The following is a 71922-nucleotide window of genomic DNA, read 5'->3' on the forward strand; positions in this document are numbered from 1 at the left end:
ACCCACAGATTCATCTCCTAAGAAGCATGGATCTCGTAAAAATAACTGAATATTGATGCAAAAATTGTCCTTTCATAAAATTAATTGTTGCCTTACAGTCGGAGCGTCTAGATTGGATCTTTTGGTAATGAAGCTCATGGCACGTCCAGGATATGCACCCATCAATGTCTCTCCCAATCCCTTAACTATCTGTGTTTCCATGAAGAAACAATGATGATGATATTGTACTGATTTAAAACCTAGTATATCCAGCTGAGAGAGAGAAAGAGAGAGGGAGGGAGAGAGAGAGAGAGAGAGAGAGACAGAGCGGCACTCACGAGGAAGAAGAAGATGCGTTTGGGTGACGACGTCGTTTCCTAATATTTTTTTTTTCATAGATCTGTTTAGGGTTTGGTTCTTAAGCAATATTAAAATGGGCTTTGGGTAATGATATGTTTGGGTGAAAAAAGCTATAAATGCCTAAAAATATTAAGAATAACAAAAAAAAGCCCAAAATGCTACAATATATTTATAATTTTCAATTTTTTTATTTAATTTTTTTTAAAGTTATATTTATTTTTATGTTAAAATTTCTAATTAAAATTAAAATTAAAAATTAAAAAAATTATTTTTTAGTCCGACAAAGCCTTATTTGAGGGATCCCTCAATACAAGAGGACTATATATATATATATATATATATATATTAGTATTATTATTATAATGTCTACGAAAAATTAATTTGCTTAAGTACTTGAATAGCCAATATGCTCTTTTGTTGCAATGTTACTGAACAATCAATATACCTTAATGTTGCTAACGAAACTAATTTCTAAACAGTTTCTTACCCTACTTTCTAAGGGAATTTTTTCGAATTTTGTTATTCGCAATTTGTCCAGAATTTGTTAGTAAACTCAATTAATTGAATGAGAGCAAACAACACTTTAAGAAAATGATTCAAATCGTACCTCAAAAGTCTTTATCCATATTTCAATCTCTACTCAACATTTATTAGCTGCCAACAAATTTTAAAGGCAAAAGGAGGAGTGGTTGTCTCTAGTCCTGCGAGAGAGACTTACCTGCACCGGGGATAGGGCTACAGTCCTATCCCCCTCCAATCGCAGCCCGCCACTTGTCCATTTTCTGACAAAATTGGACACGTGGCGGGCTGCGATTGGAGGGGGATAGGACTGTAGCCCTATCCCCGGTGCAGGCAAGTTTTTTTCCTAGTCCTGGTGTGAAGCAGCGTTTTGCAAAGAAAAGTTTGTGTTGTAATTATTGGTTTTTTTTTCTTTCAGATAACTGGTCCACCATACAATTGAATGCTGACATAATAACCCCAACTAACTTATTTGAATGGATCCAATCTCTGTCGTTGAAAAAAAACAAAACAAAAACCAATTATTTTATAGAGAGTATGGGTTGGACCATTCAAATGAGTTAGTTGGGGTTATTATGTCAGCATTCAATTTGGACCAGTTATCAAAATAAAAACCCTTTCTTCTTTGTAAATGCTCTGAGATATCCCACACCTGAAAAGGTTGGATTAATCTCCGCTTAGAATTCGGTTTGTCATTGACCACAAAGTGCTTCAAACGGGTTTCGAACCCTTGCCATTAAGGCATCAGGTAGCTCGCTAACTAAAGATGACAGTTTAACAACCACACCACACCTTGTGGTTGAAGAAAAATACCTTTTTAGATAAGATGAAATAATATGATAACAAAGGAAAGTATCAATATTCAGCATGGGCAGAATATCGCCATGAAAATCATAAGCTGGATCTGCCAGTGGAATTAATTAACCAGATGATATGGTCTGCATGCATGATCCATGCATTTACAGTTATAGCGTCTCTAACCAAGCTAATATAAGTAAAGAGTTTGAATGGATCCAATCTCTACCATTGGAAAAATAAAAATAAAACCAATTATTTTACAGATAAGGGATTGGATTAACTAAAATATTATAAAGAAAATCTAGTTTTCAAAATCACTCTTATTTTTTATAGTAAATTTAACTTACCCCCTCCAAAGTCATTTTTTGTCAACTACAACCCATCTCTTTATTCTTGTTTGAATAAAATCCTGTTATTTCTAAATAAAACCCGATGACTAAGATCCAAGTTCCAATTCGGCAAGTTACCTAATCAAGCGCATAATCGAAATTATTGTACTTTTTCGATTCCTAAAATACCCCCAACTAAGCTATTATTGCATTTTGTATATAAATGCAGGGGAGCATTGTTGCTCACCACTTTAACCAAATGTGTTTCCTCACCACCCTTCTTATAACTTGACACATGTCCATATTTATAACCATAGTTAACTCCAAAAAAAAAAAAAAAAATTACATTTCCAAGTTCCACATAAAACTGAAATGGTTATCAAACAGACTCAACTTTTCAAAACTCATGTTCTCTCGGTGCAACTCGATCACGTACCCTTCCCCCCTAAATCAAAGCTCTCCCCCTCATCTAATGGACTTCTGAACTCTTTTTTCTTTTCTTTTCTTTGGTTGTGTAAATGTTGAATTTTGGGATGTGTTTCATTTTTTCTTTAATTGAACTAAATGTTGATAACTTTCTTCTTTGCATTAGTTTATTTTGGTGTAGTTATAATATTAGATGAACACTCTACCATATAAACCGCATTCATAGTTTATGTTTATGCTTGTAATATTTACTAAAAAAATAAACTTATTTCTTTATGATTAACTTCACTTTCCCTCTTCTTGGAAAAAAACTTGCCTGCACAGGGGATAGAACTGTAGTCCTATCCCCCTCCAATCGCAGCCCGCCACGTGTCCAACTTCGTCAGAAAATGGACAAGTGGCGGACTGCGGTAGTCCTATCCCGATGCAAGCAAGTGTTTCTCCTCTTCTTGTGCCTTATCAGAAAAGTTATCACATGTGATGATAGCACAACAGTAATAATTTCTGTTGCGGACAAATACATGGGGAACTGTTTTTATCTTCGCCTCGGGCTACGTGTAATCCAAGGGGCATTTTGTCAGAGCAATTAATTACCAGACATGCAGGAGCAGTCTAATTACAAAAGGGTTTTCCTCACTGTACTGTGTGTGCGGTGGGTGAGTTTTCCCCGAAACGGTTGGGACGCATGTTTCCACCGGATACAATAATAATAATGCAACTTCTCATTGTAGATATTTGTAATAAATGATCATTAAAAGTCGGTTCACATACCAATAAACTGAACCAACACAAGCCTATTTAAATTAATTTCCGCATGAGAAAATAAGGCATTTAAAATATAAATTTTCAACCTTTTCCAGCTGGACAAAACAGGTACCACCCCACGTGAAAAAAAGGTAGGTTGTCTTAGACTTTTAGTCATCCTCGATGTATAAAGAGACGTCTAGATTTAATATGTAGGATTAATTTCATTTTAAGTTCATTAAAAATTATTTTTCTTGTTTTCATATTCACTTTTTTCCAAGGGAAAATTGATTTTCTTTTTCTTTTTCTTTTTTAAAATATGTTATGTTAAAATTCTAAAGGTTTTTAGTTATATAGTGAGTTGACAAAATTTCCCAAAAAATATCACATGTGGCTTCAAATTCAATTAATAGAAATTTGAATGGAATTACCTGTAAGTGGTAAATTTTCACGTTTTATAAAATTAAGGTGGTTAATAGTAAAAATTAAATATCTATGTAGTAATCGCGCGCATCCCTAAAATTTCAAATGGTATTTATGTACATTTTACTTTCTCTAGCAAGCATTCAGAAGATGCCATGGCTAATCCTATAATCTTATTGTGGCATAATTAATAGCAAAATATAGTTCAAAGGCATTAATAATAGGTTTCGTATTTGCACTTGCAAAAGCCTGTATTGGGTAAGACTTCGGCTAACCCGGCCCAACTCATTTTGCATGCTTTATTCTGATCCAATCTACGACGTCAAAATTTGCGTCTTGCTCTTACGAACGATTTTGGAGAAGTTATAAAAATTTCTTTTTGAACACTATGGGAGCAAAAGAAAGTGCACCTATAGTTAAATGCAGCTTAATATGCAGACCTAAGAGCAAGGGTGGGATGACGAGAGCAAGATTTGTTAGAAATATGCTCTATACTTTACCTCCTCTTGGTCATCTTTTTCATCTTCTTCAATACATTTACATGTATGAACTAGAGGGTATCTACTTTGGTATCTTTATGAAAAATTTATGAAACAAGCACAAGGAAGAAGGTCTTTCCAAAGTTGAAAACTTGGAGACCATCCAAGAGAGCTTCAAAGGTAAGAAAGTCTCATCATTTCCTCCTTTTTTTTTTATAGAAAATTTGGCATAAGTCCAATTATGAGGAGAGATTTTGGGTGCAATCCAAGTAGAATTTGTTGTTGATCCAAGTCCTTTGACTTTTGCGTCACATAAGATTACATGCCTATTTCAATTTATTGATATTTACTTTTTTTTATTTTTTATTTTTTGTTCCAGTTATGCACCTAAAACATAAATAAGGTAAATTATGAATTCCTAAAACTGGTAAGTTATTGATTTGTAGGATATTAATTATCATATTTGATTTGAATTTAATTGCAAATCTATTTATTGAATTTTGAAATTTTCCCAAGGTATACCGACATCAAAATTTGTAATAAGAGTTCATAAAAACTTCATACCTTAACAATAGATAAGGTACCTATGCATACACCTCGTATGCAGTATGCAGGTAATTAAACCCATAAATTACCTCTAGTCCAGGTAATTAAATCCACAAATTACCTCTAGTCTAGGTAGTTATACCCTCTAGCCCAGCTAATTGAACTCATATAATATCTTGGTATGGATCTTTAAACTAAACTGAGATAAAAATCCATACAAAATTTCTTTGGAAAAAAAAAAAAAAAAACTATTACTTGGAAGACATGTACATATGTATATAAATATGAACCTCCAGAAAAAACTGCTTAAGAAACTCAAGAAAAAAACACTTACCTGTAAGGCAGGTACATATATACCTGTATGTATTAACATTATTTACCTGTATGTCAGGTACATAATTTAATGTGGGTGCTTGTCCGATCGATTGGTATAATATGTGAGTCTTTACTTTTTATTGATTAAATTGTATTTTATCTATATATTATGAATATTATCAAGGAAAAAAAATTCAAAATTCAAAATTTGGAATTCAATTTCAAGGAAATTATGTATTAAATTTAGATTTTCAATGTGTTTTCCTTATTTACCTTAAAGGGTAAAATCGACACAACAAAAAAGTAATAAATGTTAAAGGACCTACATCTAAAACCAAAAACACGAGGACTAGACCCAATAACAGCTAATCATTTTGGACCTAGATCTAAGAACCCCCCCCCCCCCCCCCCCCCCCCCCCCCCCTTTTTTTGTGTGCATAAATGAGATTAGACCTAGAAAGATATTTGGGAAATTGGATAGCATTAGGCTTAATAAGAATTAAAATTCGCTTCTACCTCTTTAAATGTGTGATTCATGTATATTGTAGCATAAAATCCAATAAATTTAAATTTAAGTGCATGTTTCCTTCAAGCTTTGCTTCTTAAAACTGAGAATTCCAAAACAAAGAAAGTTAAAAGAATTTCAGAAAAGGAAAAAGTTAATGAAATTGACAAGTGTTTAAATCCCAGTTATTTTGAGAAGTTCCTCATATTTAAGCAACCAAGCTTTTTCCTTAAAATAACTGACAACTATGTGATGAAATTAATGTTTTAATAAAGGGAGAAGTTGTTATTTGATTTTTTTTTTATATATATAAAAAGTACAGATTCTAATAATTACAAAATTTTCCTTCCATTTTCCCACTTTTTTCAACAACAAAAGATCAAAAATCATATCAAAAGAAAAATTGCATCCAAAAATGAAAAAAATAAAAGGAAAAAGAATTAGATCTACTATGAATAAGACCTAAGAGCACTTCCACCCATTTGACATGGCAAAGGGCAAGGGGAGGCAAGGGCTATTACTATTCACATGAATTGTGGCAGCCCTTGCAAAAGGCTTGTGGTGTTTCCACCCATTGCTATGGCAACCACTATTCACATGAGATATGAGGAGAGGAATTTGTATAGAGTTTTGGTGTGGGAAGTGAAAAAATGACTAAGTATTTATTTTTTTAAAAATATGAAATTTTTAGTATTATTTATAAGATTTTTTTTTGGCTGCTGACATCAGCAAACCCAGGCTAGAGAAAGGGCTAGTTTTGCCTGAGGGCTAGCCCAGGCTTGTGGAGCCCACCAACAGCCCTTGCAGCATTTGTCCCTTGGAAGCCCTTTTTGGGCCTAGGCCCCCCCTTGCTTGGCCCAAGGGTAGAGTGGTGGAACTGCTCTAATAAATCTACATCGATACCAAATCAAATAGACATGAAGAGAGAGAGAGAGAGAGAACTCATTTGTGAATCGACTCAAGTTCCTAGTGTAGAACTCATTTGAAATCATTATGTGTTGGCCTCTCAAATTTTAAGTGGATTTGGGCCAAATCCACTTACTAAAAGTAGGCATAAACAATATCATTTGAATTTGAGATTCTCAAATTCGAAAGCCCTTCCTTTGAAGGGAAAATTATGTGTTGGGTATTTCTCTAAACCTATTATGTATAGGAAAATGAATTATCTAGTATAAACATAACTCATATTAAATTAGCGGAAACAAAATCAAAAACTAGAAACTCATGCAAGTCCTTAGTCCCAATCTTTTTAGGTTTATCAAAAGTTGTACCTTTGACTCTTTAATCTAAATTTAAGGGAAGGGATGAAGAATGGTTATCTTTGGAGAAAATCTTGAAACCTATTAAGGTGTTCAAGTAATGGATTTGATCTCTTGCTTGTTGATGCTCCACTATGCTCTTCAAATAAGTAGAAAGGATATGCACCTCCCCAAAGCTCTTCACCAAGGATGATTGAGATGAGAGAAGAAATTTTTTGGAGAGAAGAGAGTGATGGCCCTCACTCTACCAAGTGGCTGGCCAAGGAGTCTTGGGAGAGAGGTGTGATATTTCATATATAGCTTCCAAATTACCAACTTGACAACCCTAAAACAAGATGGTGTTATGGCTTACAATACATAAACTCATACATTTGACACATGTGGGTGCCACACCTCCCCTTTAGTGGCCTATTTTTGGGCTATCTAGGTCCTTCACTTTTATCCTATAATGTATTTAAAGTCATATGGTCCATTTGTTTAATTCTTTAAGTCATGTGGGACTCAGTCAAAGTTCTCTAACTTTAATTGAATAATTAAAATGTTCTAATTAGTTTAATTAGTTTAATGACTTAATAATTAAGTCACTAAATTGTCTAACAAGTATTGATCCCAGTCAACCTGTGTTGACTGTGTAAAGTGTCGTCAACAGTTGACCTTTGACCTTTGACCTTGACTTTGACTTTGACTTTGACTTTGACTTTGACTTTGACCAAACAACAAAATCTTTTCTTCTCTGCTAATTCTCAATCCACTCCTTTTCGGTGTGCGATCTTATATCTTCTAATTAACGAGGTCGTGGGTAAGTATGACTTCTTCTAAATCTAATATGAATTGTATCCCTCCATACAATTCTCCCTATTGGCGAAGGCTAATTATAATTAGTCCTTACAGTGCTTCCAAAAACCATGGTTAACATCTAGTAGTATGTCATGGTTACCCAAGCTAAATATAATTCATTTAAAGAACCTAGTCAATTTTATATTGCAATACAATTCGGTCATTCTCTAAAACAATACTCTAGGTCGTGAATCAATCATTGTCACAACGTTCAAGATTATCTAGAACATCTTTCTAGAGTTTGTTCCTATATTACAAGAATTAGGATTGGATTAGAGTCAACACAAGTGTACGCTTCCACTCTTTTGCTCTAATAATTTCTCTCTTTGCTTACTTCGCCTTTTGTCTATTTGTGTTCTTATAACTCAAAAGACATACTTATCAGTTGTCCAGAGTTCTGATCTTGGAGTGTTACAATATTGTCCCTAATATATGCATATATTAAGTGCTACTTGTGTTGCAATATCTTGGTCATATTGATCGGTTCATAATTGTATATCATTTTGTACCCTTCTAGCTTATGATTTGGTTATGTTTTTGAGTTAAACTTGTGCTTTTAATCCTTTTTGTGTTTATCTTTCAGTTCATTGAGCTTTAGGTAATAATGAGGGCTTTGGATAGTAAATGATGCAATCCATGCATGTTAGGGCCTAATTTGGATGAATGGATGAAGAGCTTAAAGACAAACTCAATTTTGGCTACAGTCCCCTGCCAGCCCAGTTTCGTAGGTCATATTGCAAGCTTTGTTTCAGCAACCTACATAGCTCGGATGAGGCCACATTCTTCATGCAAGTTGTTCCAATTGGTGTGTACTATAACATATCCAACATTCAGCCCCATTGGATAAATCTGGAGTCTTTTACCTAGCAAACACAGAGCCATGCTCAGGATGGATTTTATCAGCGCGCAAAATGAGTTAGCAATTTGTTTTGGCCTTAACTTCCTCCTCCGACCTTGGATTGGCCCAAATGATATATGGCTGGAAAGAAGACATTCTGAACTTCAAGTTTGAGTGCTTAAAGTCTTAATTTGCTTAAGGGAAGCCCAATTCGTAAGCCCTTGAAGTTGCTGGTCATGCTGACCTCAGGATGAGCTATTATTTCTGGTTGGAAGCTTGGTCATGGTGACATGAAGATGAGCTAGGGCTGCTGGTGGGATTTATTAGTGAAGTGCATCAACCATTTCAGATTTTATAATGGAAGTGTTGTATGCATTAGTGAAGTGCATCAACCATTTCAGATTTTATAAAACAAGTGTTGTATGCATTAGCCATACTTAATTAAGATTTTCAGCTTCCTTAGGCCTATATATAGTGAGGTTTCCCAAGCTTGTAAACACACCCCAAGGGGGGGAGCTCTCAAACACTTCTCTAGAGCTCCCTTCCCTTCTCTCCCTCAAATTCTCTTAGTTTCTCTTTCTAGTTTTCAATTGTTATAATGAGATCTTTGTGCTGAAATTCTCCTTAAGTTTTTCCAAGTTCTACTTAATTTTCATTGTTATGTAAATTCTTTTCTTTAGTTTCAAGTTTGATTAGTTTCCAAGTTTCAATTATGATTTTTGTTCTTATTCATTATGCTTATAAGTTAATATGCTAGTTTGAATGATTGATCACCATTTAGGCTTGCATGTTAGCTATCTTGGTTTGAATTAAGAGTAGACACCATGCTTTAATTCGAATTGAACTATGAATAGGAAGAGTATGTATGGACATTCGACAACAGGGATTAGATACATGCTTGGTTGTTTAAATTGTTCTTCTATGCTTAATGGGTTCCTAATGCTTAATTTTAGGTTAGACAACAAATGATCAAATTAGGGAATTAGGAACACAAGGTTATGACCAAACACCATGGCTTAATCATACTTTAGCTAGAATCAATCCGTTAATCTAATTGAACTTGGGAACTTATCTGCTTGAGTTAGTTATTTCTTTCTTCCTTGTTTTATTTATTTCCTTTCTTTTTCATTTCTGTTTTGTGTAGGGAAACTAAATTGGATCATTCAATCACCAATCCCTGTGGAATCGACCTCGCACTTACATACGCTAAACTACCAACGGCTCGTGCACTTGCGAGTATCACAAGTTGAGGATGCAGTTGAACCCATTTTGGTGCAGCTGAAATCCACACAACACATATCATATATGATCATATACTTATTGATAAGCTTATGAATATTTCATTTATACTATTTTAGATTTCTTTTAGGAAGATCTCACTTGGTGAGGGCGTTTCTTCTTTAGACCTTGAACGGGCTCCCACTTTTTCTTTTGGAATATAGCCATTTCTAAAATGCTTATTTCAAAATACTATTTGTCTTGGATGTTATTCATCTTATATATATAATCCGGCTCCTTGATTGAAGGTTATACTTCATGTCATCATATAATTTTATTATGATCAAGAAGAAAGTTACTTGCTAACCTTCACCATTATTACATGGTTGGTGTAACACACCATATCTGATCAACTTCTTGGAGCTTTAAATGTGGTGAGTGGATAAAAGGAGTCGAACTGTCAATTCACTTGTGGTTTACAATAATTCCTTTTACTTGTTTTGCAACAAGCATCTATTAACTTCTTTAATAGATATGACATCCTTCAGGTGATCTAGGATGTCCCACAAGATTGTTTATCAAACTATAAAGTTTATAACTTTATGTTTGAGATAACAATTTCAACCCTATTACCGTTCAATTGGACCTTTTAATTATGTTGTTATCTTTGGACATAGGACATGAGGAGGAATTTTAATGACTTATCATGAAAGATCATACTTTATTATCTTTTGTGATGAAGCTCATTCATTGAGATGTTTAAGCTCTTTAACTTTTAAGAGATATCTTATTCAAGCATTAACCCTTTTAACATTTAAAAGAGTATTTATGCTCTCCACAGTTTCCCCTTTTCTTGCTTTCTTAAAATCCTAAATCTTTTGGATTTCAAACCAGGTTAATCCAACCAAGAGTGATCATCGGTGAATGCTACAGAAAAGATAATGGATTTAATTCCATTATTACTTAGATATATCTTATATAGGTTCTATGATTTCTATTCTAGTTCTAAACTTAGAATGTTTGGATTTCTCAATCCTTAGATGCAACTCATTGGTAAGAATTGGAACCGTTTAAATAACCACATATTGCTTATCCTATGAATATTATCTTGATTATGATGTTTAAACTTTTAGAAATCATTCTTATTATAAGATTTATCTAATACTTTGATCCTCAATGGAATCACATCTCAATATTCTAAACAATCAATGTAAGAACACATTCATATATTCATCTCATAAAACATAAAGAGGTCAAACATCATATTAGCATAATACGAATAATCACATATAAAGCAAACTAGTGGTTTTTGTCATACAAATGATAAGACTATCTTCTAAAACATGAAGATAGTGAATAAGTACTTTATATATACATATCCAAATAAACTAAATAAGTTCATAGGTACTATAAAAGACCTCCATGAGGTAAACAAAAGAAAACATGTTTGATGATCCAAATCTCAACACGATTCATCCTCCATGAGCATCCTATTTGTTCCCTGTCTCTGCAGCAACATGACCTACAATAGATCATTGTTTTTGTTAGACTCAAGTAAGGTATAATAATTTGTTTAGAGTTTAGTGGCAAAGTGATATGTATCTTCAGCTCTATTGCCCCTCAAGCTCGCCAAATAAGCCAGGCAATTCCTCTTCTAGTGTCCAGGTTTGCCACAATGGAAACATGGTCCCCTCACCTCCTTATCTTCTTCCTGCTTCTTCTTGACACCTCTTTTGGGTTTGAGAGTAGGGTTCCCCTTCTTCTTCTTGGTTTTGAATTTTCCTTTGCCTTTCTGATTAGGCTTAGTAGAAAGAAGTTGATCCCTTCTCAAATACAGCTACTGTCCCATTCCCTCCTTTCTTCTTGAAGGTCTTTTCAGCAGTCACACACATATTCAAAAGCTCTGAAAGAGTGCGCTCCATCTTCCCCACATTATAGTTCATAACAAACTGGGAGAATGAATCAAAAAGGGACGCAAGGAAGATGTGAGTGGCCAAATTATAGTCCAATGAACTGTCAAGACTTTCCAGCTGCTCAATGAGTCCAATCATCTTCAGTTCATGTTGGTGAATTGGTACTCTCTTGACCATCTTGGTTCTCAAATGCTCACTCACAGCGCTATAATGCATGTTGTGTGTGCCTTCTCTATAAAGCTCACAAAGATGAAATATCATGTCAGCAACATGGATCATATGCTCATGCTGTTTCTCGAGTTCCTCATTCATAGGGGCCAGAATGTAGCATTTGGCCTAACAATCATTATCAACATGCTTGTCATACTTAGCACTAGGGGTGGGTGAGGTCCGGTCTAGTTTTCACCTCACACTAGAATCAGTATTATTCAACTAGTGTGGTTCGGTCCGATTTTGATGAAAAAATTTATAAAACCATTCGGTTCGGTTTAAACCATTTCCGGTGCAATTTTCGGTTTTGGATTGGATTTTTTATTATATATTTTTCAAATCATTATTATTTTTTTACAAATTCCAACTAAAATTTTATTTGTTGGGCTTAAAAATTCACAAATGACCCAATTCATGCAAAGAGAGATAATTGGGCCTAGAAAAGAGAGGTGCTTTGAAGTTGGGTTTGGGGAAATATTATTTATGGGATTAGAAATTTAGCATTGGACTTAAATTATTTAAAAATAATAATAATAATACACGACCGGTCCGGTGTGGTTTTATAAGGTGTGAAACTGGCACTGGAACTAGTTTGAACTGGTTCGATCTGGTTTGGTGTCAGTTTGTTGACGTTTTAGTCAACACGATTTTTTTCTTCTGGTATGGCTTGGTGTCCGGATTTCTGGTCTCGATGCCCACCCGTACTTAGCACGCACTTCATCAAAAGCATCTTCAGCAGTTGGTGAACTAGGAACATGCACATAGAGAATTCATGCTTCAGAGAACCCGAGCAAATTTCCTTAAGGCCCTGTTTGGATTGAGGGATGTCAAAGAGAGAAATTTTTGCATGTTCCGGGTACACCAGCCAATATACATAGGACATGTGGTTTGGACTCTCCAACTTAATTACAACACAATTTTTTTAAAATAAAAATAAAATATATCTATATGTCCTATGAATATTGGATGGAACACCAACCAACTGGTGTACTCGGAATATGCAAAAATTTCTCCCTCCTCCGACATCGCTTAATCTAAACAAGCCGTTATGGAAATTGGCCGGGATTCTCCTTAAGCGTGAATTCTCTGTGTGCATGCTTATTTGTCCCTCCTTTTCTATTTTATTGACCTTTCTATGATAAAAATAATAAATCAAATGGATCGACAATCTATTACTCGTATATGAGCTAAGGCAATGAAGTATGGGCATCACTATCAACGGTCCGTGGCTCTAGATAAATCAGCCTGAGGTTTCCTTCTTCCATTTGACCAATGAGATCTACAAGTGACACTGTTGATAACAAATCGGAAATGACCTTCAATTCCGAGACACCAAAAAACACCACTTAAAGGTCCCGCGTAATATGTCGCCCAATAATGGTTGTTTTAGTGCCTAAGCTGGTTTCTTGAGCTTTATTTATATCTAAAATCAAATTACAAATACTAAAAAAAAAAATCTTGGATCAAATAATTTAACAACAATTTATTCAAATATTTTTTCATTTCGGACTCCTTTATATACATATATATAAACAAAGAATTGTCCTTGCCTGTGAATAGTTGTATGCACGCCTCATTCTTTTTTTTTTTTTGGGACCCTAAAATCTCAGGCCGGCGCTGATTGCCATTACAACAAACCAAACATTCGGTACCAAAAAATTAAAAAATACCACCGTCAAACCCTAATTCTCAAATTTCGATGGCATATTTGGTGCAATACCTATTATTGCAAGACAAAAACTTCCCAAACCTAGTGGTGAATATCAAATAACCAGCTGATAAATAAATAATTATATTAAAAAAATAAAGTTAGAAAAGGGTATTAACTAACAATCACCAGCACCCCTCCTTCCCACCGCCCCTCCAAAAAGAAAGAAAAGAAAGAAAAAACCTAAAACATAGTAATAGATTAGGGTGATCAGAAAAGGAAGAAAATAAGAGAAATAATAATGAAGATTTAAAAATAAGAAAATTAAATTAAAAAAATGTGCCTCATCCCTCTCGAGCACAATTTGTAATGACAGTGCAGCCACGTTGATAAGGATTGATCTGCCCAGATGTACCACAATTATAATAAGAACTGCCACGTCGATTGCATGGAACATTATCCTTCTTTAGGGCTTCATAGCTTATATACCTTGTGTTACCTTCCTCTTGAGGTCTTACAGTTTGCAGGCCCTCCTGCTCGTCCTCCTCTTCTTCCTCCTTGTCCTCCTCCTCATTCAGACACTCCTCGCCCGATGAGTCACTACATGCACGTGGTGGTGGAGTAGCCACTTCTCCATCACCGGCATCACGCCTCATGCGTGCGAATTCGGTGGTGGCACGCCCACGCGAATACACGTTGGTGGTGTGTTGGGTTGACTCAGCCACCATTGCCAAGGCCATCACAAGGAGAATAATTACTACAAATGTAATATTGTTGGTCATGACCTTAGATGAGAGATGAAGAGGGTAAAGAGAGGATGAATAGAATGAGTGTATATTTTGGAAGCTGAAGATGGATGAAGCTAATCTTGGTGAGTATAGTAGTTAATTAGGGTAGTGATTTGCACTACTTAACTAGAGTTTTAATTAATCATTTCACTTGATTAAGCTTGTTTTGTGCTTTTGTGTGACATATGTTGTGAGACGTGTCCGATTCTCACTCCTCATTTTATAAACATGTTTGTACTTGGTCTTTAAGATTGGTTCAAACCAAGCTTCCATTGCATGTACTGCTCCCAATTTATAGGCTCCACTTCAGGAATATCTATCAAGATTGCTGACTGAAATGAATTAACAAACGTTTGTTAATGCATTTATAGGTTAACCTATAGGAAAGAGCCCACAAATTAACTTCACTTAACCTATAATGCATTTGTATTAAAAGTTAATTCTCGAAAAAGTTAATGCATTTATATTTTTTCAACGAGTAATGCTACACTTACTTACCACATTTTTATCTTACATTTCTATACCACATGATGTGGCATGTCCATATCATATGCCACATCAATTAAATCAACGAAGTGTATTTTAATAAAGAAAGCTTAATTAACAGTTTTTTTTTTAAATTTTAAAAATGTTAATAAATCATAAAAGAAAAAAGAAAATGTTAAATAATTGTAATTGATGTGGCTGTCATCTCATTTGCCATATAAGGTGATATGAGAATGTGGTATATAAATGTGATAAGAGTAGCTTTATTCTTTTTCAACTAGCACCCTAACAAGAGTTTTTTACAAGACATACTAAAGGTGATAGGACCCACCCTGAATTCCTCGGAATCCGTGACGAACCCTGTGGTTTTTCCGACATCCATCCAATGCCGGGCCCACTTACTAACAACGTCCTCTTCTCCAAAAACAAAGGAAAAGAGGGTCGAGACTTTCTGCCGATATTTCGGCAGAGTCTCCCCTGAAAAACAGACTTTTCCCAAAGTTTCAACCTGTCAAAACACAGTAATAAAGTTCCCAACTGGCAGCATGCACAATACAGAGGCACACAGTTTACAGAATAGGCCTCCGGCCATTCATTCAACCCTACATGGGCGATAACAGAACAATTCTAAGGAAATTTCAGTTTACAACCGAAAACAAATGTTCAACGGAAACAAAAACAATTAAACGTTGCCCTACAAAAGTTTAGGGCTCAGAAGTGCAAATCTTGGCTCGGCTGCTCGGCTCGGATCAAGCTACTGCCTGGGGGACGCAAAACAAAAATTGTGAGTGGACAAAAACTAAGTTTTATCATAATTGAAAACAACATACTAATCCCACTGTTTGGAAAACGATGCTAAAAACATGCAATTGGAACCATTCATACGTAATCAATTTGAAACTGAGGTACTCTCATACTCCCGATATAGTATAGTACTAACCAAGTTCAATTCTTTTGACTCTAACCAAACCCCTTCCCGAGATATAGGTTTACAAAATGTAATATGAGAGGAAAGCTTTTAAAATAATTAAGCGTACACGTATATATAATTATATACATATAGACCACGAAAACTCTCATGACTGTGTAAATATACACCCCAAATTCATAAATATACATATAATATCTATATACAACAACCTCACACCATCACGAGTATCGAGGGGAAACAATCCAACATGGGGATTGTTTGACTAGCCTGCAGGGTTTCAATTTTCTATCCTATGTCTAGGGATGAGCTGTCCAACGAGGGGATTACCACTCTACAGCACACACGTCGGAAAATCCAAAACCATGTGTGGCCAAACCAAACCAAACAATGTCCTACGAGCGCAAACTGCTTTACCACATGCCGGAAAATCCAATGCCACGTGTCCTAAAGTACTAACAAAACCAAGTGAGCCCACACGCTGAAAAATCCAATGTCACATGTGGGTAAAGTAACCAGGAGAGGGTACTTATCATGGTGCAAATACGAAACTCACATAACAATCAACAAAGTACCCAACCCTCATAAACCGCTTGCCTAGTTATTTAAACATTATGTAAACAACAATTTCTCAAAGCATATCAACCATACCCAAAATAATCATAAACTTCAATATAAAAAATAACCGCTAATTCCATAATTCAAAGCTCGAAAAAGGCGTCCAAAATTTCATAATTTCATAATTCCATCTCCATACAGAGGTATAACAATCCATTCCTCCAGCTTTACAAGTTATAACTCGTAAGTGTACGGGGCGCGAGCGGAGCACGGTCGAAATGCATATTTCTGTGCCCGCTTTTGTGTAGTTTTTCGGTACTACTAGCTTGCTTGATTTAAATTGAAATATACTTGAAACCTTTTTATATGTATGCAGGTGGAGGAAGAGAAGGCATTGAATCATCTCTACAAAGGACTCTAGTACCACATGCAAGGCCAGTGCCTAATTTTGAGCATTCATTCTGCCTCCAGAAGAAAGGAAATAACAAAGATGCAAGCTTATGAATAAATATTGCTTAGTACTTCTATAAAGATTGCTGCATTTTTGTTGTCTTGATTGATTGATAGATCGATGGATATTGATTTGTTTCATGATCTAGGTGTCCAAAGGAACCAACAAAAGCAAAGTCGCCACATTGCTTGAAAGGAAAGAAAGGCGAAGGAAAGTAAAAGTGATTTCTTTTACTCTTGAACTTCATGATTTTCACAACAACATCAGGCTGAAATTTAATTAGAGTTAACTTACATGCATACCTTTATAATTAAACTTCTAGCATATCAAGATATTTGTCTTGAGCAATCCATAGTCGAGCTGTCAGTGTAGAGGAAGTGATTTTTCTCTCTCTGGCCTTTTGCGCGTTACAACAGATATCCTAGAACGTATTTCATCATTGTGCACATAAGATGAGTATATGCACTATTATATAGAAAGAGAGATGATGCGTTTCCTAGTGAAGCCTATAATCAATTACCACCCATCGCAGTAAAAAAAGAAAAGAAAATGTTATAAATCCATACGTTATGGGTTTATAGGTTATGGATGCCCACAATATGTAAAGATACTTATTTCCATATATGATTTATTTAAGTTCTTTTTCATGTATCTTTTGGTTTTATTTTGTCAACATATTTAGTATTGAGGTAAATGCTGTTTCTATTTTTCAGATAAAGCCCAAGCTCACCATAACAAGGCCTAAAGAGCCTGAATTTGAAACATCCTAGAGTGTTCAATCAATGAGAGTAAAGAGTACTGCTGAGCTTGAAGAAGAGATGATGGCCAAAATTATGAAGTTTAAGGCTTGACCACTAAACAAAAAGGTAACTTTGTAATTTATTTTAATCTTGTTTTTTTTATTCTTTATTTGATTTCCGGCCTATATTTGTTGGATTCATTGGATCTTGTTGCAGATAACAAATTATAGAAGCCTCAACATTACCTGCAATACCGAGAAGTACACCTAAGCCACCGGAATTTCAGGTAAAACACAACACCAAACGCATTCCATCTCCATACAGAGGTATAACAATCCATTCCTCCAACTTTACAAGTGATAACTCGTAAGTGTACGAGGCGCGAGCGGAGCATGGTCGGAATGCATATTTCTGTGCCCGCTTTTGTGTACAACTAGCTTGCTTGATTTAAACTGAAATATACTTGAAACCTTTTTATATGTTTGCAGGTGGAGGAAGAGAAGGCATTGAATCATCTACGAAGGACTCTAGTACCATATGCAAGGCCAGTGCCTAATTTTGAGTATTCATTCTGCCTCCAGAAAGAAGGAAATAACAAAGATGCAAGCTTATGAATAAATATTGCTTAGTACTTCTATAAAAATTGCTGCATTTTTGTTGTCTTGATTGATTGATTGATTGATCGATGGATATTGGTTTGTTTCGTGATCTAGGTGTTCAAAGGAACCAACAAAAGCAAAGTCGCCACATTGCTTGAAAGGAAAGAAAGGCGAAGGAAAGTAAAAGTGATTTCTTTTACTCTTGAACTTCATGATTTTCACAACAACATTAGGTTGAAATTCAATTAGAGTTAACTTACATGCATACCTTTATAATTAGACTTCTAGCATATCAAGATATTTGTCTTGAGTAATCCATAGTTGAGCCATCAGTGTAGAGGAAGTGATTTTTCTCTCCCTGGCCTTTTGCACGTTAGAACAGATATCCTAGTACGTATTTTCATCATTGTGCACATAAGATGAGTATATGCACTATTATATAGAAAGAGAGATGACGCGTTTCCTAGTGAAGCCTATAATCAATTACCACTCATTGCGGTAAAAAAAAATAGGAAATGTTATAAATCCATAGGTTATGTGTTTATAGGTTATGGATGCCCACAATATGTAAAGATACTTATTTCCATATATGATTTATTTGAGTTCTTTTTCATGTCTATTTTAGTTTTATTTTGTCAACATATTTAGTATTGAGGTAAATGCAGTTTCTATTATTCAGATAAAGCCTAAGCTCACCTTAACAAGGCCTAAAGAGCCTGAATTTGAAACATCCTAGCGAGTTCAATCAATGAGAGTAAAGAGTACTGCTGGGCTTGAAGAAGAGATGATGGCCAAAATTCTGAAGTTTAAGGCTTGACCACTAAACAAAAAGGTAACTTTGTAATTTATTTTACTCTTGATTTTTATTCTTTATTTGATTTCCGGCCTATATTTGTTGGATTCATTGGATCTTGTTGCTCATAACAAATTATAGAAGCCCCATCATTACCTGCAATACTGAGAAGTACACCTAAGCCACCGGAATTTCAGGTAAAACACAACACCAAACGCATTCCGTCTTCATACAGAGGTTTAACAATTCATTCCTCCAGCTTTACAAGTGATAACTCGTAAGTGTATGGGGCGAGAGTGGAGCATGGTCGGAATGCATATTTCTGTGCCCGCTTTTGTGTACTACTAGCTTGCTTGATTTAAATTGAAATATACTTGAAACCTTTTTATATGTTTGCAGGTGGAGGAAGAGAAGGCATTGAATCATCTGCGAAGGACTCTAGTACCATATGCAAGGCCAATGCCTAATTTTGAGCATTCATTCTGCCTCCAGAAGGAAGGAAATAACAAAGATGCAAGCTTATGAATAAATATTGCTTAGTACTTCTATAAAGATTGCTGCATTTTTGTTGTCTTGATTGATTGATAGATCGATGGATATTGGTTTATTTCGTGATCTAGGTGTCCAAAGGAACCAACAAAAGCAAAGTCGCCACATTGCTTGAAAGGAAAGAAAGGCGAAGGAAAGTAAAAGTGGTTTCTTTTACTCTTGAACTTCATTATTTTCTCAACAACATCAGGCTGAAATTCAATTAGAGTTAACTTACATGCATACCTTTATAATTAGACTTCTAGCATATCAAGATATTTGTCTTGAGCAATCCATAGTCGAGTCGTCAGTGTAGAGGAAGTGATTTTTCTCTCCTTGGCCTTTTGCACGTTAGAACAGATATCCTAGTACGTATTTTCATCATTGTGCACATAAGATGAGTATATGCACTATTATATAGAAAGAGAGATGATGCGTTTCCTAGTGAAGCCTATAATCAATTACCACTCATCGCGGTAAAAAAATAGGAAATGTTTTAAATCCATACATTATGGGTTTATAGGTTATGGATGCCCACAATATGTAAAGATACTTATTTCCATATATGATTTATTTGAGTTCTTTTTCATGTCTATTTTGGTTTTATTTTGTCAACATATTTAGTATTGAGGTAAATGCTGTTTCTATTATTCAGTTGAAGCCCAAGCTCACCTTAACAAGGCCTAAAGAGCCTGAATTTGAAACATCCTAGCGTGTTCAATCAATGAGAGTAAAGAGTACTGCTGGGCTTGAAGAAGAGATGATGGCCAAAATTCTGAAGTTTAAGGCTCGACCACTAAACAAAAAGGTAACTTTGTAATTTATTTACTCTTGTTTTTTATTCTTTATTTGATTTCCGACCTATATTTGTTGGAGTCATTGGATCTTGTTGCTGATAACAAATTATAGAAGCCCCATCATTACCTGCAATACCGAGAAGTACACCTAAGCCACCGGAATTTCAGGTAAAACACAACACCAAACGCATTCCATCTCCATACAGAGGTATAACAATCCATTCCTCCAACTTTACAAGTGATAACTCGTAAGTGTATGGGGCGCGAGCGGAGCATGGTCGGAATGCATATTTCTGTGCCCGCTTTTGTGTACTACTAGCTTGCTTGATTTAAACTGAAATATACTTGAAACCTTTTTATATGTTTGCAGGTGGAGGAAGAGAAGGCATTGAATCATCTACGAAGGACTCTAGTACCATATGCAAGGCCAGTGCCTAATTTTGAGCATCCATTCTACCGCCAGAAGGTAGGAAATAACAAAGATGCAAGCTTATGAATAAATATTGCTTAGTACTTCTATAAATATTGCTGCATTTTTGTTGTCTTGATTGATAGATCGATGCATATTGGTTTCTTTCATGATCTAGGTGTCCAAAGGATAAACTTCAACAATATAATGCAAGATATCTAAAGCAGATTTTGGAGGAAATAATAAACCCTGACCGCTCTTTCCCTCTGTAAGTCCTAAAGGAAAAATCCATAAAAAGGGAGGAGGAAGAAGCATCACTGCCCCTCCTCCCCTTCCTCTCTTCTCATCTTTTTCTTTTAGGTTAGTGAATAAGTCAACTGGGGCTTTGTGAATATAAAAAAACCCTTTGTGGTGATTTCTTCTGAACCATGCTTAAATTGATGTTCCCCATTACCCTTTTAGTCTATGTTCTTAATCAAATCTTTCTCCCAAAACCCACTTTATAACACCACTCATGTTCTCTAAACTTGATTCTACATCGTTTTTGACGAAGGTTGCTACAAATCACCCAATTGTTCTCTTTCAAGGTTGTTGTTTTCGTTAATTTGTTTGCTCTTATGCGCATGTAGATTGTTGAAAATCATATTTTCCCTCGATCTATTACGGATGCGGTGGTGGGTGTGGCTACGACGATGCTTCTTCAGGTGGTGGTGGTGGCGTTCGTTTAGGCTCATGGGTTGTTTTAGGGTTTTGGTTATGTTAGGTTTGTGGGCTTTATTTGGGCCTATGGTTAATTGTGATGATTTGGGCTAATAGTTTTAGGGCGGCTTTGGTCCGGGTTAGTTTTGCTTTTAGCATGCTAGTTTGTTCTAAAGCACCAATTCCAAGAGGGCACAAATTAACATGCTAAAAGCAAAAATGAAGCAAACAAAGGCCACACTAGAACTACTAGCCTACATCACCACAATTAAGCATAAGCCCAAAGAAAGTCCACAAACCTAACATAATTAAAACCCTAAGGCAATCCAAAATCCTAAATGAACCTTACCACCACCACCTAAAGAAGCGTCATCAGGGCCACACTCACCACAACCTAAACTCTTGAAACCATATGAAATCTGACAAAAACATGGTTTCCAACAATCTACATGCGTTTAAGAGCGAATACATAAATCAAAATAACAACTCTCACAAAGACCAATTGAGTGATTTGCAGCAAACTTCGTCAAATATGATGTAGAACCCAAATTAGAGAACATGAGCAGTGTAAGAGAGTAGGGTTTAAGACAAGGATTTGATTGAGAACATAGCCCAAAAGATGTGATGGGGAACTTCAAACCTAGCAATGCTCAGAAGAAATTACCACAAGGGGCTTGAAATTGGTACTTAGGTGTAAGGGGTAAAAATTATACTCTAACCGAGTTAAACAACAATCCTACGAACAAAGTAATCCTAGTCATAGACCTAAGAACACACAACATAATACACAACCAGTTATCAATCAATTCTCAAGCCCTTGCAAACCTAGAAGATGACTAAGTGACAACCTAAGCACTCAAAAGGACTCGTCAATCTAAGCATCCCCTGTGATAGCAACAACTCGAGTGAGAGGTGTGTGAACATTCATAATCATTCCAAAGATAAGATACAGTATGACTAGCCATAAAATCAAGATCAACACACTGGAAATAATCATAAAAAAGTAAACTAATTTGAAGAGTTGTCAATTGGTACTGTGTGGAATAAATAAAATCAAGAAACACATTTGAGATTGATCGTAAACTGGAAATCATACCAGCACAAGTTTCACAGTAGGGGTCAATTGGAAATCTTAAGAACAAAGGCTGAATGTTGTTTGCAATCAAAGAAATCTGCTTCAAATTAGTTGTGTGTCTGGTCCTCAACTAATGCTTTCACTAGTTTATATACTTGTCAAAACCCTAAATTGCATAGAAATCCAACTCCGTGACGGCTAAGATACCTTGGCATGCAAGAATTCTGACTTTACAAGAATTCCTTACCAAAAACCTTTGTTCTTTTTCATTTTTTTATGAAGCCAGTGTAATTTTTTAGAAGACAACTTGCATTTAAAACCAAATTCTTCTAAACAAGGTCATTCCTGTGTGAAACATAAATTGGGGCGTTCATATGATCTAACATGAAATAAAGAAAAAAAAAATCATGAATTGATGTCATCAAACAAATTTTTTAATAACTAAAGTTCATTATCAATCATGCAAAGACAATTAGAAATCAAATTTATAAAAGTGTAACGATGCAATTTGCAACTATAAAAGTGATGAGCACAACTATCCTTCGTGAAGACATGTGTTCTAGTGGTAAGGTGTCGTAATATTGTTTGATTGGTGATGGGTTTGATGCTTCTTAGGGAAATCTGATGGAGAAATTTTTGTTAATTCGAATAAAATAAGTAAAGAAAAGACCAACAAACACACAAGTAGGAATCGAACAGATTACCTCCAATCATGGAAAAAGTAAGCCCGGCCCAATGACCAAGGAAAATAAATAAGAAATAAACCGTTCATTTTAATGCATTTCTCAATAAGTTTGACCTCGAAATATATAGAATGTTTACAAATTAAATCACAAACTACAAGCAATTAAGCACCATTATCTTGGTTAATAAAACGTTAAAAGTTGAGCCCAATTGTGAACAAACCAGAAAACAAAGCACAGAAAGAGCAACCCTTTTAATGTAACAATTAATAAATTTAAATTTTATTTTTTAATGACCGTTGGGTCTCTCGCATGTTGCCACGTGTAAATGTCAGAGGAGGACGTTATGAAGAACATGTTGAAACGCCTGGGTGCAGAATTAATAACACGTATACAATTTCCAGCAGTGATTTTTAAGTAAGGGTAAATCCCTTCACCATTTTTGCATGTCCTACAACGGTCACCTTCTCCTCAGCCTCGCTATATATATCCTGACAAATTAGCCACAGCTAACACTCACCAAATCCCATCTCTCTCTAGATCTCACTAAATCTCTCTCTCTCTCTCTCTCTCTCTCTCTCTCTCTCTCAATATAGCTAGCTATACCTGTGTTTTTAGTTTAATTTTCTGGGTTTGATTAGATTTGTTCAGAAATGGCGTCTAAGAGACTAATTGTGAGCACGTTGCTTGTTATTTTGATGTTGGGGTTGGCTAGTAGCTCTCCTCAAGCCTACAAGTTCATTGTGGGTGGCAAAGATGGTTGGGTTTTGAGCCCTTCCGAGAACTTCAATCACTGGGCTGAAAGACATAGGTTTCAGGTCAATGATACGCTTCGTAAGCATCTCTCTCTCTAGTTCTTTTTTTTATTATTATTTTTTTTAATACAAGCGATTGTCTAAACTAAAGGGAGTTTCTCTCACACACACCACTGGTCTACAATTCAATGTCGTTTTCCACTGGGTTAGACCATATTGGCTTTCTCGCTAGAGTTAGTGTAATATAATTGAGCTACTTTTCTTTTTGGTTTATTTTTTCGTGCTATGTATTATGTGTATGCAGTTTTCAAGTACAAAAAAGGATCAGATTCTGTGTTGGAGGTAACAAAAGAGGATTATTTGTCATGCAACACAAAAACCCCAAAACAGTCCCTAACAGATGGTGACTCAATTTTCAAGTTTGAGCGGTCAGGTCCATTTTTCTTCATCAGTGGCAATGCTGAAAATTGCCAAAAAGAGCAGAAGCTGATAGTGGTGGTTTTGGCCGTCAGAAGCAAAACCCAACATACGCCACCCTCTCAGGCCCCTCCTTCTCCATCTTCATCAGCTCCATCTCCACTTGTGGCTGATCCTCCTGCAGTCTCACCGTCTCCGCTGTTGGATTTGGACACAAATGCACCGGCACTGCCCCCACTACCGCGGGAGAATTCAGCAGCTAGAGGATCAGACGTTGGGTTAATGGCTTTTATTTGTACTGTTATGAGTATTGGTGCAAGTACTGCGGTTTTGGGTAACTTTGTGGTTTGAGAAAGACAAAAAAAATTAAATGAGAGGAGGGGTTTAATATTGTGTTTGTGGTGTTTGTTTAGAGACTTTTAACTTTACTACATTACTGTATTTCTTTTGAATTTTACCTGATAAGATTTCTAGCATTAATCTCACTCATATCTTTAAATTTGTAACGGAAACTCCTACTCCCTTCTTAAACTTATACCATTCATAATTGACTCCCTAAACCATTTCCTTAGATAAAATTTAGGGAGAAAGTGAGAAAACTCACCTCCAACCATGCTCCCTATCCAACTCCTAAAATATGGAGACCTCTAGGAGCTCCTAAATTGAGGAGAGAGAAAGGACTTCTAGTGGCTCTCTATAATTAAATGCTACTTTACTTTAATGTTATTTCAAGTATTTACTTAATACTAACTATTTATTATTATTATTTTATATAAAGAGGGAGCATTTATGCTAAACTAAAAAAAAAAATAAATCATTTATGATTCCCTAAACTAGGGAGCATAGTTAGGGTTGAATTTTATAAGGAGATCCTAAAATAGCTTTCTAGTATTTTTAGCTAAATTATAACTGAATAATTATTCTTTTTCGATAATAAATTTTAACTAAAAAGTTGAAAAATTATTCTTTTTCAATACTTTCTAGTGCTTTCTATAATAATATTATAGCTGAACAATTAATGATAAATATACCTAATAAAAATTATTCTTTTTAGGCAAAAAAATTATTGATTAGGTAATTATCCGTTGGAAAGTTATGGCGGCGATACACGCCAAAAATTACTAGTTAATTTACCTATAGTTTTACTTATTTCATCCCTATTCATTAATGAAATGATATCGCCTTTGTCTCCACAAAAAAAAAAAAATTCTCCTTTGGAAGTGTTTTTTTTTTAATATTTACAAAAAAAGAAAATCATTTTCTGGTTAATAATATTGATTTTTAAGAATAATATTTTCTTGTTAAAAAAACTTTATATATGGTAATTATTTAGAAGGGAATTGTTATTATACAAATTTAGTTATATACCAAATCTTAGATATAGTCTTATAAAGAAACCCTATACCATTTAAAAACTAGGCTTAATATCACAAAACGTTCCTAAGGTTTAGGAAACTATCAGATTGCATCATTAATGTTTTTTTGTGTCAATCGTGGTCCTCAAAGGTCCCTGCCATTAGGTTCCCTCAAAAACTCCGTTAGTTTGCTGATGTGATATATATATATATATATATATATATATATATATATATATATATATATATATATATCACAAAACATCCTTGATGTTCACACACCTATCACAAATGGTCCTTATGAAATTGTTCACACACCTATCACAAATGGTCCTTATGAAAATTTTTCATTTTTTCATTTAAAATTCATAAAATTTTGGTTTTCTTTTTAAAATTATTTATAAATGAAAAAATCATTTATAGAAGGATTTTAATCTTGAGGACCATTTATGAACCCTAAACCCTTAGTTTTTTCATTTTTAAATTTTAAATTATTTATAAAAAAAAACTCCATTAGTTTGTTGATGTGGCATATATATGGAGCCCACATCTACAATAATATAGTGTCACATGTATTTAAAATAATATATATATATATATATATATATATATATAAATTAAAAAATTAAAAAATTTCACAATGACCATTTGTGATAGGTGCGTGAACCTCAGGGTGGTTTGTGATATATATGCCACGTCAGCAAACTAACGGAGTTTTTGAACGAACCTAACGGCAGGGACCATTTGTGATCGCACATACTAATCTTGAGGATCACGAATAACACAAAAAAACATTAAGGATGCAATCTGATAGTTTCATAAACCTTAAGGACGTTTTGTGATAATAAGCCTAAAAACTATAAACACACCCAAAAAAAATCCACAAATCGACAACCATCAATTTTTTTAATTTAATAGCTATTTTTGGGGCACGATTCACAGTCAAAGTTCAAAATCGGGTTTTGATAATAGGAGATGTGCTTCATTGAGATGTCGTGCTCAAGAAAAGCCCAAAGCTGTTGTTTCTGGTTGTGTGAGCAGTTTGGTAGATGAGCATCAAGCTTGGATGAGAAGACTAATGTGGAAGTTATCATTTTTATCGAAAAAGGAGGGAGAGTGAGAAGAGAGAGACAAAGGGTGCGAGCGCTGCTGGGGGTTGGGAGGGTGGCTAGGTTGACGAAACAGTGGAGGTGTAGGGAAGGTGGGGAAGTGGTCAAGCTGGGAGGGAGGGGGCAGATCGGGGAGAAGGGCTTGTTTTATTTTTACTTTAAAAAAAAATTATATATACAATTTAAGATTTCTAATTAGTATTTTATTAATATTTTTTCCAACTAAGTAAAAAATGTGGGCCCTACAAATGACACATCATCACTTAATAGATTTTCTTACAATCAATTTAACGAAAGGCTTAAATTAGTAAGATTTGAAATCCACAATGTGTAAATTGATGAAATTGAAACCTAGGGGCCCATATGAAAAATGACCCCAAACCTTTAGTGGTTTTTTTTTTTATGTTAGCCCTTTTCTTTATGTAATTGTACAATGCACAATCCCAATGCAGGTTTGCCTTCACTTTCTAGGAACTCACGGGACAAGCCATTAGGTTTAGTATTCATGGCTCTATTATCCTTTTTCAAATCAATGAAATCATCAAGATTGGTGGGCAAAGAAGCAGGGTCAAACTCAAAGGATTCTTTCGGAACACCATCTCTTTCATCACTAGTCATCTTGAACGACATAATTCGATGAGAAAATCTATATAGATTTTTATTTTTTAGTTACAAAGATTGTTGTGGTTTGATTAAATGATTAATATGGTGAATTGGTTAATATTTCAATGTGCTGTTTATTTGTATATAGTTAACATGGTGTATTGGTTAATGTGATTAATATAGTGTTTTTAGTCTTTTTAAATATTGTTTAAATTATCAGGGTATTTGGTTGTTTTTTTCATTAAGCTTTTAGGCTTTGAAATATTGCCCATTCCTTAAAAAAATTCTAGGTCCACCGCTGCTCATTAGGTGGTACTTGAAACAAAATAACCCCATATTGCCCACTTCGCTGAAACAGACTGACAAATGGATGCAGTAGTCCAAATTTTGAGGTATATTTGAAGTCTGCACCAGGAAAAAGGTCTGATGTTTTAGAGCATAGGCATGTAAAAGTTGTGGGGTATAAGGATTTAGACTGGGCAGGAAATGGGCAAAGAGGAGATCGACATCTGGTTATTTCACGTTTGTAAGAGGTAACTTGGTTACTTAGAGGAGTAAAAAGCATAAGGTTGTCTCTTTGTCCAATGCAGAGGCTGAGTATCGGGCTATGGTGAAAGGTGTTTGTGAATTGCTATGGTTAAAAAGGCTTATGGGGGAGTTGAGTTTTCCTACTAAGGATACTCTGAAGTTGTATTGTGATAATCAGTTAGCAATTTAGATTGCTGATAATCCAGTTTAGCATTATAGAACGAAACATGTAGAAATTGATTGGAACTTTATATATGAGAAATTCGAAGAGAAGATTATTGAAGCTTTGTATATTAGGACTATTGAACAATTGGCAGATATGTTGTTGACCAAGGGCCGTATCAAATCAAGCCTTTACAGATTCACTTGTCAAATTGGGCATATGCGACATCTATGCACCATCTTGAAAGGGAGTGTTGGTGTGAATCACAAATTATAATTATTAACTTTATTATAATTGATTTGTAATTATAGGAATATCGGCTTGACTAGGATTATATTTATTTCATTTTTCCTTATTGTATTTATTTCCTAGATAGGCTTGTATTTGTATCACTATAAATGTCTCCTTGTAAGAAGAATAGAAACATACTAACTTATTCAGAACCCTAATTCTATTTGAGTCAACAATAAAGACGCACTCCTTTGGTGGCAATCTGAGATTAAGTGAGTATAATACTTGTCATATATGAAGATATCGACTTAAATTACTTTTTTGTATTGTAATTTATGTGTTGTAATTTGTAATTATGATGCAGTGCTCCACTTTTTGCATGGTAAAAAAAGTCACACCTGGATCATTGAAGGATATGAAGAGTTATGCTGTAGTTAGAAATAAGATGAAGATAATTAATATTGAGAATAAATTGATCCGTTGTAAAGAACAACAACAAAGCTCCATGATTTAAGAGACTTCAAAATTATGTTGCGGGATCTATTTTGTCGTATTATGGGGACGAGGAAGGAAGTAGTTGTCATATGTTTTTTTGTTTTGGTAACAAAGAGGGCTAAGCCCAGACAACAACTAAACATAAATCAATCTAGACCTTAAAAGGCCATCCCTGTCTTATTCGAGGACACCAGTAATAATACCAGGAGGCAAAACAAAGCAATGAATACCCATTTTCATCTCATGCCCATCTTGGGCAGAGAGTCAGCAGCAAAGTTAACCTCTTTAAAACATGAAAGATGATGCAGTCCCAGGAACTCTTCCAACAGACTCTGCACATGTTTAGCAAAGTAAGGAGGGGGTGATTCGGCTCCAACTTAGCATTCAAAAGGTGCAAGACAAGAGTAGAATCAGTTTCAACAATAAGCTTTGTCACTTGCAACCTTTAAGCTAGCTTTAGAACATGATACAACGCCCACAGTTCAGCCACCAAAATCTCCCCGTGACCCAAATTAGCAGAAAAACCTGCTACCCACTCACCAACAGAATTACGAATAAGGCCCCCAGCAGCAATAGCACCACTAGAACCAATTCTAGACCCATCAATATTCAGTGTCATATTAGCTTCTCGAAAGATATGTCCTTTTAGAATGCTTTATTTTTAAGAGTGTTCTACATTATCCTTCTCCAAGATAAGATTTCATAAAAACGCAAAGAGGAGAGAGAGATTAGAAAGAGGGATCCCAAATTTCTGTATTTAGCATCTGTGCATTTACACGCATTTAAGATAATATTAATCATTAAATTAATATAATGAACTTTAATAAGTCCACATCATAATAATTGTATTAAACCAAAAATAACCACTTGCACCTTATTATATTTTATCCAATAATTTTGAAAACAAAAAGATATCCCAACAAGCAGCAACCATCTTCCCTGTATAGGAAAAAAAAAACATCTACCCCGACCCAACCTCCTAACCCCACTGCTATCCATGGCAGCCACCCCTCACTCTCTTTTACTCACACACACACCCCCTTTTTTTTTAGGGCTTGTCCAATATAGGTCCCTACAATTTCTATTTTCTAGACATATACCCATCATCCTATAAATCTATGTGTAAAACCCAATTTCAAACTTAAATAACCAGTAGGATATAAGAGGTCATAGTATTCCTATGTTTTTACATCATTGCCATCAAACTTCATATTTAATTTATAATTTATTCCATGCATTTCATTACCTGCCATAATTGTAATTAAAACTCCCTATTAATAGCATATCAATCATCCCATTTCTTTTGGTTGCTATACCCTCTAACATATCACCCCCTAAAATTACAAACCAAAAAAATATATATGTAAATTACATATCCAATAATGTACATATGAATATATATATATATATATATATATATATATATAGGTATATTATTTACCAAAAAAAAAAGAAAGAGGTTAGTTACTTTGTAATTGAAATTTGAGTACATTTTTAAAAAATTAAAAATAGGTACACAATAATTTATAGAAAATAGGTGCATTGTATAATTGAAATTTATGCACATTTTTTATAAATTAAAAATAGGTACCTTATTTAGAAGAAAAAAATAAGTTCATTATATTAGGTAAATTGTTTTACTACGTATACATTATTAGAGAAAAAAAAAATAGGTACATTATTTAGAGAAAAAAAATAGATACAAAATTTAGAGAAAAAAATAGGTTCATTATACTAGGTACATTATTAGAGAAAAAAATAGGTACAATATTTAGAGAAAAAATAGGTTCATTTTAAAAAAATATTTTTCACAAAACAAATAATAAATAGATTATCAAATTATTTTTCAACATAATTAAAATTTACACTATTATTCATAAAAGTATAATAAAATAGATTACTAGTCGTATAATTCATAAAAGGAAAACAACATTAATTCCTAAATTTAATATTGAATGTAAATTACTAATAAATTAAATAGATCACTAGTAGTAATTCATAAAAAACAACATTAATTCAAAAATAGATTACTAATACGTTAATGTTGAATTTAATATTTAATTTCAAATAAGTTTCTAAATTAATTCCTACATCCATTTACAACCATTTGGTAATCTTTCCAAATTCAACGTGTGTCATTAGTTACACCCCCCATAACACATTAAGTCATAAATAGGGATAGTTTTGGAATCCGAAAAATACAATAAATCAAATTTTAAGTTATATTAGGTAACTTGCTTAGTTGGATCCTAGTCATCGGGTATTATTTGAAAATTTTGGGTATTTTAAATAGAAAACTAAAAGAAAGGGTTGTAGGTGATTTAAAATGAATTTTATGGGTTTAAGCTCAATTTACTATTTTTTTTTATTAGGTTCTATAGTTGGCAGGCACATATAAGATTTTCATATGCAGTATTTGTGGCCAATTAATTTTCAGTTATAAATTTGCATATTTAATTGCAGTACTCTGTTATATAGATATGGATTTCATAAAATCTCTTCCTAGGCCTTGTTGAGAATCAGTAATCCCAAATCGAGGGAGGGAGAGAGAGATAGAGATAAAGAGAGACAAAGAGAGAAAGAGCGAGAGAGGCAGCCCTGGTTGTCCTTGGGGGCAATGGCTCACCCATGAATTTTTTGTAGCCTAAATTTTATTTTTTTGTAGGAGATATAGTATAAGCCATTTTTCTCTTGAAACAAAAATGCAAATATAATTTTATAAATCAAACAAGGCCACATTACGAAATATAACATAAAGAAATACAAAATATAAATAACTATCAAATCAAGCACATTATTCACCTACTTGAGATCCGAGTTGTAAGTTCATCAGGAATTGAAGTATCAACATCAGATGCAGAAGGTGTATCCTTGTTATCTTTCATAAATAGTTTTTCCTCTCTTTGCCCGTCTATTATCATCATGTGACATGATATCGTAACAAGAAATACTAGACACCAAAAATCATATATGCTAATTAATAATTCAAGTTGCAAAAATAAAACATATATAACAATCCCCAAAAGTTTTCACCCAAACTCTGAATCATAAAAACTTAACAACAACAACAATTAAAATTGGAATTGAATATATATAAAAATAAAATAAAAAACTTACCAAGATTGAAGAACCCACTGAAGATATGGGTACAATTTTTTAGAGGGGTAGAGCTATTTATTTTAGGCTATGAAGGTTCAAATATGGCATTTTGGGTGGCTAGAAGAAAAATTCTGATGTTTGCTTCTAATCAAATTTATATAGAAGCAAACATCAGAAATAAGCTCTCTATGTAGAAATAAGCCCACTCGTTTTGGGTGGTTCATTAAATTTAAAGCCCAATCCTAAAATGATTCACAGAAGGTCATTATATCCTTTTCCTCTCCTTTTAAACATAGTAACCACATATCCTAAAAGCCTTGCTTGCTTGTTTGCTTTCATTAAAACACAAATCTGAAAAAGTACAAAAGAAAATTACTAGAATAGAATGTTTGAAGGCATGCTCTCTTTTCATGGTGTTTGTGAGTTTCCTTCAATAATGGTTTTGTTGCAAGAGAAAGAATGAGGGTGGGTTTTTGTGGAGAGATCGAGTGTTTCTTGCTTCTTGGAAGCCCATGCGAATACGCCTTAATTGTTCCGCATCAGATCCGAGTCTTTGAGTATCATTTCCAAGGCATTTTGCATGCATGACTCGAACTTCTGTGGATCTATGAGACCTTTTTCCATTTTGAAGGCTAGCCTCACCTTTCCCATGTAACTAACAATGGTTATCTGCAAGCCCTGCAAATCCATATGTAAGTCATGTTACATTAGTTGCTAAATTCCATATGGAAAAACTAATCTAATACAAATTAAACTTGAAAACTACGTACACAAGAAGATTCATCAATTTTTACTTTTTTTTTTTCTTCGGTTGAACCATTTATTGAGTAGTTAATTGTTTAAGTAATAATAAGTTGTGCAAAGAGTAGGAGGGAATTAAGTTATGTTTTTCTACGAGTTAAATACTTTTGTAACTGTATTTTTTTAGATGTCCGTCTTCTATCGCTTGACTTACAAAGTTTTTTATTTTATTTTTGCAATTGTATTTTGCTAGATGCCTATCTCAACTATTTAACAAACTTTGTAAGTCATCAAGCGATAAAAGACAAACATCTAAAAAAACACAATTGCAAAAATAAATATTAACTTTGTAAATCACACGTGATGCACGTGAATTATAAAAAAAGCCTTTTGCATGCGCGAAAGCGCATCTAGAGAGGCATAGTCATTTATTATGGTATATGTTGGTGGACCAATTATATGGTACACCTTTACATACATGTATTGTGAAGCCACTCATTGATGGTTTATCAAGTTATTATTCTATAATACAATACGACAAAATCTAACTTATGCTCAATTTTATTCAACTTTTATCGCATTATGAACATGGTTGATTACTTTCGGGAATGAAGACTGTCCACGTATTGGGTAAAGGATATGGATAAACATTCAAGCTCAACATGTGAACATCACATATTGGGTAAGGGTAGAGGCCCAATTCAGGCCCAGTCAATCGATCCGCTCTGATACCATGTTAAATTTTAGAGAGACGGGCCAGCGGCCCACTACTAACAACATCGATATTGTCCCCAACTTAACCACCTATAAATCCCAATAGGTGTGAGGTTTTATCACAAAAGGCCTCGGTATTATTAGTAGTAAAACCATTCATTATATTTTGTATTTTATTTAGTCAAGTTTCCGATGTGAGACTCATATTCTTAAACAATAATCTCTCAATGTAGACTTAAAAGATAAATTACAATCTTTCAACTTTGGCAGCAAAAAAAACTAGGATTGTATTTCAGTCAGAACCATAAGTTTTACTACACTAAAGTTGTCCGTAGCTAGAATTTTTTCCTATTTTAATCAACGTGGTAATTAAGAATCACACTACGATTTTACTATAAGGTGTGGTGTGGTTGGCAAACTGCCACCTCCATCTAGCGAGCTATCTGGTGCCTCAATGGCGGGGTTTGAAACCCGTTGAAAGCACTTTATGGCCAGAGACAAGCCGAACCCCGAGCAGGGATTAATCCCACCCTCCAGGTATGGGGACACCTCGTGGTATTTACCCCAAAAAAGTTGTCTATGGCTAGAATTGTTTCCTATTTTTATCAACGTGGTAAGAATCACACTACAATAGAATCTTTCCTTACAATTTTTTTAAGTGCTTATTTCTAAGAAAAATAAATATATGGTCAATGTTTGTATCTTGAAACATTATCTAGAGTTAGATTGATTTAATGATTCATAACAATGTGTGACATACCTGAGGTATACCTCCCATCAAAAAGTATAAACCTTTAATTGGATGATTAGCCAGAGACATTTTTTCCACAGGTCCAATCATATTTGAAATCACCATGCTCGAGTTCTTCACTGTGTGATGAATGTATCTGCTGGATGCCTGCAATATGTTAACATAAAATTAAAAATATATATTTAAATTTGTGCTTCCAATTTTTTTCTTAAGCGGGACAAGCTAGCATTGCCAATGTCTTGACTTGCAAACCAGTGATCTCAAGTTCGAACCCCCATGATGTATAATCTAACATATAGTCTCCTCTACTGTACTAACCTCATGGCTTCCAAATTTGTTCAGAATCTGCAACAGCCCGCTCGATAAATAAGCAGCTAAAGAGCTTCTCTTCTTCTTTATTATTTTGTGTGTGTTCCGGAAAAAGTCCAGAGCATTTGAGAATTGAGTTAACTTGGGTACGGATATCTGCACCCAAGTGAAACGATTTCCCCAAGGCGTCTTGCTGTTGGGTTTCATCATCTCCTCAATCGACACATAATCCCCTATGAGCCTTGTGTTAATCAACATAAGTGATGTACAATCTGCTTTGCTTGAACTTTGGTTAATCTCTTGCATGTACAGCCGAGTTCCAAAGTAGATCATCCCGGTGAGAACATCATTTACAGTCTGTAATAGTAAGTGAAAAAGTAAATTAAATGTACAATGAATAAATAAGTAGATCTAGCTCCATCCATATTAAACAAGTCCTCAAGTCCCATGATCGAAAATAGTTCTTCTGTTCATATTGGTGGTGTATGAGATGTTGGATAAATAGTATACTTACAGAATTTTCAGGAGTAAATTATGAAATACCAAATTTCCTCAAAAACAAGAAAATAGAGCAAAATTCAAGAGTTGCATGCATATATTGGAGGGGTCATAAGAGAGAATAAAATTGCATATGACATTACTCAGACGAAATCCTAGGATAAATCTTACCATTCCATGCTTGTTCTTGATTGATTTGATTTGATCCAGTGAGAATGTCATAGTTGATACAGTACTTGGCCGAAACTCAATTGCATCATTACCCGACTTGATTGGTGTTAGATCATCTTCCTTCATGATCTTTAAACTGGCCGACCAAAAGTCTGAAATGGTGTTGCAGACAACTGAGAAAGTTTTGGTCACAAAATTTTCTTTCTTTGATTCGGATCGCTGCTGTGAAGGAAAAGTTAAGGGAAGAGAAGGGTCATCAGCCCTTTGTAGAGAGGAAATAAGGGCACCCATGAGAGAGTAGCCATCTCCTAGGGCATGGTGAAACTTGATGATTATATTCCCAGCTGCATTGCTGGTTGGGTAGTTGATAATATGAACTTCCCACAGTGGTTTGCCTTGTGGAAATCTTTCTGTTGATAGCTTTGACAAATAGTCATCAATATACTTGTCATATGATTTGGGGGACAAGTTGGAAGGGAAAGTAGGGATATGCAAGTGGTCTTCAAGCTTCACTTCGACCCTTTTCCACTCTTTCTTTCCATTATTTTCAACCTGTTTCCAAATTAACAATTGCTCAAGTTTTCAACTGTCAATTATAAAACTTGGAATTCACATGGGGTCATTTAGTATATATCTTTGTCATGATGACGTGGGTGTCATAATTCCGTATTAAATATAGTAATTTTTGTAAAAAAAAATATTGAACCAAAGGGATTAAATATATTGAGGTCCCGTTTGGAATTGTGTTTTTTCGTCAAAAACCTACTTCACTTTAAAGTTAAGCAGTTTAATGTGTTTGGTACAAAATAAAATATCCCAATTATTGTAAAAGCAATGGTCTTTTGACAACAGCTTTTAGAAGTAGGCTCTGTGTTGCTTTTCAAAACTGCTTTCAAAAGAAATAGAAATGAGCCTTTAATAAAAAAAATTTAATTCCCAAAATACCATCATTAATTTTTAAAAATGACACCACATCTACCTTCACATCCAACTCCACCACCTCCACCACTACCTTCACCACCTCTACCATCACATCCTCCTCCTCAACCACCACCACCTCCTCCTCTGCCTTCACCACCACCACCATGTCGCCACCACCTCCTCCTTCTCAACCTCCACCATCTCCACCACCTCCACCTTCACAACCGCTATCCCTACCACCACCACTACCAGAACCACCACCTCCACCTTCATCACCACCTCTTTCACGCCATCTTCACCCTCCATATCTTTCACCACCACCTCTACCACCACATGATTAGCGCATAACACTTTCAACATCATTTCATTATTCACAGTTACAATAGTGTCATACTAAAATTTACCAAATGATTTTGACACTACTTTTTGTACTAATAACACCTTAAAAATATTGTTTACGAAACATAGAGTTGCTTTACTTTATAGCTAATTATTTTCAAAACACGTCATAAGCAACTTTTTTAAGTAAAAAAACAGCAATCCCAAATTTACCCTGAAAACCAAACATGATTACAAGAGAGGTCATTATCAAAACATTTGAATAATATCGAGAGAAGATGATGCCGGTAAAAATAAAAAATAAAAATAAAAAGAAGGCATAACCCCTATGTGGTAATTGTACAAAAATATTATCATAAATTTGTGTCTTCAATCAATTTTTGGTTTTTTGCTTAACAAATAAGGTAGATGGGGCAATTATATCGCAAAGAGATGAAGGAGAACACACCATGATAGAGGAGAAACGCGGGCTGATGGGGAGGAAGACGGTCTTAAGCAAAAATATTGATTGAGACTCCAGATCCATTGGAATCTCAGATTCCAAAACAGCAAGAATCGAAAGAGATAACGCATCACTACTGAAGTACTGACCATTTGGGCTCACTGGCTCCAGTCCTTCCAACTCCTCCAACTCCATCTTCTTGGTTTAATTATTTTTACTGAAAATATTCATAGCACATTGATTATGTATTTATAGGAGAGTGACCAGCCAAAAGTAGGGGAAGATACTTGTTTTTCACTGGTCCTTCAAAATAACTCATGTGGTTAAACATGAAACCGAAAAATGTCCACTTTTTTTTACTTTTTTATTATTATTATTTTTACAAGCGATAGTCTAAACTGCTCTAAATTAATCTAATATCCGGGAAGGAGGACTCGAACTTGGGTACAAGTGGGCGAACTCACTGCCCTAGCCAACTGCCCTAACCCACATCTTCCATTTTTACATTTTTCTTTAAATAACTGTATGTTGTAAAAATGGAAAAAAAATCTCTAGTGATATTCTTGGTAACGTTGCTGTCCTAGGTTTGAGGGTTAAGCTTTCCACAGCTTGGTATTTAGAATTTGTATAGAAATCTCAACAAATTTTGGATGAGATCCAAGGGTGTTCACCGCCGACAGTAGTGACTAATCCCTTTCGCCGTGGGAGCTCTCCAAGGGAGGTAAACAACTGGCCACGAAATGTGCTCCATTTCCATGTGCGGGGATCAAACCCCCAACCACATGGTTAAGGAATCACCGTAAAAGTTAGACAAGCACAAAGACCATGAAATCACCGTAAATGTTAGACACGGTGGGGAAGCCCCCTTGTACAGTAAGTTGCTTTTTCAAATGGGTATTTAGTTTCTGCTGTTCGTGTTCAGATGCAGAGATAAATACGAAGGCCCCTTTCACAAAAATCCTTCCCTTGTTTCACTGAATTGGACCCCCTCCTTACCCATCCAATTAACTTCCCTTCTCACCCACCCAACCTCTTTATTTATACAGAAGTGTGTGTGTGTCTCTCTCTCTCTCTCTGCATTTCTGTCCAGGAAGGACAGACATTAATTAATAGGTTCTGTCCAGAAAAGAAGTCGACGATTACAATTGAATTCTTTGGCCACGTTAGGTATTGCCCTAAAATGCAATGAGGATATTTCGTTTGTATGATTCTAGGGGTAGTTCAGCTTTTATACCAAAAACAATATAAAAAAAATAAAAAGATGTGGTTCAGCTATTTAATCAACAATATGTTTGGTGTTGCTCGCGTGAAAAAGGTGGGGCTTTCTTAGTCATGCCCAACAATCAAATGTTTGCTCTGGTCCCACTCACACACACACATAGCACAGCAAGAGAAAGAAAAGAGAAAAAAAAAAAAAAAAAAACTAACACACAGCATGTAGAAAAAAAAAAAAAAAAAAAAGAAGCACCAACCTACCCTCGCATGTAGAGAAAAAAAAAAATGCTTTTGTTGCTGCTGCACTCACCTTCAAGATTTAATTCAAGTGAACCAAGTTTCTATATTTATCATGTAAGCTTCTCTCAATTTCTTGATACTTTAATTTGAGGATTTTTTTTTTTGAGTTTATGAAGTATCAATTAGGATTTGCAATTGGGGCATTAGTTTTAGTTTATGAGTTATGAATTATCAAATAGGATTTGTAATTGATTTTCTTGTTCTTGCTGTTTTTTTTTTTTTTTTTTTTTGGTTATCAATGAAATCACATGTTATTATTAAGTTTTCTATCTACTTAGTACCTAAATTTAGCCCATCTCATTTTAAAATCCTGTATCCGTCCCTGATCAACAAGATGTAGTTCAGCTTTTATACCAAAAACAATAAAACAAAATAAAAAGATGTATTTATTTCTCCTCCCTTGATTGTTGGGACTTGACTGGAGCAGGCATGGCTCCTCCCTTGATTGGTGGGACTTGACTAGAGCAGGTGAAGTGAGCCATGTCAGTAGAAAGGGACTTGGAGATGCTGGTGCTCGGATCAACCTATGTTAACACGTATAATATGTGCCATATAGTATTATAAAAAAAATATTCTTACGCTCATCCACTTAGGTACAAATATGGCTCCTAGTTTAATGAAGGGGTAATAACAATTTTGGTCACTGTATTTGCATGTGTTAGTAGTAAATCAAGTCATATGCTTCAATTTTGCTAATTTCATTAATTAAAAAAGGGGTATTTATAATTTTATTTATTTTTTGATCTGAACCATGAGGTGGTCCTGGATGGGCCTCAACTATGGGTGACACCTTTAAGCCTTAACCACAACCCAGACTAATCCCCACTCACACCGGGTCGGCCCGTAAGGGGTAAAATGTTGGTCAAAGTGATGACTCTTTACGAGAGTAGGGATCGAACCTCTGACCTCTCTTAAGGAATGAGAGTGCCGAACCACTCACACCAACCACTTGGTTTGGATATTTATAATTTTGATCATTAAGGTTAGGGTTCAATTTTCCAATTTTGATAACTGTATTTGCATATGTTAGCAAATCAGGTCATATACTTCAATTTCGTCAGTTTCATTAATTAAAAAATATTTAATATTAAGTTAAACATAATTAACTTTAGTATAATATTTAATATTTCAATTTTAAAAAAGTCCTTAATTCTAAATTGCAACCAGGTGTTTCTTCACAAATTTCTTTCAGAATTACCCTTCTACTTCTCAATTACAACCATTGTTTTCTCAATCCAAAATTCAGAATGCAATTGACGAATTGGGTTGGTGTCCACAATAGTTAGGTGGGGAATTTGGTCTAAAAGGTGGTGGGCGTAAACCATTGAGGTAACAGGTGGGTTAACAGAGAAGAAATTGATGAGCTTTGGTAATAACGTAGTGGTTTTATTTTTTCTGGTCAAATCGGATGAACCGAACTTCTTTGACAAACAAAGGACTGGTCCCGAAACAGGGGCATTAAGAAACAAGATAGGGGCATTGTTGAGAAACGAGAAACTGGTCCCGAAACAGGGGCATTGAGAAACAAGATAGGGGCATTGCTGAGAAACAAGATAGGGGCATTGTTGAGAAACGAGAAACTGGTCCCGAAACAGGGGCATTGAGAAACAAGATAGGGGCATTGCTGAGAAACAAGATAGGGGCATTGAGAAACAAGATAGGGGCATTGCTGAGAAACAAGATAGGGGCATTGTTGAGAAACGAGAAACTGGTCCCGAAACAGGGGCATTGAGAAACAAGATAGGGGCATTGCTGAGAAACAAGATAGGGGCATTGAGAAACAAGATACTGGGACCAGAAGCAAAAGAACAGTATAACAAAACAAAGCACCAAATCCGTGTCCAGATAGCCAATCTCTACAAGAAAATGATTAGACAATGTCCAGACCGGGCCAAGAACCATTTTGGGAGAGAGAATGGGCTCATGGGAAGCACGTTTGAGATCTTAAAAAAAAAACCCACCAGCCCATCATCTTTTAGACCAAATTCCCCGCCCAACTATTGTTACCACCAGCCCAATTCATCAGTTGTATTCTGAATTTTGGATTGAGAAAACAATGGTTGTAATTGAGAAGCAGAAGGGTAATTTTGAAAGAAATTTGTGAAGAAACACCTGGTTGCATTTAGAATTAAGGACTTATTTTAAATATAAATATTAAATATTATATTGAAGTTAATTTTTTTAACTTAATATTTAATTTTTTTTAATTAATAAAACTGACGGAATTATTTATTTTTAATTTAATATTTAAAATATATTTTATAATTAATGAAACTGACAGAATTGAAGCATATGACCTAATTTGCTAATAAATGCAAATACAGTGACTAAAATTGAAAATTTTAAATTTCGGTGACCAAAATTAAATTCAACCATAACCCGATTAACCAAAAATGTAATTACCCTTTAATGAATAAGTGGACACACAACCAAAGTGGTTGGTGTGAGTGGTTCGGCACTCTCATTCCTTAAGAGAGGTCATGGATTCGATCCCTGCTCTCGTACGGAGTCACCATTTTAGCCAATACTTTACCCATTACGGGCCGACCCGGTTTGAGTGGGGATTAGTCTGGGTTGTGGTTAAGGCTTAAAGGTGCCACCCATAGTTGAGGTTCATCCAGGACCACCTCATGGTTCAGACCAAAAAAAAAATAAGTGGACACACATGACATGGTGACTTATGGTCGCACAACACAAAGGAAGATTAAGAAAAAATAATTGCAAAAGGCTAGTTGTAAAAAACCTCACCACCAGCGAACAAAACGACAGCGTCCCGTCCCTAAAAGGCAAGGAGAAAAAAAAGAGCCGTTAGAAACAGCACAGCCCCAACAGTCACATAGTTGGCCGATGGCCCCCAATTCAAAAAATTAGACCGTTGGAGAGACCCCTTCCCCTAACGTTATACTCCTCCTCCACACCACACCACTCAGACACATTCTCTCCAGGCTCCCTCTCCTTTAGTCATAATTAATTTCTTCATTAATCCACCAAATCTCTCTTTCTCTCTCTAATTCTTCATCCTCCTCTTCTCAATCCCTAAACCCCAAACAACAATTAATCCCCCAAATGCCCGATCTCGAACCCAACGCAGCGGCCGCTGCCACAGCCACGGCCATGGCAACAATGACGACGAAGATGATCGATGAGACCTACGAGTTCTCGGCCCCGCGCTTCTACGACTTCATAAAGGATGAGAGCGACGACGACAAGCGCCAGGCCGAGCTCTGGTTCGACGCCGCTCTGCCCTATGCGCCTTCTCGTACGTCTTCCCTGATCCCTAATATTCTCTTCTTCTCTCACCCTCTTTTTTTATGAGGTTTCTTCAATTTCCATGGATTTTGCCTTTTTCTGCTTTCATATGTTAGAATCTGTGATGTATTGCTTCTTCTCTTTGTTAGGGTTTCTCTCAGATCTGTCTTTCTTGCATTGCGTTTGCTTTGGATTTTAGGGTTCTTGCTTTTCTTCTCTGATTTCCGTTGCTATCTGTAATTCTCTTGGGATTTAGTGTTTGAATTTTCTTTTTGGAGGTCAATTTTGCTCCCGTTCCTAGCGTTTCTTGAAACCGATAGGGAAGCAATTGCTGTATTGCCTATCTTGCAGTGTTTGTTTGCTCAGTCAGTTGTGTTTGTTTCCCTAGAAGATTGGGGACTAGAAAATAAAATTCGATTTCTTTATTAGTTTTGGTTAGTGATTTCGTTTGTCTAAATGAAAAACTACACTCAATTAGGTGCTCCACATTGTTGAGAGAAAGATCTTTTGTTTTTTTTTTACTGTCTTCTGTTAATACTCTCAGAAATTACACAGAGGTTATGCTTCCAGAAAATTCTAACTACAGTTGATCAAATTGAGTGAGAGAGATTTTTTGATCCGGATAACATTTTAAGATTTAAAGCTCTGGGATTTCCTTCATTTCTTTACCAAACTTGCCAAATTAGGTTCACAATTTACGTATTTTTTTAGTATAATTTGACTGGAATTTTCTTTTGATGGAGCAGGGAAGTGTCATATTGGCTATGCTTTAATCTATCTACATCTCTCAGTGAAAGTGAATTTTATGTTTGCAAGGATGACCTATTTTCTTGTTTCTTTTGGTGCATATAAGTTAAAGGTTCTGATTATATTGGTACTCGTTTATTTGTGCAGCCTTCATGCCTAGGATCAAGGCTGGTAGATCTTTTACGGTTGAGAGCATGTGTGATTTTAGTGAAGCAGAGGAAATGCAGAAGGTATTCATTTTCTAATTTTTTTTCCTTCTATATCCTTTAAAACTTGGACTTCTAGCTTATTGCGCTTTTATCTTTTGCAGAACTTGGAATCATCCTCTGAATTAAAAGCTAATGACAAGTCTGTGGAAACTAAGCCTCAACCGGATGCTGAAGTCAAAGTTGATATAATCCCCAGGGAAGCTAAAGATGAAAGCAATGTAAGCCAAGCCAATGTAATAATTTGAACTTTTATTCCTCTGAAAAGCCATAATTAATTGCTTTTTCGCATCTAATCATAATATTTACCCTTTAGGTCTCTGCTGATAAGAGTATTAGCGAAGTTGATAAAAAAGCATTGTCAGAAACCCGTCAGAAAGCTAAAAAGATAGAAAGCATTGTCAGAAACCCGTCAGCACTGAAACAAAAAAGTCACTTACAGTCATCACAAACTAAAAACATCAAACCAAGTAGTGTGAAAAGGTTTGTGTATATCATGTTGTTCTGATATATGTGTTAATTTATTCATATATGTCAATGTACTGATTACCTACTTTACTTGAACTTCCAGAGAAAAAAATGTGAAAAATGCAATTGGGACTCCCAATTTAGCTCAGGAAAATCAGGCAATTAAGCGACAGAAGTTGGACGGAGGAAGATCTAGACAGGTAACTTTTACTTCTGTATTAACTTGACTGTTATTTCTAGAAATTTACCTTAATTGGTTTTCTTTTTGTCTCCTCCTCAAAATACAGATTCTTAATCCCAAACCCCAAACGTTGCACCACAAGTCAAAATTGGGTCATACTAGTGGCAGTTTCAATTTAAGCTCTTCAACTGCTACTATGCAAAAAGAGGATAGAAAGGTGTATGTTCGGGAATCTGCAGCACCATTTGTTTCGATGGCTGAAATGATGAAAAGGTTCCAATCAAGTACCAGAGACTTGTCAATGCAGCATGTCAATGGTTCTCTTTCACAAGTAAAGATACTTATCTCCATCTGTGATTTCTTTGAGTTCTTTTTTATGTCTCCTTCGGTTTTATTTTGTCAACATATTTAGTATTATGGTTAATGATGTTTCTATTATTCAGATGAAGCCCAAACTCACCTTGACAAGGCCTAAGGAGCCTGAATTTGAAACATCTCAACGTGTTCGATCAGTGAGAGTAAAGAGTACTGCTGAGCTTGAAGAAGAGATGATGGCCAAAATTCCGAAGTTTAAGGCTCGACCACTAAACAAAAAGGTAATTTTGTAATTTGTTTTACTCTTGTTTTTTATTCCTCATTTGATTTCCGACCTATATTTGTTGGATTCATTGGTTGGATCTTGTTGCTCATTACAGATTCTAGAAGCCCCATCATTACCTGCAATACTGAGAAGTACACCTCAGCCACCGGAATTTCAGGTAAAGTTATTGTAGACTGGGTGTTGCTTAGAAGTAAATACAAGATTTTCTATGAATAATAGGACTCCTATGTCTAATTGATGTAGGAATTCCATTTGGAGACAATGGCAAGGGCAAACCAGAATGCAGAAATGGCTTCAGTGGCTTCAACGGAGGTGTCTCGTCAGGTATAAATAGAATCATATTTGATATTTCCACTTTTTGTTCTTGCTAAGCCAGTTGAGGTGACAATGTTCTGTTTTTCTCTATTGTATCATAGAATAATCAAGGGAAGTCTCATCATCTTACTGAACCTAAAACCCCTGTGCTACATACATCATTGAGGGCCCGTCCACCCAGGGTGAAAAGTTCGTTTGAAATTGAGCAGGAAGAACTTGAAAGAATCCCAAAATTTAAGGCGAAGCCTCTGAATAAGAAGGTACTTCCAACCTTTTCATTTCTTTTTAATGATATTCATCTTAGAAACATTTGGAATTGATATCTAATGTTCCTTTTGTTAAACCATTGTTTGTAGATATTTGAAAGTAAAGGAGATCTGGGGGTATTCTGTAATGCCAAGAAAAATGTGACTAAACCTCAGGAATTCCATTTTGCAACAAATGAAAGAATACCACCGCCACCTTCTTCCATTTTTGATATATTTGATAAGGTAGTGGAATCAATGTTTTTGAACTTGTTACAAAAGAAAAGTATGAAAGTTCATGTACAGCTTCTTATGCATCTTTCTTTTTGTTTTTTCAGTTGTCTTTGAACTCAGAGCCTCACCAGAATCTAATTCCGAGAAACACAACACCAAATCCATTTCATCTCCACACAGAGGTATGATAATCCTTTCCTCCAGCTTTACAAGTTAGCCAATTCAGTGATGCAATCTGCTCATAACCTGCTTATTTGTTATGTCTTTTATGTCATCAGGAAAGAGGGGCTGAGAAAGAAAGGAAATTTATTACCGAAGTGTGGCAGAAGCAATTGGAAGAAGAAAGAGCTAGGGTTCCCAAAGCTAACCCATATCCGTATACCACTGATTACCCTGTGGTACAGAAACTTAACAATATTTTTTATGAGTTTTAATTACATGCAATTGCAAGAAAGATTAATGGTTCATGCTGTTTTAAATGCAGATCCCACCCAAACCAGAGCCCAAGCAATGCACAAAACCAGAACCTTTCCAACTAGAGAGTTTGGTGAGGCATGAGGAGGAATTGCAGAGGGATATGGAAGAAAGACAAAGGCTGGAGAAAGAAGCAGCTCAGATAAGACTTTTTAAGGCACAGCCAATCTTGAAAGAGTAAGCAAACTAAACTTCCTTTCTTTGAATTTTTTGAATTTATATAGACTTGGTACAAGGTATAATTCATAAAAACATGAATGATTCATATCCCACTTTCATGCAGGGACCCAATTCCTGTTCCAGAAAAAGTGCGCAAGCCTCTTACCCAAGTTCAACAATTCAATCTCCATGTTGATCATCGGGCTGTTGGTAGAGCAGAATTTGATCAAAAGGTAACATTGTTACTCTCTCCTTCAGTAACATATAAGGGTTAGGGATCTACAAGTCAGTGAAACTAAAAAATAAAATGAAAAGAACATTGTTTTCCCGTACTAACAAAGTTAAGATCTACAGGTTAGGGAGAAAGAAATAATGTACAAGAGATATAGAGAAGAGAGCGATGCAGCAAGGATGGTATGCGTGTTTCCGTGCCCCCTTTTGTATAGTTGTTTGATACTACTAGTTTGCTTGATTTAAACTGAAATATACTTGAAACATTTGTAGGTGGAGGAAGAGAAGGCATTGAAGCAACTACGAAGGACTCTGGTACCCCATGCAAGGCCAGTGCCTAATTTTGAGCATCCATTCTGCCCCCAAAAGTAAGGAAATAACAAAAATGCAAGCTTAAGAATAATGCTCATTGCTTCTATAAAAATTGCTGCATTTTTGTTGTCTTAATTGATTGCTATTGGTTTGTTTCATGATCTAGGTGTCCAAAGGAATCAACAAAAGCAAAGTCGCCACATTTACGTGTGCTTGAAAGGAAAGAAAGGCGAAGGATGATGATCAACTCTGCCGTTTCCAGCGCTGCCACACAAATGAGATGATATAGTAATTTAGTTTGTTCAAGAACTCTTGAACCCTGTACAAGGGCTGTACGAGTTTATATGTACCTCCACTCTCTGGCTTAACAGAATTAGTGTACCATTCTTTTGACGCCAACTGAACTCAATTCTTTCAAGATTACTGTAAAGTCTCAATTACAATGACAACCCATGAATGTCAATTGAATGTATAATTCGCTCAATCAGCAAAATACTAAGAGCAAGACTCAAAATGGGACGAACCTAATAAGGTAATTGCCAATAATCTGCATCATAAATCCGATACCTGCCTTGGCTTTATTCTTATTCCAAGCAACAAATTGTAAGTCCAATATAAAGGGCTTTAAAGACAAGAAATCATTGCAAAATCAAGTTTAAAAATCTCCCAGGCAGATGCTATTACACAACTCATCCTTATCATTTTCCATTATCATATTTATAAAATATAAAAAATATAAAATATATATATATATATATATATATATATATATATATATATATATAGATACTCCCAAACTGAACTCTTTTTCCAAGCAAATGAAGTCCTTTACTAGAAACAACCATCATGTACTAATGATTGCATTTTTTACAAATTTACTAAACTTTCTTGAGGGAGAACCTCAACAAAAAAACCTATCAGTCATCTGCTATTCTCATTTTATAACGTTTTGCCAAATGACGAGCAGTTCCATCAGCTATCACACTATCTATCATTTCATACTTCTTATAATTTGCTTTAAGAGCCTCATTCTGCTGCTTCGCAAGATTCTCTTCTTCCTGGAGTTGTTGCTTGAGCAAAGATGACGCTTCAGCAGCATGCTTTTTAGTAAGACGCTTCAGTTTTTGTGCCACTTCAAAATCAGGATCATTTGGCTCCAACCAACGACAAGATATATTTCTTCCAGGCTTTGTAGGGCGATCATCAAACATCTCCACTTTAGCAGGACATGCCCTCACAGGCCTTGGCATCCCCGCCATCATGAATGGGAATTGAGCTATCTCTGAGACAATAGCATCAGCCTGTTTAGGGTTCTCCATCTCCACCAGTGCACACTGTGCGATGTTCCTTGATTTGAAGTAGTCTGGAATGAACTGAACATTTTTCACAGTCCCAAACTGAGAAAGAGCAGTTCTCACAACAATATCGGTGACCTGTGGTGAGATATTATCAAGGTAAACAGTTCGTTTGACCTTCTCCTCAAATGCAGCATACTCTGCTTCTGGAGTCCCCATATACCACAATGTGTAAAAACCTTGATAAGAAACAAATTTCAAGAAGTTGGCTAAATTGTATAAATCTTGTTAAGATTTCAACCCAAAATAAAAATAAAAATGAAGAATGATAACAATACTACCTAACCATTGACAAAATAAACCAATGAAAAAGTTACTAATGCAAAAGACTTAGCATATCATCTAGGCCATTATCAATTTCCAGAATCTTATTGCAGCATTCGTTTAGCGTTGGCAAAAACTGTAGTCCTCATTCTAGATGTTAATGTTATTCCTTACCCTTCAACTGTATCCAATACAGTAACCATACGATAGAATCTTAAATGTCCATTCTCTTATCCAATCTCACTTTCTGGTTTTTAATGATCCTCCCAGAGTATCAGTTTTCAACTCTAACCTCTTGTGCCGGCACCGTCATTAGTCCACCAAATGGGAACAACTCTGTGATTTTCATGCAAATAGAGGAATGATATAGTGGCAATGATATTATATATGTAGGAGTGAAACCAATTGAAACACCGGTTCCTGTACTATCAGTAAAGAATTTTGTTTATCATATGAAACAGAACCAACTATGTCTCAGGAATTTTGTCAAACATCATTCAAACAACTACAACATTCCTCAAATTCAGCTAGGATACTGAGCATTTATTTAAACACTGACTATTAATTTATGGATCACCTGGTTATCCAACAAACCCAACCGGACAATCGAAACAACTTGCAACAATTTGACCAAAATTCTGATTTGTAAGCAACTTGTTCCAAATGGGTTTGCAATAAGTATTGGCTCACACAGCCTAGGCTAGTTCTGAAAAATATTATCAAATCATCTCCAACGTAAATGGAACGAATTAACAAAATAAAAAGTTAGAGAAAGAGTCGGAGAGAATGCTCACCACGTTTTGCGTCACTGTCGCAGTGAGAAGGAGGATTTAGGTTTCCTTTTCAGTGTTTAGCGTCGGATGTGGAAAGGTGAGAGAGCTTTGCAAATTGCAACGCCTTGAGTGTTTTGCTTTATTGGTGAGTTGGGAACAAGTGACGTGTTTCACTTTCACATCATTTCGGTTTTATTTTAGGCTTATTTACTGTAGTGGCCCGAAACTATGGGCAAATCATATATTGGCCTCGGAAGTTGAAGTGGCCCACCTGCCCGCTTAACCAAGGTTTGGTGAATCACTTTACACTCTACTGTCATCTCCTTTCTTGACTCCGGCATTTTTGCTGACGTGGCAGGGGAATTTCGGTCCTTTTAGCACACGTGGCTCCCCATCCCTTACCCATACTTGTGGTGTGGCAAAAGTGGAGCCTACCCCTCAAAAATTAAAAAACATGTGTATGCCCAATCAAAGCTTATGATGTGGCATAAGTGGAGCCCACCCCCAATTCGAATCCATCTCATTTACCCGACCCATTTCGCAACCCGCACCCGTTAACCCCTTTTGCCCATCCCTAGATCTAGAAAATAAGAGTGCGACCATTTAGGGTTTTCACATGCTAATTAACTGAGGCAGACAGACAGAGATAGTGAGATTTGAGTTTGAAAAAGGAAGCAGAGGAATCAAAATCTTGGAACCAGGAGCAAGTATTCGACTTCAATGACCATGCCGAGAGAACCAGGCGTTTCTCAATCCCAGTATGGTAGGAGATGGCGGTATAGGGCAAAGTGATTCACCAAACCTTGGTCAAGGGGGCAAGGTGGGCCACTTCAACTTTCAAGGGGCAATGTAGGATTTGATCATAGTTTCGGGGGCACTACAGTAAATAAGCCTTTATTTTATTTAATCACACCAACAAAAAATGTGGATCATAGGACACCCAACAATATAATTCTTTCTGCAAAAATTTCAAATATTTTTAAGGGTTTTTATCACAAAAATGTACTTGAAATTTACGAAAATATCAGCTTTGACTCCGCTTAAGTGCTCTCTGTCCTAGTTTAACCCTTCAGACCCAATAAAAAATTTAGTTTAACCTCACACATCAAGTTGTTTGATCCACCTATTGCAACGTGAATTAAATAAAATATAAACTAAATTGTAACAATGGTGAATTTCATTTTTTGTTATTGCTTTGGTTTTTTTTATTTTTTATTTATACAAATGATATTCTACTTTAATTTAATCTAAACCAGAGGGAGGGGGATTCGAATTCGGGTGTAAAGTGAGGAGCACATCCGCTCTAGCCAACTTTGATTAAGCTCGTGTCTGCTTTTCGTTATTGCATTTTTAAACTACCTCTCCTTAACTTAATATTTCTCTCTCTTCCCTATTTAATATCATTTATTTATTTTTACCTTAATAAAAGTGATCTGGAAGAAAAATCTTGGGCGTGAGCCATACTAGAGAAATAATGCACTGAGAGATGAAAAAAAAATTATGAGGAGATAGCATTAGATGGAAATGAGAGAGACTATCTTTGGCACAAAGATCTAGAAGGAGAGAAACCCTCTGTACTTGGAGAGAATGAAGATGAACAGGCCCGGAGCTATTTTGAGAACGAAGAATGAAGATGAATGAGTGGAATGAATTCTACAGTCTGAGCAGAAAGAAGCAAGGAAAAGTGATCCTCCAAATCCCCTAAACCCTCAAAAACTAAAAACTAACTTGTCATGTCAGATTTAATCTCAACCTCGGCTTACCAATTCCTCTCGAAAACCGTGTCAAATTTCATCTCATCCAAGGATCTAAAATTTGTGTAAAAAATATAATGCCATGGATCGGGGATTTGGGAAATCCCAAAAAGCCTGCCCATAATTGTAAAAATAAAATATAAATTGCTACTGATGTATTGTAAGCTAATCGTTTCTGCTAAAATGAAGCCACAAAAAGTAACAACATCAAATTACACAAACAATAGAAGCATGCGTTTACAACATCAAGAATACAACAATGTCTGAACTGGGGATCAATGCATCCCGGTATCTATCTTTTACTACATCGATTTACAGTAACTCTTTTATCAACAGCCAGATACAACAATCTTCTCGTACGAATTTAGTTGGCAAGTCCGAAATTTCCTAACTAAATCTCCTTCCGTCTGTATGCTAGAATCTGAAAAGAGTAGCAGATATTGATTTAGTGTTCAATGACTATTGTTGATATCAATGCAATCATAGAGAATGATCTCTTGCCAAACAGTCAGATTAGAAACAGGATTATGCATATTCACACATGATTCTAAACAGAAGAAATAAGTTTAAAAATCATTTAAAAAAATTTGAAAGGACTTTAAATGAATTTAAAACTTTATTTATGGTGTTAATGATAATATCTTTTAAAACTGAAAATAAAGTGAATGAATGGCTTGCATTCTTCAAACCGGTTCAAATAATTGACAATAAGGACAATTTGTACAATATGGCTACAAATACTGCCATATGAAGGAGTTTCATGGATCTTATTATAAGCATTCTGTCTTTCAAATAGAGTTTTCGGCACTGCAAATCATGTAAGCATCTTCACATTTGAGCATCAAAAGTTACTCTATTCTCTCATTTTAAGCTCAAAACAGTAAAATGAAATGCAACCAGAGAGAACTTTAACTAGCAGATGCATTTGTTATTTGATCAATGCTTATTATTGAAACGTTCGACTAAATTTTTCTCATTGGATCAATATTCTTTCCAAAGATGAGTTGTGTGCACCTTTTAGCTTGGCAATAGTAAAAAGTAGAGATCTTAAGAGAGCTTGTAAAACTGAGAGCTCACAATAGCCCTTCTAATGTCTACTCACCAAATGGTCCCTGCTGGAAGTGCAAATGGCTTTAACCCCTCCCAAAGTTTCTTCTGCTTGCAGAATTTGCAGGTCATATCTGCATGGATCAACTAGAAGGGGTGCAGAATCTAGATCATTCATTAAGGATGAAGGGTTCAGGGTCAACTTCTCGTCATTGGAACTGTGATACCCTTTGACTGCCAAAAATTCAACTTCTTCTGCCAGCAAAGGCGTCTGGCGAGATACATACTGTATAAAAAAATGCATGGGAAAATTACACGGGCACATGGGTATTGTGTAATGTAGAAGAATACCAAAGAAATAAAGAGCAGTACATTAACATTTTTAGAATGAACTAGTAAACTTAAGGTTGGCCATATTATTAGAATGCGTCATGCTTGTGTTCTCTATCAATAGTATGTAAACAAAAATTCCAGCAGAGGATGAGGTAAAGAGGCATGACTAGTAAGTTTCACAGCCCAATTGTAACTCTCAATCCAAAAAGGCACAAGAAGAAATCATAACATTTACATAGTCAAAGGCAAGTTTCACAAGTGAAATTTACATCTTTAGATTAGTAATATCAGGAGAATAATCTCACATCACAAAGGTGCTTGACTGACAAACTTGGCCGACAGCATAGGTGCGGCTGCTGCAAACCTGGTGTACATCTTTTATCCAAAGAAATAAGCATGAGATGAACATCTAACTGCAGACAAAGAAGTATTTCATCAAAGGGGATACAAAACCGCGAAAAAGAAAGCAGTACTGATTCTAATTGGGTCACTGCGGTGCTCAGTGAAAGCCAAAGTAACTAGTTATTTATTCGAGCCCCCAAGAAACTACAATTCAGCAAGATACTCCACGGGTGGCACATGTAATGAATGGACCTAAATGACCCAACAAATAGTCCAACACAATATCCCTATACCTCATCATTGTTTTCCTCTATGCTCCGGAGATAATCAACCAACTTTGATAAGCGAGTGCTTCGAGAATTCTTATTGCCGCAACCACTAGAAATGCCATGCCGTGTGTGACTTCGAGCACCACCCCGCCCCCAAGCAAGCATTTCTGAGCTCCACACAATACCAGGAGAAATTCCACGGTTCTCTCGGTTTACTTCTAAATCATTTTCAGTGCATCCGCCACTTGAATTGGCTAGCGATGAAGACGGCTGAGAGGATCGAGATCCTGCCCGTCTCCTCAGCCGTCTTGGCGTAACTTCAGTACGTCGCTCATCAGTGGAGGATGAATTTTTGCCCATGTTATTATTGTCATTTTCATCCTCATTGTCTACAGATCCTTGAATTTCAGTGGCTCGAGAGCTCCGTCTCCTTAAAAAGGAACTCCGATTATTGCGCTGCGATCTTGTAATAAATGCATCTGGTGTATCTTTTCCAAATGTGCGTCTTCTGATTAGAGCTTCTGATTGTCGTTGAAAAATTTGGGCAATTGATGCTTGGATCTGTTTTGGAGCATTAAAACAGCACACCAGAAACAAAATCGTCAGTATCCAACATAGAGGGGAAAAAAAATGTAAGGCCATTTGGATTTGCTCCATTGCCTTGGTCCTTGGCTTAAGGGTCAAAGAGTAGGGTCATGTCAAGTTCCAAGATTCAGATCATAGAATGACTAAAAAAAGCCTGCTTTCTTTTGGTGAGGGTTTTGCTTAATTTGTTTGTTGATTACAAATGAAACCACATGATTATAAGGTGAAATGAATAAAGAGATGCAGGCCGGACAACATATTTCCTGAGTAGTGTTCATGTCCTAAGAAATACAACACCATCCAAATCTCTACAAGAAATTTTTTAACCATGAACCCAACCTGCTCGTTTCGAGTCCTCTCTTCTTCATGGAAAGCCAATTCCTGAAACCATACACAAATTAATTCTCAATTTGCAAAACATGATAAACTTACACATCTTTTCGTTAAAAACAAAAACTTACACTAATCTTTATTTAGTCGAAATAGATGCATAACATTCTCAAAACAAAACCCTTAATAAAACTACATCCTTTTGAGGAATAAATTTCTATCTTTTCCATTTTCTCTTTCAATACTGTAGGCCTCTCAGTCATACGTTTATTTAATTTCTCTCTCTCTCTCTCTCTCTCTCTCTCTCTCTCATATGTATATATATATATATATATGAGCATGTGTGTGTTAGAGTGACAGTTTGTTGTTTCCATCTTCTTGATTAAAACTTACTTTCAAGTTCAAATGATCAAGTTAAAAAGAGCATATATCTACAACGAATCATCTAACTATAAAATTGTCATTAATTATGTCTTCACTTAGATGTCTATATTTAAAAATTTATGGAAACAAGAATAATAAACTCTATTTATCTTTTTAGTTTTTGTGCATGGGAGCCCAAAAGCCAGAGGAAGAACCTACACTGGAAGAAGCCTGGGCCTAGATAAAACAAAGAAGATCAGCACGCAAAAGGCATACAATGGAGGATGGGACCAACTCAAAACATGGTAACCCAGATTACAATCATTTCCCAAGCTGGCCATACCATCTGCAACAGTAACCCTATTTATCTCCTTGCTCATTACGTCTGTTAAAAGCTGGATTGTAGTAAAACTAATTTGAAGTGTTATCCTTTCTATTTTTCCCATATTCAGCAACCTTTATTATACTTGACCATATGCAATGTACTTGTCAACCTGCTAGTAATATAAATGTACAAAAGCAAAATTTATACCTCCTCCTCGTATTTCTCAATATCTGGATATAAAGCTGCTATTAGGGCATCATAATTTGGATCATCTCTCAAAGAACGTCGGCTGGCACAGTGTGTGCGGCAAGCGGGGCACTCATTGTTCCTGAAATTATATATCAAACTAACTAAATAAGGTTGATTGGTTCTCAACTTATATTATAACAAAAAAAATTCCTTTTTTTCAATCAGAGAATCAAAATGCCACTATTACAGAAATAAGAAAACGCTAAGAGGTAAAGAGCTCAACAGTGCATACCCCATCCGCATTGACTTGTCTATACACTCCCTGCAAAACCTGTGTAGGCATTCCATTACAGTCCTTGTTTTTTTAATAATCCCTGTCAAGGAAAGAGAAATTGATGAATGAATGCGTACCAGATTGATAAAGCATTATGGATAACAGAAGAGGTAAGCAAGACTCAAGAGATGAAACAAGAAGCAGGAATCACAGTTTTCTTTTTTTAACAAGATATTAGTAATTGTTACCAGTACCACTAGCAATAACACATCCAAATGGCTGCTGATGTTTAATGAGAACTTCTGGAGACAGATAGTATATAAAGCTGACAAATTTAGAGTCTTGGGAAATCCATACAGGAATTCAATATGCATGTAAAACTAAACTAATATCCTTTCTTAAATAATTGATATATTCAAACAATGGTGATCGTATTATGTCAAAATTTCAACATACTAAAGCAATCCCCTAATCATTCGATGTTCTAAGTTCAATAGATACTGGCATGTCCTAAAGAAGAAATTTGCTCTGTATTTGAAAAAATAAAATAAATTTCTCATTTGTGCTGTTGCCAATAGGAATTATGAACTATAGGTTACACTGAGAAAACAGAAAACAAATGGGTCTTAGGATACAACTTTATTTGAAGATTCCACCACACAGAGCTGATCTTTGGCTGTGGCCCTGATCTCAACGGGCAGGGTACAGGGCTTGGTACTTTATGGTGACTTCTTTTGTACTTTCTAGCAAGGAAGTATAGTTTCTTCATTTCAACGTATAAAATTCCAAGGAGGTTTTGGTTTTATTTTCAGCAATCACACTTCATAGTCACCAGAGCTTTTAATTTTGTATCAGCAATCACACTTTTGCATGTGGCCATCCTGACTTCAGTCTTTCACATTCTCTTCAAGATATCTAAGCCAATTCATCAAAGACGAAGAAACTCAAATTGACTTTTTTGTTTTATTCAAGGGAAGGGAAAGACATGAGTTAGATTCAGTCTATGGGTGTGAGGATAACTGCCATACCAGGCCCCCAGGAAACTCAAATTGAATTTGACTTCTTCCAAGTGACTATGATTTATATTTCAATATTTCTTTTGTCAGACTTGGCATATATATATATATTACATTAAAGGTGGGTAATATTGGAAATTCAAAAAATACATTTTAATCTAATGAAAACTATGATGCCATTGACAGGCTTCCATCTCCTGATCTTAAAGTTTAATAAATAAGGTTGGGAAAGAACTTACTCTTATTTCCAAATTTCATCTTGATAATGGACTAAAGTAGGAAAAACAAATTATTGGTGTAATTGCTTGTTTCACTGCGGGAAGGTGAGTCAAACCACATACATGTATATTAGAAATATCTACACCAGTACCAAATCAAGCATAATGGTATACTTGTTATCACAATATAACGCAAATGAATATGCCACTGTATATTCCATCTCATTTATAGTGTCATTGTTCAGAACTGTGAAGAAGAGGTCAAAAAGACACCTTAGCACATTTGCGGAGGCAGAAAAAAAATGCTCAAAAGCAAGGTGAGGAAAAAGGGTGGTGGCAATTAGAAGGCGGGCTATGGTTTGTTTTCTTGTAGAAGGGGAGTGGCCACCTACTAAGGATTATCCATCACCCAGGAAGTCCTAAATTTTGGTGGTTCACAACCTATCACAGATCCAAAAACTCACATACAAAAAATCACTATTCCCCAATGCTCCAAGATACTCACATGGAGCAGCTAGGTAGACAATGTTCATCAAATGACATTTCATTCAAAAAGTTCAGAAGCATACTATTCCCCAATGCTTCCAGATGCATATCCATCCCTCATCTTGTGTAGTTCTGTTTCTCAATACAAAAAGTGTTAAAGTTATCAAGTATTATACTAAATTTTTCAACAATAACATTTTTAGAGAAATTGTGTTCCGTTGTATTGATCCTTCTGGACATTTTTCACACCAAACATTGGTAATGAAGAGCATGCTAGGTGGAAGGTAAGGTCCAGAAAGCTTGGGAATCATCAAAGTTGAATACCTTCACCACCATGTTTCTGGAATTGAATGAATAGTCGTCGTTTCAATGTTTCAATCTGCCTTTGCAGCAGCACAAGTATATATGTGTTTTCTACACACTTGAGCTCCCCTTCTTCCACATCAATATCTCTGTCATCATTTTTTTTTTTTGAAAAGAAACAGTATTATTCAAATAGGATAGAGCGAAAGACACGAGATGGCCAAGGAGGCCATCTTACAAAACAGAAAGAAAAAGCTCTGCACTACAACACTACTGCTTTCCAATCTAGGTGGATAAGCTGAAAGCTGATATCCTTAAATTCTACAGAAACAGAGGCCCAGAGAGATGCCCAGACTCGGATACGATCCCATATCATCTCTACCTCGTCCCCCACCACATTCTCAAAAATTCTCCTATTCCTTTCCCCCCATATTTGCCAGAAAATTGCCATCATGGCACAGTTTCCCAACACTAAACCCTTCCTCCTCCCACCAAAGAATCTGAACCTGGCTTCCAACACCTCACTGCAAGTTGCAAAGATTCCCCATGTTATCCCCGTCTCCCGGGATAGCTTAGCCCACAGGGACGAGGCAAAGGGGCATAGCAAAAAGAGGTGATCCACAGTTTCATTTTCTTTTTTGCACAGGACACACCAATTAGGAGAGAAATACCAGCTGGGTCTTTTCCTTTGGACCAAGTCGCATGTGTTAATTCTGCCTTGAGCGATTAGCCAAACTAGTACTTTTACCTTAGGGGGAGCTTTAGATTTCCAGATTACAGCTGGAGGGAAGCAGAGATTTGGATGGGGATTTACCATTAGGTGCCTAGTAAAAGAAGTACAGGAGAATATCTCTGTCATCATTTAGATCTTAAAATAAGTCCCACTCCGATGGCCCGACGAGTCATCTACTAAATACATAATAGTATTCCTCCACGCATACCACTTTATTTCCAAACAAAAATTAGGATTCAGGGATTACAAACTAAAAGAAGTTTTCTTATAAACCCAGAAAAAGGGTGTAATGTAAGGAGGCAGATTTCCCTCTCCATTCTGTAACAGCATGCTAAACCATAGATCACCGAGTTTTTCTCACTATTTTATCTCAAGTCACACCCGTCTTAATCTTCCCCTTGTTCACGTATCGACTAAATCACACATTGATAGTTGGTTTTGGTTTTATTTAACCCTTGTTTCCAGATCCAGATTATTCTTGACCCACAAACTATTGTGGTTGACAAGATGAGGGATGAATGAAGCCAACCAAATTATTCAAATGGCAGGCCCTGCATGGTTTGCCAAACCCACTTATAAGCATCAAATTTGAAATCCATTCTATTGGTTTGAATTTTTCCTTCTCAAATCAACTCTTGCATAATTTTAAACAAATGCTAGTTTTACTTACTATCTAAATAGCTAAGTACCTAGAATTTGCCTCAAAATAGACCACAGTGCATTTCATAGTTTGAAAACAGTGGTAGAACTACAGAGAACACTATAAGAATCAGCACTTAACTACTTATTAATAATAGGCAATTCATTCTCTGCATCACTGAGAATCCATGCCAAGCAATGCAGGATTGCATTCCAACAAAAGAAGTCAGTGCATAGCTACAAGAAGAAGCCAGTGCATAGCAGAATCAGCAGTTAACCACCATCAGTAAATAGAAATGTGAACTAAGAATTTTGATAGATATATACATGCATGAATCGTTATAGCGCAGTAATTAATTGTTAACATACCACTTTAAAGTTCCAGTCAAGCAACGCTCATATGAGAGATCAACATAGAGGAGTAAACAATATCATGACACTTTCCATTGAGGTACAGAGTAAACATGCGTCATTAAACTTCCTCTTCTACTCAGTGCTTTATGTTTTATGGGGAGGGAAAAAAAAGTCTATCTATATGCCACAAGGGGGCATCTTCATCAGTTGAGTACAGTGGACGCATACCAATTTTGTTTTTAAACCATGACATTTCATTCAAAAAGTTCAGAAGCAGAAGTTACCAAGACATATTGGACAGTGTACATCTTTACGAATTTCTGGCAGTTGTACAAATAAAAATCTGCAAGTGAACAAGAAGTACGTAATCATTACTTTGCACTACACTCAGAAGTACAAATAGGAGCAAATTTTTTTTTCTGTTTTTGAAAATGACAAACAGGTGCAATTTTCAATTCATATAGAACACTGGTTGGAGGATACCACCAGGAAGTTCTTATCCACAACCATGACATCAATAACAATTTGTAACAGAACACTACCGGATTATGGAAAATCAGAAAACCAGTACCCGCCCTGTAGAATTAATATATCGACTTGGTAAAAGTAGTACAAGCACAAAACAAGGCTCAGATCCCAACATTCATCAATCTCTCAAGCATTAATCCTCGTATCTTTCAAAAATTGAAACTTAGGGAAGTGCTTATAACAATACCAAAACTGACAACACCACCAACGACAACTCAACATTCATCGAAACAAATCGGCACTTTGTATATTAGGACACGTGGAAAACCGATCAACATTCAAAGCATTGAGCTTTCTGAAACTGCTCGAAAATGGTAGTAAAATCTACAACTAGCTAGTGCGCACAGAAGATATTGAAGTATGACATAGAATAAAATAAAACTAAGCCAAAATGTAGCGTGTGTGCACGAGAGAGAGAGAGAGAGAGAGAGAGAGAGAGAGAGAGAGAGGGAGGGAGAGTACTCGGGTTTTTCTTCAGAAGTAGAAGATGGGCTTCCCTCAGAATCTGAAATGTAAAAACAAAAGCAAATAAATTCAATCAATCAATCGAAAAACAGAACACGACCCAGATGAAAAACTACATATACAAATACACGAAGAGCAAAAACAGAGAAGATGGGAGAGAGAGATGATACGTAACCGCCCGCTTCATCTCGATCGTGTTCCTCCTCTTCTTCTTCTTCTTCTTCATTTTCTTCATTTCCCTCTACTGCTACTACTTTTTCTTCTTCTTGCAGTAGTTGGTATTCATCTTGAGCTCGAGATTGCTTGGCTCGTTGGTGGTGGTGGATATGTGTTGGGTCTTCATCATCGCTGTCGCTGAGGCTCTCTGGCAAAGAACGCTTCTGTGCAGGCATTAATATATTACATACAACACCCAGAGAAGAAGACAGAGAGAGATCGATGGGTGGGTGGGTGTATCAGTTTCTCTTTCTGCGTAGTAGAAAAAGACCAGAAGGAGAAGAAGAAGACGATGCTGGGAATGCGAGATTTTCGCTGGCTGCCGCTATATCAATCCATTAATTAAAAGTTTAATGATAATTAAAAAAAGATATAACAAACAAATTATTATTTTATTATACAATGCGCACACACGAGAGAGAGAGAGAGAGAGAGAGAGCTGAGATGAGAAGCGAGAATCAGATCTACGGCCAAGAAAAAGTAGTACATGTTGCCTTTGTGGACGGGCCTCTGTCTGTCTCTCTCTCCTCATTCCGATTTGGCTAATTACCGTCTTCTTTCTTTCTCCATACTTTTCTTTTTGTATTTTCTTTCTTTTTCTATTTGACAAGAGATTCGAACTTAAAGTCTCTGTCAACATCTGTACTTTATTTTCATGGTCTTTATTTACCACAAACCTCAACACTATCATCACCGCCACCATCCCCATCCTCAGCCTACCACCACCGCATGCAACAACCAGAACCACCCCCATTGTCACATCCACCACCACCATCATTAACACATTTATCAACTATCATAACTCATTTATAGATTGATCTATCTGTTAATACCCAATTGTAACATGGGGGGATTCAATAAGCCCAAAACAACCTCTCACAACGAAAGGCCCAATAGAGAAGTGTTGAGGCCCAAAAAATCCAAGGCTAGGCCCAAATATAATCTCAGCCCAATGCTATACCTTATCGAGAAGAAACCCGATTTGGGCACGCAAAAGTTCGTCATATGCGCTTGCACACATGCCACGCCAAGTAAATAAGCAACATGCCACGCTACAAGCTTAAGTGGGCCCAAGCCACGCGAATGCCTGGGGCTTGCTGAGCGGGTTGTGGTATGGATAGTTACGAGTATTCATGAGGCCCATTGATGGTCCAAGGAGTGGAAGTTTTGGGCTACTTGGGAGCACCAAAACTCAAGCCCATTCCTTGAGCCCAAACATATGGGTAAGCATGAGAGAGAAACCCAATAGTCCATCACCTTAAGAAAAGGCCCACAACACTTGAAGAAATCCCACATCAGCTAAAACTTCCAGCTACTTGAGCAAACTCACAAGCTGCTGGAAACAAAACAGCCCAACGTCTTATATCCAACATCGTGGAAATATCCAGCATCTTTCTTAAAACCAGATCGAAGCCAAACCACCAAAACCAAGCAAAACCATGTGCTGATGGAATCACCTTTTAACCAGCACCCTTACCCATTCTTTCCTCTTCAAGCTTTGGTGAGAAAACAAGAAACAAAAGTGGGTGGCTCCTCACCCACATGGAGAAGTCCTGTTGCTTGAGGACCTTGGAACCCCAAAAAGTTGCGTGCCTATGGTTTCAGGCTAAGGAAGTTTCACCAAATAAGATTAAATGGAAGAAAGTGAAGAGAAAAAGGAGGGAAGCTTGACAAAATTAAGGGTTTCCAGCGCCTATAAAAGGAGGCACTTTCTACCCAGCAAAACAACTCACCTTGGTTGCTGCAAGCCTCCCAGCAACCATGAGAATCGATCGAAGGCAAGCATCCCCTTTGGAATCCTTCAATTTCATGCTTTGTTCTTCCATCTTCTTCCTCTCTCTCTCTCTCTCTCTCTCATAACACACATCCATTGAGCAAGCTTCCCTCTCATCTTCAAAACCTAGCAATTTCGTGCACTATTCATCCTTCTTCCCCATTTTCCCTCCTGGCAGAACTGTTCCAGTGCTTGATAGAGCTTTTGTCAAGCTGCCGGAAAATCACTTAAGCCACACATTGCCTCTCCTTGTCTCCTTCTCCCTCTTTTCAGCCAAACCCTCGTCAGATCCTCTCTTCCCTTGCCTTAAAAACTCTGTTTCTCATAGGAAATCACAGCTCTTTCTCTCTCTCATGCTAAACTCACGAATGCTCAGCTCCCATGCCACAAGCCTCTCATGCCAAGCCACAATATTTACATGCAAGCAACTATTAGTCTCGTTGGTGAAGAAGACCAAGGTGTTTCCTAAGGCTTAGCTACCCTTTCGAAGCACACTTGGGGTTTGATTCTCGAACTCAGACACAAGGGGCGATTCCAGCCATTTGCTCTTTACAGCAGCCCATGCCCATTCGTCAAGCTGCTGGAAGAAAAAGACCCCTACAAGAAGAAAATGTAGTTTTAAAGAAGCCAAGGCAAGAGAAAATACACAGGCCGAAAGACTAGAAGAAAAAATGAGACTAGAACGAGCAATTGAATATCGCGAGTGACCTGACACATTCTTAGCCAACGGAGACATACCTTAAGGCATCACAAATTCTGCAAACAAAAAGACCGAGTCAAGATTGGTTGATGCCATAAGAAAACCAACATGACCAAAACGACAAACATGGGTGTCAATAGGAAATACTTTTGTTAGGCGGAGAGCGTTACCTCACGGCCTCGTGTAGGGCTCGTCAATGGGCCGAGCTGGACTAGCCCGGCTTAAATTTAATGGGCTTGGGCCAGGTCGAGCCGGACCGAGCTTCAAAGAGGAGAGAGAAAATATCAAGCCGGACCGGGCCGAGTTTTTTAGAAAATTCAAAGCCCAAGCCCATCTCATGGGTCAGGCTTGAAAAAGCCCATTGGGCCGAGCCAAGCCGGGCTAAGCCCAACGGGCCGGGCCGAAATGGGCCTAAAAAATAATAAGTGTAAAATTTTTTTTTTTTTTTTTATAAGGATAGTATGAATAAATATGCAAATGTTTGGTGATGTGTTAAAGAAAAGTATGATTATATTTGGTGGTATAATTATGTTTGGTGATATGATATGTTGTTCGTCTTATTATATATATAATTATTGTATTAATAAATGACACAAATTAATGTGCTAATCATCCAATTATAAAGTAGGAATGAGTAGAATTCAATAGAAACACAATTTTTCAAACAAGTAACACACACACACAAAAAAAAAAAAAAAAAAGAGGGGGATTTGTCATTCAAGTGATGTAATCCTAATCCTATACCATTATTTATACATAATTATATATGTATGCGGGCCTAACGGGCCGGGCTTTTGTGGGTGGGGCGGGGCGGGCTTTCATGGGCTTAATCGGGCCGGGCCTATGGGCGGGGCCGGGCTTCAAACACCCAAGCCCAAGTGGGTCGGGCCCTCTCAAAGCCCATAACGGCCCAGACCGGGCTTTTTTTCGATGGGCCAGGCGGGACCCCGTAGGCCCATGAGCCCACGGGCCAAATGATGAGGCCTAGCCTCGTGAATCACAATAAAGAAAAAATTAAGTTTTTAATTTAAATCTCTTTGTACTTTCAGGTTAGCTAAACAAAAAACTTTGAAAATTGGGTTAACATAAAACCCGCTAACCTTTAGTGATAATTTCAAATTGGTATCCAATCTTTGAAGACCCTACAAACTCATACCCAAACTCACGAAAAACCTTCACGTAAGCCCTTCCACTAGTAAGACTGTTAGTTAGTTTGTGAAATGCTTAAGTGACAAATATAGGACTCATTTTTTCTACCAATGTTGACTCCACTTAAAGAAAAATAAATAAATAATTTAAAACAATGAAACAACTAATAAGTAAAATAATAAAATAACATAAATTTAATTAAGTAAAAAAAAACTAACCCAATCTCATCTAGTTGTACTTCCTAGCCCCACTCACTCAACTTTCACCCTCCACTCACCACCATTGTCACCTATCTTCCCAAAATACAACAACAAATCAAAAAACCAAAATCAATTGCAATTTTTTATGTTCATGCATGTGACTCAACTTTTTTAGCTCTGTCCTTGCACTGTGACAGAGTTCAATTCTTTATCATCTTCTTCGGCTCCATTTTATAAATCTATAGTTAAGGTTCTTACAATTTTTCCAAGTAGCCCTTCGGCTCCATTATTTTTTAAAGACCATGATGCACTATACTTGCTCAATTGGGAGGATGATTGGTCTCAAGTTTTACTTGTGGTAAAACTAAGATAAGTGTATGGGTGTTCATTAGAGAGTGAGTACAGTGAACGCGATCAATCAAAAGATCTTGTATAGAAGTTTTACTTGCATGTCAAACAAGATATATAAGTTGCAATAATGTAATATGAAACCTTTAGAAACAATGATGGTCATGTCTTCTTGGCTGGTGTTGATATGATTGGGGAGTCTTCCATTAATGTTGCTGAGAGTTTTGCCTTGCGTGATGGTCTTATACATGCCCTTCATTGCAGGTGGGAAAAACTCATTGTTGAAGGTGACTCCAAACTTATTATTGATTGCGTCCAGAAGTATATCACAATCCCTTGGAGTATTCAACAAATTATCCAGGATATATGGCACCTTAGTTCCTTTGGGGAAGCTGTTCGTTTCAAGCATGTCTTCATGGAGGCTAACTTTATCGTTGATGCCTTAGTCTGGTTGGGCCATGATCTATCTTCTTCGGTTTTATGGGAGCATGGTCTTCCCTTGTCTGTTGTTTTCCTTTCCTATTTTGACCTCTTTGGGCATGTGTGTCCTAGGGGTTTCGCTTTGTAATTTTCCTTTCCACATAAATAAAAAATTAAAAAAACATTTAGTTTGTGGATATGTTGTTACACCGACTCCGAATTCCCCCTATAACCCAAGAAGAGTCGTGACGATGTCCGACACCAACTAGGTGTCGCCTTGCTAGTCTAACTACACTTAACCCTTGGTTTCAAATATTCCAATCGGTTCGACTCATACAAAAAATCTGATAAAATCTTCCGTGTAAATTTTACATTTCCAAATCTTCCACCTCAATAAAAATACTTCTAAGTCCACAATTCTCAACAACTCAACCAACTACGCATCAATAATCCAACTAGTCTGAGAACCTTAAAAAAAAAAAAAGTTTAGTAAATTGTATTTTGCTACCTGGAAGTTTACCGAGTTTAAGCCTTACTACCTCGCAGCTCCAATCGTGGAATTGGAGGATCTAACCCATGCCATTAAAGCCTTGCATCCTTTGAACCATGACTTGTATATGAAAAGGACGAACTGAGCAAAGACACAATTCCAACTTTGACAAACATGTTTGCCAAACAGTCTAGGTCTAAGTCGTCCCGTTTTTTTCGAATTGAGATTCATAAGCTTATCCATGGTGTGTTTCAAGTCTTTTTCTGATTCAACCGTATTTAACCTAGCAATTGCTTTTGGAGGATTCGATTGAAGAGGAAATCAATGCCCATGTCTTGTTTACAGTTTCTTTTACTCAAAAGAGGAGCGAATGTTTATAGTTGACGACAATTTGTGAAAGAAATAATGCCCTAAGTACCAATCATCCTTAGGCATTATCGTGAATATTCGTATCCTAGGGCAAATCATTCATGTCAAATCCCATATTTCATGTTTAGTACATGCAAAATCTGTTAAGGGGTGAGAGAAACGACATCTGAGTAAGGACATAAAGCCTTACCACAGTAAATTGAGATAACTAAATTAAGTGACATGGAATCACACAATCAAATAGCGCATCAATAATAATGCATGTATGCTCTTCATCTACTCTCGTTATCATACAACTAGACAAACAAACCTCACATGTCCCATGCCATGATTTTACCACTTGGTTCTGAATGCCCATTTATATGAACTAACACCCATCTCAATTATCCCATAATTCCCCCTTTTGTTAGTCATCTTGTCCAACTCCTTATCTCCAGTGCCGCATCACCCAATAAAAAAACATGTGCATTGTGGGATCCCTGAGATCTTTGGTAGCTACCAAGAGTTAGACTCAACTTTACAATAGATGATTTCCATTACCCTCTTTTCCATAATTACTTGCTCAACCAAAGAACTCTAACCAATTTTCATGACATGATATAATTCTTCTTTTCACATGTCTCATGTCTCTAAAAAAAATGTAATCACTTAAATGAAAAGGTAACCATGCCAACATTAATCAAATAATCAACAATGCATAAACATCCAAAAAAAATCATTCCATAGTATCAAGAACTCAAATTATAATATCATGCATTATTAGTGCTCATTTAATTAAATCAATCCCCGTAAATGCTCCTAAAGAACCCCATACCTCGATACCAAAGCTTTTGCAAGAAATTTAAGATGACTCCCCGTTCTTCATAGCATACACACACTCAATTTCTCTCTCTCTCTCTCTCTCTCTCTCTCTCTCTCTCTCTCTCTCTCTCTCTCTCTCTCTCTCTCTCTCTCTCTCTTGTTTTGTTTTCCTTCTCTGAAATGCAAAGGTTCCTATTTATACTACAACATAGGAGGCAATGCTTATCTCCAATTGAGGAGGAGTTGGAATCCGAATTACCATTAAAGTTGTTTACTAAGCTATGTGGAATCGAGGTAGGAATTGTATTGATTCCATATAAGTTGTTTACTAAATTCTTGTGAATCGGAATTGAAACTACTTTGATTACTAAAAAGATGTATTTATGATGGGTTAGTTCTCTAGGAATTAGAATACCACCTCTCATCCAAGACTCCAATTCCTCCAAAATCAAGAGTTCAATTCTTGATGTTGTGTGGGCCCCCCGCTACCTTTTTATTCCTCTATGTGAAGTAAACACAGGAATAATCCATCATTAGAATTTAACTCTTTATTTTGATTCCCATTACGAATTAGTAAACATGCCATAAAAGAAATGTGAATGTGTCATAAAGATAAAAAGTGCATGCATGTGGACGTGTCAAAGGTGTAAAAGACATAATTGAACAACCATCTCATGTTACAAAAAGTCTTACAACTCCTCAATCTCTTTTGTAATGACTACTAGAATGTTTGCAATGTTTCTACATGTCAACCCTAAAATATAGGCTGCCAACTAAGGGAAGTTAGAGTGCTTACCAAGCTCTTCTAACCTTCACATGATAAGAACAAAGTTTAAAAACAATTCAAACTTGCTAATCTATATCCTTCCATCTCAACAAGAAGCCACATGACAAAGTTTAGGCTGTAAGAATTTATTTTCTAGTGGTTCTAAGACACATGTCCAATATAGAATATTGGACAAACTACATAAAACCCCCCAAATTATAGGTTCATTTTCAAGTTCATACCCAATTTTAGAGACATTTACGAGTACATACTCAAACTCCCAGAAAACCTACAAATTACCTCCTCCATTAGCCAAACCGTTAGTGATTCCATTTTTTTAATGGCGTGGACTTACAAGTGGACAAATAAATAATAATAAAATTATGTACATGTTAAAAATAATTTTTAAATCATATTAAAATCATTAAAAAAAATTAATTTTAAAAAAAAATCTCCTCTATCTTTTCCTACCCAACCAACCCTCTCTCCCTCCCGACTCAACCCCACCTCTTAGCCACCCATCTCTTGATACCCACCCCCAAACCCAACTCTCTTTATCTCTCCTTCTCCCTCCCAACCCACCCCAACTTCTCCAGCATAGGCATTTGACATTTCACCGTTCAAAGTTTAAACCTCATTATTTTTTCTATTTGTTGGGATTTTTTTGTTACAGCTTGTGGTTCATTGCTCGAGTTCTGATTTGAAGGTAAAAACATGAGAAAACTTTGTCTAATTGTAGTAAAGTTTATTGCTTTTTCACTTTTATTTATTAGTTAGAGGTTTTGACTATAGGTAGAAGACGATGCAAAAACTGTTTTAGATCCAAAAGTTTCATTAACTACGAAAAATTCGAACACTTCGGGTGATCAAACTACGGATCTCACAACGATTTCAGTCTTGAGGGCCTCCCCTTCCCTTTTCGTCGTCTTCTTCTTCTTCTTCAAGCTACTCTTAGGTTTCTTCGGAGCTGAGTTCAGAGTGGAAACGACGTTGTTTGTCGAGTTGGAGATCTCACCCAACACAACTAGCTTCTTGGGAGTTGGAGTTTGCAGGGACGAAGCGATCGAAGGTCGCGACTAGGCCTATACTAGAGAAGTTGGGGTGGGGTGGGTTGGGTTGGGAGGGAGAAAGAGAGAGAAAGAGAGTTGGGTTTGGGGGTGGGCAACGGGAGAGGGGTGGCTAAGAGCTGGGGTTGAGTTGGGAGGGAGAGAGAGTTGGCTGGATAAGAGAAGACAGAGGAGATTTTTTATTTTTTTATTTTTTATTTTTTAATGATTTTAATATGATTTAAAAATTATTTTTAACATGCACATAATTTTTTATTATTTAGTTGTCCACATGTAAGTCCACGTCATTAAAAAAAAATTGAAATCCACATTCGCCACATCAGCATTTAATAGATTCACTAACGATTTGGCTAACGGAGGGGGTAATTTGTAGGTTTTCTAGGAGTTTGAGTATGTACTCGTAAATGTCTCTAAAATTGGGTATGAACTTGAAAATGACCCTATAGTTTGGGGGGTTTTATGTAGTTTGTCCTAGAATATTTCATTTTATTTATTATTATAATATACATAACAATAAAATTAAAGAAACCTAAGTGACAATGAAGTAGCATAATGCAACTGTTATTATGTATATTAAATTAAGTAAATTATATATATAAAAATTATGATTATTAGTATAAATACTTTTATAAAAATAAAAAATAAAAACAAGATTTCACACATGTAACTTATGAGTTTTGTATGAACTAATGAATGAACTTTAAAGGAAAGTACAGTGGACTAAAGGGTTAGCCACAAGATCTGTACATCTCTATCTATTCTAAGTTCCTAAATAAGTTCATGGTCAATAAGATCATCAATTGGACAATGATGATCTCGCCGAGACTAGCATAGTACTATGCCCACTCGAATAAGGAGATGATCAATCTCATACCATATGTGTGAGGGACACCAGAAAAGGTATATAGGTTCTCATAAATTATGAGTACACTGAACTGTCCCAACTATGAGAGTTTTTTAATGGAGCTTGTTAGTTTTTAAATAAAAACTCTTATGTTGCAATAAATCCAAATTAGTCCTATGACATGAGACATCAGGACTGTCGTAGATCATTATTCTTTCATAGTAATAAAGAACCACAGTTAGTTTAGAGAGATACATGACAACTAGGCATAATGAGAAGTGCATTTGTAGGCATATGAGTGATCAATAGGGGATCTACAACCTTTCATTGAAAAGAAAGATGTCCTATGCCACTAAGTTTATGTGAATCAAAGTTTCTAGCCAGAGATATAGTAGATGATAATTAGAAATGTGTTTCTAATGATATCTAATGGGTTCCTCTATGGACAAGCCCAATCATGTAGTTTCACATTATGGGTTTTGACTAGTAGCTCTCTGTACCCTGTAGATTTGATGAAACATAGTAAGATAGTAAGATAGAGAGACCGTATTGGATTGTATCTGCATATTGGAATGGTTCTCAATCTATTCCTATTTAGTAATGGGGCCATGACACACGACTAGGTGTCAATTGTGGTCTATAGACCCAATTGGATTAAAACGTGTTATAATTAATTAGAAAGAATTCTAATTAGTAATAAATTGTTATATAACTAAGGGGAAATTGTAGAGAGAATTGGAAAGTAGAGGAAGACAATAGAATTGTTCAATCAACTTGTATTCCTCATCTTGATATGACCCCTTGTTTATAGGCTTACAATGGTAAGAAGATATTAACAACTCATAAGTTACAAGCCCATAACTATGGTATTTAATGTATAGGTTACATAGAATTAGAAAGGGTGAATGCTAAGAGGTATGGTGGTCATCCACTAACTCATGCATTTACAACACTCCCCCTTTAATGTCCACCATACAATTGACATAGTTGCCTCATTAAAAACCTTGCTAGGAAAACCCAGTGGGACAAAATCTAAGCAAAGGGAAAAAGAGTGCAACATTCTTCTGGATCATTGATATGGTGTTGGACGTGCTTATGCTGCCTCGTTAAAACCTTGATAGGAAAAATCCAGTGGGACAAAACCTAGTCCAAGGGAAAAGAGTACAGCGCACATATGTCCTATATGTAAAAAATTGTTGAATCCTCCCCCTAATGAATTACTTCCCCTGATGAGGACAAACTTGAATTATTTGAAGATACAACACAAATGATATTGATATCTCATTTTCCTCCGACAAGGCAAGCTTTGGTAATGCTTTATATAAAAACTTCTTCAATATCATCACTAGAGGATGTATGTGTGTCATTCCTTTGAATCCCTGTTGAGGTTAGAGTAATACCAAAAATATCTAGACTATTTTCATAAATCCTTTCACATTAACAATTCTTAAAATAACATCATATTCTATAATATCATAGTAATATAAGCAAACTCATACGTTACTGTTACGAGGACAAGAGTATAAAATGGCATGATGTAATAAGCTATTCATATAAATTTTTGTATACTATGCTATCATGTCATAGGCTCTTCAAGAGACCTAAATATTCTGATAACTTTTTTAAAAATCTGAATATGTTGCAACGATATTGAACTTGATCTTGAACTCATAATTCAATCAAAGTACTCACTGAGGCAATTAGATCACTTTCATTTCATGACATTTGAATACATACATTGAGCTTCGGGCTCCTTAACTTCTTTAGAAATTTTCCTTCAATAATTTATATAATGTATGACATTTACATCTCTCAGAATTTATTCCCATGTATTCTTCAAAAGATCGCTTCTGGCAATATGCTTAACTTCATAATCTTTTTAGATTTTTCATCTCAAATTCCTTTATTAAATCAAGGGAAGCCTTTGTAAACTCTTCAAGAGTTCTAACAAAATTCTTCATATATATACTGCAATGATGGTAAACTCATTTTCAAATTATTTATATATCCCTTTTGTAATAGATATTCATTAAGACGATTATACCATATTCTTCCACAATACTTTAATCCACACAAGGATCATTACAAGCCATCATATTTTAAATCATTTGCTTCAGGCATTCTGAATCCTTCGAGAATTTTTATACACATAAATTTTTCATAAAAATGCATAACATAGCTGCATATGTTTACCATCATAATCCCATGTCTTTATTGGGAAACGTTGTGCCATATCATCAAGTGATTTATTTCACTTCATCTCAAACACCAATTTGTAACATATACATTTTTATATCCTTTTGGTGTTTTAACTATAGGTTCAATAATTGCACTTTTTTCGGAAATATTCAACTTTACTGGACTGCCTCTTCCAGTTGGCCAATCTTTATTTACATTTGTCGACAATTATAACAAGTGGTGCAATATCATCATGTATAGCCCTTGATAACTTTAGTACGTACTATAAACCAATATATCATCAATTCATGATCCCACGATTCTCATGTGCATGCGCATGCATAATTTATAAGCATCTCATTACTTTCATTATTTCTGGTACCAATGCCACTTCAGAGGCTTTCATTGTCACTTCATGGACAAATATCTTTTCTAAGATGTATAATTTATAGAATGTGGATCATAACCTCTTCTAGAGTGTTATTTTGAGTAGGGCTTAAACTTTACAATTAATCTCCTCTTCTGAGGAATTAAGTCTTTGGAACCTATAGATCTGTCATGCTTTAGGTATCCAACAGCTTTTATGGGGAGTTCAATTTTTGCAATCTATAAATCTGTCATGCTTCAAGCATGCAACAAATTGGTTATTAGTAGTCACTAACTTTGTGTCTGTATTTGCTTCTGGTCATTTGACTTACAATCCTTTTTGTGTTTGAATATGCTTCTGGCATTTATCTTTTATACCAATTTGTTTGATGAGACAATAATAAATATATTTCATAATCATTCACGTCGTTCTTTGTTCTTTCAGGAACAACCAAATCTCCCCCTAACGACGGGAATTTTGGTCTCATCAAAATAATACCAAGAATGCCATAAGTATTGTCCTTTGGGGACCTTATTTCATGTCATAAGTATTGTCCTTCAAGAACCTTAATGCATTCGGCGTGCATCATATTAATATTGACATGTTAATGGGTTGTCCTTCTGGGACTTTAATCTATCCAGTGTATTATCAATGTATTCAACTTGCAATCTTTAGAATTTGCATTGTATTTAATCATTTAGAAATAGATACATATCAGGATGATTCAAGCCTTTCCTCTAGAATGGTCTTTTGTATATAATCCAAGTCATTCTTCTAGAATGATATTTTGTACATAATGCAAGTCGTTCTTCTAGAACACTCTTTTGTACATAAAACATGTTGTTCTTATGGAACGATTTCTTGCATGCCATTCTTCCGGAATAGGCTTATCTTCTCATTTTGTGCTTTGAACTACAGGTTCAAATTAAATATAAAAATAATTAAAATTAAGAACCAAGGAACTTGAAAGTTCCAATTAGAATTTGGGTTACAATATTTTGATTCCATTGTGGAAAACATGATAAAGATAAAAGAAACAACGTTTGATTCTGAACTTCAGGTTCAATTAACATCTTATATATGTTATACCAGAACTGCAGGTTCTTGACAGGATATGAACTACAGGTTCATATTAATATTAATCTCAATAAAAATGATGAACTTTGGATATATATATATATATATATATATATATATTAACATATATCTGGAACTGCAGGTTCGAGTACATATATCAAATTTAAAAAGAATATTTGGTTTTGAACTTCATGTCCAAATTTGTATCAATATGATATTTTTCAAGGCAATAAAATAAAACGATAATAATAAAAAATTTAGAAAACATGAAATCCAAATAATGTCGAAACTTCAAGTTCTTGACATGATGTATATTTTTCAGCCCAAAATCATAATACATATGCACTTGTTGAAATATCAATTTGGAGGTTGACACAATTAGAACTTCAAGTTCTAGAATTTCCCTTTTTTAATGCACATGTGGCCGAAACTTATAGTTTGGATTAGACTTAATAAGAACTTCAGGTCCTAAGATATTTGAACTTCGGGTCATATGAAGAACTTCACGTCCTTAAATATAAATTATTGAAATGAAAACAAATAACTGAATATAACAATAAAATAAAATAAATTGTTGGAACTTCTGGTTCCAAGTTAGGGAAAAATCAAAGAACTCCAAGTCTTGATTTACTTTCTGAGAATTGCAGAACTCCAAGTCCTTATACAGATATTATATGGATTGAGAACTAAGAGACTTCGGGTCTTTATAAGAATAATTTAGGGACTTCAGGTCCTTGCATAAAATAAAAATGA

General features: G+C 35.8%; 5 protein-coding genes and 1 pseudogene across 10 annotated transcripts; 2 read left to right on the forward strand and 4 right to left on the reverse strand.

Annotated features, from left to right (window-relative positions):
- Positions 1–11148: 11148 nt before the first annotated feature.
- On the reverse strand, positions 11149–11800 carry LOC110767853 (uncharacterized; annotated as a pseudogene).
- An 11604-nt stretch (positions 11801–23404) lies between these two features.
- Positions 23405–24517, forward strand: LOC110767867 (early nodulin-like protein 3). The gene is made up of 2 exons (XM_021971534.2): positions 23405–23714; positions 23940–24517. The coding sequence occupies exons 1-2, from the start codon at positions 23534–23536 to the stop codon at positions 24401–24403; spliced, it is 645 nt and encodes a 214-aa protein (XP_021827226.2). The 5' UTR covers positions 23405–23533; the 3' UTR covers positions 24404–24517.
- Positions 24518–31939: 7422 nt separating this feature from the next.
- LOC110767831 (wax ester synthase/diacylglycerol acyltransferase 11) lies at positions 31940–36776 on the reverse strand. Its single transcript, XM_021971489.2, has 5 exons — positions 36528–36776; positions 34820–35371; positions 34160–34507; positions 33851–33988; positions 31940–32313 (listed from the first exon to the last, which is right to left on the reverse strand). Exons 1-5 carry the CDS (start codon positions 36714–36716, stop codon positions 32161–32163), a joined length of 1380 nt encoding a protein of 459 aa, XP_021827181.1. The 5' UTR covers positions 36717–36776; the 3' UTR covers positions 31940–32160.
- Positions 36777–40901: 4125 nt separating this feature from the next.
- TPX2 (targeting protein for XKLP2) lies at positions 40902–45862 on the forward strand. Of its 2 annotated transcripts, none has more exons than XM_021971494.2 (18): positions 40902–41295; positions 42180–42262; positions 42343–42474; positions 42555–42721; positions 42810–42906; positions 42994–43218; positions 43331–43483; positions 43583–43645; positions 43732–43812; positions 43905–44063; positions 44160–44294; positions 44387–44464; positions 44561–44680; positions 44767–44933; positions 45040–45148; positions 45270–45329; positions 45420–45514; positions 45625–45862. In XM_021971494.2, exons 1-18 carry the CDS (start codon positions 41103–41105, stop codon positions 45740–45742), a joined length of 2235 nt encoding a protein of 744 aa, XP_021827186.1. In that variant the 5' UTR covers positions 40902–41102; the 3' UTR covers positions 45743–45862. The 2 variants fall into 2 exon arrangements, with proteins under 2 accessions (XP_021827186.1, XP_021827187.1); XM_021971495.2 differs by having other exon boundaries at positions 42343–42459.
- Positions 45863–46211: 349 nt separating this feature from the next.
- On the reverse strand, positions 46212–48002 carry LOC110767829 (ASI1-immunoprecipitated protein 1). Of its 4 annotated transcripts, XM_021971486.2 has the most exons (4): positions 47872–48002; positions 47655–47783; positions 47252–47413; positions 46212–46992 (listed from the first exon to the last, which is right to left on the reverse strand). In XM_021971486.2, the coding sequence occupies exon 4, from the start codon at positions 46970–46972 to the stop codon at positions 46376–46378; it is 597 nt and encodes a 198-aa protein (XP_021827178.1). In that variant the 5' UTR covers positions 46973–46992; positions 47252–47413; positions 47655–47783; positions 47872–48002; the 3' UTR covers positions 46212–46375. The 4 variants fall into 4 exon arrangements, with proteins under 4 accessions (XP_021827178.1, XP_021827180.1, XP_021827179.1 ...); XM_021971488.2 differs by lacking the exon at positions 47655–47783; XM_021971487.2 differs by lacking the exon at positions 47252–47413.
- Positions 48003–49725: 1723 nt separating this feature from the next.
- Positions 49726–59190, reverse strand: RING1A (RING 1A). 2 transcript variants are annotated; one of them, XM_021971503.2, is made up of 10 exons: positions 58579–59188; positions 58401–58443; positions 57695–57753; positions 53680–53761; positions 53406–53526; positions 52520–52561; positions 51620–52156; positions 51290–51397; positions 50707–50937; positions 49726–50025 (listed from the first exon to the last, which is right to left on the reverse strand). In XM_021971503.2, the coding sequence occupies exons 1-10, from the start codon at positions 58793–58795 to the stop codon at positions 49996–49998; spliced, it is 1470 nt and encodes a 489-aa protein (XP_021827195.1). In that variant the 5' UTR covers positions 58796–59188; the 3' UTR covers positions 49726–49995. The 2 variants fall into 2 exon arrangements, with proteins under 2 accessions (XP_021827195.1, XP_021827196.1); XM_021971504.2 differs by lacking the exon at positions 57695–57753 and having other exon boundaries at positions 58574–59190.
- Positions 59191–71922: the final 12732 nt, after the last annotated feature.

This window comes from Prunus avium, chromosome 3 (assembly GCF_965620075.1).
Source record: "Prunus avium chromosome 3, drPruAviu1.hap1.1, whole genome shotgun sequence".
In the NCBI taxonomy this organism is placed as follows: domain Eukaryota; kingdom Viridiplantae; phylum Streptophyta; class Magnoliopsida; order Rosales; family Rosaceae; genus Prunus; species Prunus avium.

Coding starts and splice junctions, on each gene's coding strand:
- LOC110767867 (XM_021971534.2), top strand. CDS start 23,534: ATGGCGTCTAAGAGACTAATTGTGAGCACGTTGCTTGTTATTTTGATG. Junction 23,715..23,939: donor TCAGGTCAATGATACGCTTC/GTAAGCATCTCT, acceptor ATGTGTATGCAG/TTTTCAAGTACAAAAAAGGA.
- LOC110767831 (XM_021971489.2), bottom strand. CDS start 36,716: ATGGAGTTGGAGGAGTTGGAAGGACTGGAGCCAGTGAGCCCAAATGGT. Junction 35,372..36,527: donor CGCGTTTCTCCTCTATCATG/GTGTGTTCTCCT, acceptor ATTTGGAAACAG/GTTGAAAATAATGGAAAGAA. Junction 32,314..33,850: donor TGATGGGAGGTATACCTCAG/GTATGTCACACA, acceptor ATGGATTTGCAG/GGCTTGCAGATAACCATTGT.
- TPX2 (XM_021971494.2), top strand. CDS start 41,103: ATGCCCGATCTCGAACCCAACGCAGCGGCCGCTGCCACAGCCACGGCC. Junction 43,813..43,904: donor CAACGGAGGTGTCTCGTCAG/GTATAAATAGAA, acceptor ATTGTATCATAG/AATAATCAAGGGAAGTCTCA. Junction 45,149..45,269: donor GAGCAGAATTTGATCAAAAG/GTAACATTGTTA, acceptor TAAGATCTACAG/GTTAGGGAGAAAGAAATAAT.
- LOC110767829 (XM_021971485.2), bottom strand. CDS start 46,972: ATGGGGACTCCAGAAGCAGAGTATGCTGCATTTGAGGAGAAGGTCAAA.
- RING1A (XM_021971503.2), bottom strand. CDS start 58,795: ATGCCTGCACAGAAGCGTTCTTTGCCAGAGAGCCTCAGCGACAGCGAT. Junction 58,444..58,578: donor CGATCGAGATGAAGCGGGCG/GTTACGTATCAT, acceptor TTTACATTTCAG/ATTCTGAGGGAAGCCCATCT. Junction 53,762..57,694: donor ACACTGTCCAATATGTCTTG/GTAACTTCTGCT, acceptor TTTCCTTGACAG/GGATTATTAAAAAAACAAGG.